General features: G+C 42.9%; 10 gene segments (V, D, J or C); all 10 read right to left on the bottom strand.

Moving 5' to 3' along the window:
• Positions 1 to 5,167: 5,167 nt before the first annotated feature.
• Positions 5,168 to 5,814, bottom strand: LOC130123694 (T cell receptor alpha variable 18-like; the record flags this gene model as incomplete). The annotated part of the segment is given in 2 exon segments: positions 5,168 to 5,701; positions 5,796 to 5,814. Coding segments are annotated over 2 exon segments (423 nt in total), but the record flags the coding sequence as incomplete, so codon positions are not given.
• A 3,852-nt stretch (positions 5,815 to 9,666) lies between these two features.
• On the bottom strand, positions 9,667 to 12,534 carry LOC130124535 (T cell receptor alpha variable 14/delta variable 4-like; the record flags this gene model as incomplete). The annotated part of the segment is given in 3 exon segments: positions 9,667 to 9,720; positions 12,102 to 12,421; positions 12,516 to 12,534. Coding segments are annotated over 3 exon segments (393 nt in total), but the record flags the coding sequence as incomplete, so codon positions are not given.
• Positions 12,535 to 14,695: 2,161 nt separating this feature from the next.
• LOC130124533 (T cell receptor alpha variable 18-like) lies at positions 14,696 to 17,557 on the bottom strand (the record flags this gene model as incomplete). The annotated part of the segment is given in 3 exon segments: positions 14,696 to 14,749; positions 17,125 to 17,444; positions 17,539 to 17,557. Coding segments are annotated over 3 exon segments (393 nt in total), but the record flags the coding sequence as incomplete, so codon positions are not given.
• Positions 17,558 to 20,725: 3,168 nt separating this feature from the next.
• Positions 20,726 to 28,095, bottom strand: LOC130124532 (T cell receptor alpha variable 19-like; the record flags this gene model as incomplete). The annotated part of the segment is given in 3 exon segments: positions 20,726 to 20,779; positions 27,627 to 27,982; positions 28,077 to 28,095. Coding segments are annotated over 3 exon segments (429 nt in total), but the record flags the coding sequence as incomplete, so codon positions are not given.
• A 14,578-nt stretch (positions 28,096 to 42,673) lies between these two features.
• LOC130123642 (T cell receptor alpha variable 38-2/delta variable 8-like) lies at positions 42,674 to 43,106 on the bottom strand (the record flags this gene model as incomplete). The annotated part of the segment is given in 2 exon segments: positions 42,674 to 42,993; positions 43,088 to 43,106. Coding segments are annotated over 2 exon segments (339 nt in total), but the record flags the coding sequence as incomplete, so codon positions are not given.
• Positions 43,107 to 45,364: 2,258 nt separating this feature from the next.
• On the bottom strand, positions 45,365 to 45,908 carry LOC130124531 (T cell receptor alpha variable 14/delta variable 4-like). The segment is given in 2 exon segments: positions 45,365 to 45,768; positions 45,863 to 45,908. Coding segments are annotated over 2 exon segments (450 nt in total).
• Positions 45,909 to 51,032: 5,124 nt separating this feature from the next.
• On the bottom strand, positions 51,033 to 51,450 carry LOC130123643 (T cell receptor alpha variable 14/delta variable 4-like; the record flags this gene model as incomplete). The annotated part of the segment is given in 2 exon segments: positions 51,033 to 51,337; positions 51,432 to 51,450. Coding segments are annotated over 2 exon segments (324 nt in total), but the record flags the coding sequence as incomplete, so codon positions are not given.
• Positions 51,451 to 51,841: 391 nt separating this feature from the next.
• Positions 51,842 to 55,778, bottom strand: LOC130124529 (T cell receptor alpha variable 14/delta variable 4-like; the record flags this gene model as incomplete). The annotated part of the segment is given in 4 exon segments: positions 51,842 to 51,854; positions 52,887 to 53,007; positions 55,258 to 55,665; positions 55,760 to 55,778. Coding segments are annotated over 4 exon segments (561 nt in total), but the record flags the coding sequence as incomplete, so codon positions are not given.
• A 3,535-nt stretch (positions 55,779 to 59,313) lies between these two features.
• On the bottom strand, positions 59,314 to 62,150 carry LOC130124528 (T cell receptor alpha variable 38-1-like; the record flags this gene model as incomplete). The annotated part of the segment is given in 3 exon segments: positions 59,314 to 59,367; positions 61,739 to 62,037; positions 62,132 to 62,150. Coding segments are annotated over 3 exon segments (372 nt in total), but the record flags the coding sequence as incomplete, so codon positions are not given.
• A 3,337-nt stretch (positions 62,151 to 65,487) lies between these two features.
• Positions 65,488 to 65,920, bottom strand: LOC130124206 (T cell receptor alpha variable 18-like; the record flags this gene model as incomplete). The annotated part of the segment is given in 2 exon segments: positions 65,488 to 65,807; positions 65,902 to 65,920. Coding segments are annotated over 2 exon segments (339 nt in total), but the record flags the coding sequence as incomplete, so codon positions are not given.
• Positions 65,921 to 71,642: the final 5,722 nt, after the last annotated feature.

Raw genomic sequence — 71,642 nt, 5'->3', positions numbered from 1 at the left:
GATTGGAGTAATAAGTGACAGTGATGAGACGGCCTATGGGAGGGAAGTGGAAGATTTAACCATATGGTGCCATGATAACGACCTCTCTCTAAATGTCAGTAAGACAAAATAAATAATGACGTCGCCTTGTGGTGCAGTACACCACAAGGCGACGTCACTAACCGCTCGGCTAAAGGGTCCAACCCGTTAGCTAGGGGGTAACGTGTCTTATTAGTAGTTTACAATAATAAATAATCGTAATTATTCATTTTGCAAATAAATAGTGAACAGTAGATCAGTAATTCGTGGTACCGATAAATTCATATTGATATTGTTGGTTCAGATTGCTATTTCTTGAACGCAGCGCGTGCAGTGCCGATTAGCCAATCAGCTGCCTTGCTCGAGAGGGAGGACGTCCCAGAAGCAGCCCGGTTTCAGAACGCCAGGCAGACGCTTGAGAGAAGCCGCTGGAACGAGAGATAGAAGATTCTGCTTTGAAATGGCAGCGAGCTACAGTTGGTTCTTTCTTTATCCAAGCTGAGTGTTTTGTTGGTCTGGTCCTCCTCCGAGCCCTGGGTTTTGTGTTGTGTCCGAGTGTCGTCCAGGACTTGGTGAGTCAACTGCTAACTAGCCGATGCTAACTAGCCGAACTTTTCCGTTTACAATGTCTGTGTGCATAGGCTAGTTAAATCTATAAGTAGCTCGGTTGTGTTGTGGATCATAGTTTGTGTAAAGATTGTTGAGGAGCCACGTTTTTCTTTCGTGAACCGAATTCAGAATGTGTTTTTCTTTTGTGAACCGAACTCAGAATGTGTTTTTCTTTTGTGCAAACCGAGTTGCTAAGCTAGCTCCTTCCAGCTAAGCCGCAGCAGCAGCAGCATGGCGTATTAGCACAGAAATTAAACTGCGTCACGTTTTAGCGGTGGGTAGATTGACCATGTCAGTCGCTACTTGTGTTGTTTTCTTTTGATTCTTTTATTGAGAGATATGTAAACTAATGTCTTTGCGTGTGTGATGCGCCTGTTATAATGCAGGCCAGGTTTTTCTTGGATTTGGAAGATCGCGCTTGGTGTTTCTTACCCCAAGCTGGAAACAAGATGGCGAGCCACCTATAGGAGCCCTGCTGGATCCACGTGGTCTGTCTGCGGCTTCACACAGCTCATTCTCAGGACAGCAGCCTACAGATTCGAGGACCTGGATTGTGGTAGGACAGAAACTTCCAGTTTGTTACTGCAAAACGTAGTTGGGCTCATTGGAGCAACAACGGACTTTCCAAAAAGGACCGATTATAGCCTACATTGATTATTGATTTGGATTTTTGATCTGATATTGTATTGTTAATCGCAGTATCGGCTGAGTTTATTACTCATTCATACTGTTCATGAGGTAATGCAGTTGTGTGTTACTTTTGGCATTCTGATTTACTGGTTAAGTAACTTAGGTTAATGGAAATTAGATCTGAAACTTAAAGGCCCAATGGAACAAAATAGAACATAAAACAAATTAACATAATTTGTCAACTCAAACAAGCGATAACTTCAAATTAGAATTAAAGGATCCTTAATTAGAACTAAAATATCTATCTAAAATATCTGAAACTCAAAATAGTGGTTTAATAAGGGTTAAATCATAAAACAAGAGGTTTCAAGGAATTTATCCATTCTCACTGTGTTATTGTGTAATTGTGTATGTTTCTCTGTTTTTTTTTACAATTCTTTATATAAAAACAAGCCGGTAGTTCAAACTTTATTCCCTGGTCTGTGGTCTGCAGTCATTTGATGCTAGTTATAAACTGCTCCTACGTACCTAGAACTGGTCCTAGTCAACTGTCAACATCTACAGTGCTACACTGCTGTTAAGGTGGTGGCTGAAAGATATAAGTTTAGACAACGGAGTCAGCATCACGGAGAATCAGTGGCACAGTACGTGTCCGCGCTGAGAGAACTTGTTGCTACGTGCAACTCTAAAACATTTGAGGATCACGTGCTACGGGACCAGTTGGTGGAAAAGACTAACTCCAATCAGATAAGAGAGCGTTTGCTGCTGGAGGTGCCCCTAACTCTGGAAAAGGCTGTGACTATTGCTGGACTAATTGAATCCGTCACATCGAACGCTAAAATCATGGACCGGGGAACTGCGGCTGCAGCGCCGCCCGCGACAGCTGTGGGTGTGCAGCTGGTGGACACAACCAGGGGACCGCCAGTGTCCACGAGAGACAACGCCACGAGACAAGGGCTACCATGCTTCAGATGTGGAGCACGCCACCATAAAGCTTCCTACCCATCTTGCCCCGCCAGGACGGCCCGCTGTAATAACTGCAGGAAACAGGGGCATTTTGCAAAGGTGTGTAGGGGGGCAAAGAGAGTAAGTGGAATTACAGATGATGTGGAACAAGTAGAGAGCACTGTGTCTGAAGTGACTATATTAAATGTAGACACTGTAGCTCACACTGGGAATAAGATAATGTGCACAGTACATATGGCTGTTGAGAGGCAGACAACACAAAATGTGGAACTTTTGCTGGACACGGGCTCTGCCGTTTCAATCCTTCCAAGTACAATGTTAATGCAACTTTTCCCAAACGCCCCACTGAGTACACCCGACACTGAAACTTGTGAGTTACGGAGGCAATCCTATTCCCCTGAGTGGAACTCTACATGCCACTGTGTCATACGCCATTAATCCAGTGATCCACTTCCTGTCTACAGTGTTCAGCAGGGTAGGAAACCCAAAAGAGTTCATCTCAGACAATGGCAGTCAACTGATTTCACAGGAATTTGAATCCTTTCACAAGGACAGGGGAATTGCACACAAACACTCCTCACTCTACTACCCCCAGGCCAATGGGGAAATTGAGAGATTTAATCGATGTCTGAAGTATAGTCTGCTGACTGCGAAAATAGAAGGAAAGGAGTGGACAGCATCAACCAGAGACTTTTTGCAGGGTAACCAGGCATGCCACCACTCAATGCTCCCCTGCAGAGCTGTTGCACGGACTTCAGACACACACCAAACTCCATGTGACAGGCCTCCACAAACCACAGCCTGTCACATCCCTACAAGCACAAAACACAGCACAAACATGAAAGAGAAGCAGAGGAAGATGAAGGAGTATGCAGACATGAAGAGAGGAGCAAAAGCGGTGCACTTTCCTCCTGGGTCTTGGGTCAGAGTTAGGAGACCAGGTAAACTACGCAAGAGACAGTCAAAGTACTCTTCCCCTCTTCAGATGCATGACCAAAGAGGCCAGTACACTTACAGGCTGTCTTATGGGCGCACCTGGAATGCATCCTATCTCGTGTCTGCCCTACCCCTTCAGGGTCAGGGGCCTGACATAGACTGTAGCTGAGTCCAGCCTGACCCACTACATGCTCAGCCCCCTCTGCGAGAGGTCAGGGTCAGGAGGCCGCCTGCTTGGGCACAGGGCTATGCTATGTGGGGACGGTAAACTAAAACAAGAATAGCCTATTGTTGGTATGAAACTGTTATTTTGAGACTGTTATTTCTTATAGACTTAGTACTGTCTGTGTGAAACTATTATTTCAAATCTGTTATTTTTTAATGACCTAGTATTGCCTGCATGAGACTGTTATTTCGAAACTGTTATTTGTTTTATGGTCAAGGTGGTATTCTGTTGTTATTGTAAGAGTGTTTATAGCTAATGCAGTTCAGCGTAAGCACCGCAGTGATGTATAGTTGGTGATGATATAAATGTTATCTTTTGCAAAGGGGATATGTAACGTCTTAAGTTGATGCAGTTGGAGGACAGTAGGGGGAGCTAGAGGACAAGATAGGATGTAAGTGACTGTAAGAGGGGAGGAGGAGTGTGACGTGGGTTGTTCAAGTAAAGAAGTGTATGCTAACAGACGTGTGTCTTCGAGTGGTCCCTTAGCATCACCACGCAGTGTTATCAAAATGAACATTTATAAACCCTCCATTAGGATTAAATAGGGAGACATTGTACTAAGGGTGGTTAAAACTGTTGAGTGTTTAGTGATAAAAATATTCCAGCCTTAGGTGGTCTGTACAGAGCAGCAACAATGGTGGGTGAAGGTCCATAGAGCTTAACAGCCAGCAGTTCAAAGGAAGAGTGATCAAGTAGAGAGAGTGGTGTTGGTTTTATACTATCACAATAAATCTGCACAAGGCCGCCTCCTCTGCCTGAAGACCGAGGTTTGCATATGTAAACAAAGTTGCTGAATTTAGCTCTAGAAAGTCATTCTGTGACTGGCAGGTTTCCGTCAGACATACATAGTCCAGTTTGTGCTCTGTGATGGCGTTATTGACCTGAGGGGCTTTGTTGGGAATAGATGGGATATTGTAGAGGGCAAACTTCTGACAGGTTGTGCACGTATAAACAGCTGATTTAACTAGTGGAGTTAGCACACTGTGGTCCACATCCAGGTCAAGTCGTAATATGTCATGTGGATAAGAGGCCCAGTGCCTAATAGTAGTCTGTATGGGGAAAACTCCTGGTAAGAGGGTTAATGACTGATGAGGCCAGTGGGGGGAGCTATCGGACAAAACAGTCCTGTGGGGTGAAACCATCGGTGGAAACAGAGGCTATGGGAGGGAAATGAGGGATTTAAACAGTCAGTCACATAGAGAACTGTGTAGGGCGTGCTGCAGAAATTAGGTGATAAATCTCACAGCCGCAAATTCAAGCACTGTCAACAACAATCTTAATCAACTCTATAGATAATTATTAGAGTAGGACTCACCAGTCACTCGAAAACAAAACCCATCCTTCGTTCGGTAAAGTATCTCGTGAAGGCCTTGCCTTCCTGTGTGAGGCCTTCGAGTTTAGGTCCTGATCTCTCCCTTTGATCGCTCATTACAATTCACTGGCCAGATCGGTTTAGCAAGAATATACAAATAAAACAATCAAAATATCCTGGTTTAAGGTTAATCTAATCTTTAATGAATTGAATAGCATTAATATTATAATTTCATATTTTATATTACCTTTAAATGAGCCGTTTTGTCTTTACGTCATTTAGTTTTTTGGTTTATTCTTTTATTTTATTTGTATTTTATTTCTTTTGGTTTATATGTGAGACAGTATGGGATTTACAGTTATTTTTCTCCTAACACTAGAATCAATACAGGACTGTACCATTTGTTAAATAAAACTACATAAGACATTAATAATTTTCTTCATTAAGACAGTTTAATGTTTCAACGCAGATTAAAATGTTTTTGAATGTTGGATTGACACATTGGACGAATCAGCAGTTGTAGGAAGGTGACCTGTCAAACTGTCCAATGTGTTTTTCTTCAAGAAGTAGCCGATGAGATTAAAATATGAATACTGCCCTCTAGTGGATGTGGTTTAACATTGTTTTGTCTCTGGATTCTTGATATACACTCCAAAGGTTTTTGTAGTACGTCTTGCAGTTTCCTGTCACTGTGGGCCTCAGAGCACAGTAGTACACAGCAGAGTCAGACAGCTGCAGACTCTGGATCTTCAGAGGAACTGATCTTGAGCTGGAATCCAGGCTGGAATCAAATCTCTCCTTGAACCCGTCCGCTGTGTTCCCTGATCCAACAGAAAAGCGGCTCAGAATGAATGTGGGCTTGTCGTCTGCAGCCTGTCTGTACCAGTAAAGATTTGTATTTGAGCCACTGGTGTTATAGTGACAGTCCAGTGTTACTGTCTCTCCCTCACTAACAGTCACATCTCCTTTGGGTTGGAGCACGTTGTCTTTTTGAGCTCTGCATTCTGTGGGACAACAACAGACGGTGTCAGTGTGAGGAAAAGAATCAACAAGACAAAGTTCAGATTAATAACAAGCAAGCCAAGAGTTGTGTCCTACCAAAGCACATAGCAGCCAACAGCAGTGAGATGAGCAGGAAGCTCATAGCTCTTCTGTTCAGTAACTATGAGCTCCAGTGACCAGAGAGGACTTCCTGTGTCTCACTGTGGAACCTTGTTTTAGCTCCAACACTAAGTGGTAGATTTGAAGGCGGGGCTTGTTCAGAGTGACAGGGCTGATGACCAATCGCCTGTTATTACTGCTGCTGACAGGTTCAGACAGTAAAACACGTTTTACATTCAATTCAATTCAATTCAATTTTATTGTCATTAAAAACAATGTGCAGGCACATGTTAAAAATGAAATGAGGGCTGTGGCTTCACCAAACAGTGCAAGACAGACACAGACAAACACAGCAAACACAGTATAAGATATACACACATGAAGACCCAGCTAAAAATAAGTTTAAAATAAGTTAAAATATATAAGTTGCATCATATTCCTGTTGAGGGGACTTGTCTTTAAAACAATCAATACGTATTATGTTGTTCTTATTTATGTGATTCTTATAAAGTTGAATCCATTTTGGTTCATCTTTGAAAATGAAAGACATTTAATATTCAAATATTTAAAATTTGAGCTATTTATTATTTGGATTTTGTTTTTTTTTATGTTTTGTTTTGTTTTTTGTTTTTGTTTTTTTTCTTTTGCCTTTTATGAAGAACACCTGAAGAATAATTGCGTTGTGTTATGAATAACATAGATAATAAAAATTCAGAAATCTTTGTTTTGGAAAAGTACATTCATCCTGTGTCATTAAAGAGTGTGGGGTGTGATGTGCTAATAAACTGATGGAATCACAGCAAAGCTGATGGAGTATTTGGAAAGAAATAAAGGTTTGTTTTTCCCTCATCATTTTAATTGTAGATGTCTGAAACCTAAAATCATCCTCAGACTATTGATCTGTTTTCATAATTTGAAGAAGTTTTAGCATCTCAGTGTATCTCTGAGGATTCAGCTGTGATTCCACTCAGCTCTACATGACTCTTCATCACTATGAAGAACCTGAATGGACTAAATGACAACAAGTAAACAAAGACATGAGTCCTGAAACCAGACTCCAGCCACCATGAAAACTAAAGTTAAAGGCTTGAAGTCAGTCATTCATGTGATGTAACTAATGTCATAGGAAGGTGGAGGTCCAACCGTCTCTATCAAGTTAATGAGAAACATTGATCATGAACATTGTCAAATAGTATCCTGATGGTGTCCTGAAGATGCATCAAAGCCATGACCACATCTCATCCACAGTTATAGTAACAAAATACATAGATAAGGGAAAGAAAACACTAATCCAGTTCCACTGAATGAACAACAAGTTATATTTAGTTAAACTTAAATATAAATACGGCTGTATCATAACAAAGTCCACAAGCAGTAGTCCAGTTATGAACTCTGATACATTATTTCCATTATGTGTCTATGGAAACTCTACTTGATTGATCTGCTGTTAAATGACAGAAGCAGCTGAAGTGTGTAAATGTTCTGTCAGACACTGTCAGGTTTTTGTACAGTGACTCTGGGTTTCCTTTCACTGTGGGCCTCACAGCACAGTAGTACACAGCAGAGTCTGTCACTGCAGCAGAGGACATCTCCAGATGAAACGCTTTTCTTTCTCTCTCATGCTTAAGAGTCAACCCTGGTTCTTTCTCTGAATATTCCATGATGAGAAGCTGTGGAGGTGAGCTGGAGTACTGTCGATACCAGTAGAGGTTCTCTGTAGAGACAGAGTAGTTGCAGGAGAGAGTGACCCTGTCTCCTTCCAAAGCCAGAATTCTATCATGAAATGGTGTAACTGAATCCTCAGAGAGCCCTAGATAGACACATGGATTTTTACAAACACAATAGTTGATGGAAATACCTTATGGATAATATTAAGATGTATGTTCTTCCACTTCATATTTACCAGTATGAAAGGTAGATATCATCAGCCAGATTAAATGGAGTAACATCATGACTGAAGTGTATTGAATCACCAAGTGAAAATAACTCAGCAGCTCTTCAGTTGCAACATGAAGTCTTTGACATTCAGTTCTCTAACTCCTCCCCTTGTCTTGGTCTTTGTAGTGTTGTGGTGGTGGAGGTTTAGAAATTAATGTCATGATGGACCCTTCACCTCTTTGTTCTCTTTGCTAATATATATATATATATATATATATATATATATATATATATATATATATATATATATATATAAGGGAATTCTTACATTATAAGAAATGATAAATTTGTTGATCTAAACAGGACGACATAGAATAAGATTAGTCATTATAATTATTAAATGGTTTCTGAACATGACCCAAAGTCAATAAGTCTCACCAACCATGACAGAGACAAAAACTGTGGAAAGAAAGGTCCTCCTTATCTCTATTTAAACAGACAATGGCCATCAGTAATATTTTCCTAAGATATAACAAAGGGGGACAGAATTAGCACAGTGGCGCCCCCAAGGGGTGGCCAGGGGTGGCCACGGCCCCCTGATACTATCCCTGGCCCCCCTGCTGCCCCCCCTCCCCCAGCCACGAGTCGCATATGCAGAATATGCTTCTGATTAACCTTAATATCCTTCTATCTGTTATTTTACATTAGGTGCCGTTCATTTAAATCAAGAATGTATATTTTTCATAATAATTCATGTCAAAGAAAGTAACAAATGCATAGCCAGGCAGCCAGTCGCTTCTGATCGTCCGTCACTGCATCACACATACACAATCTAACAATGAATCATCTAACACTTTACAATATATACAGATACATAACACATTAAATCAGAACTGTTGTGGAACTCAAAATGTTAACTGTACCAGTGTTAGTCTTTGCACATCAGCTATGTAGTAACATTAACTGTAAAAAAATAAGAAACCAAAGTATTTCAGTAGGCGATTCCTTAACTCTCATGTTGGCAGTTTTCAATTAGCCTATACAGTATACTACAACAGCATAATAGAATTCCTGAAATTCAGTCATGGCTTTTGGTTTTGGTGTGCCACCCCAAGATTTTCAGTGGCCCCATTTGGCCACCCCTATGAACATTCTCTGGGGGCGTGACTGAATTAGCAAGAGATAAGCCATGTCAAGTTATGCGTGAAAGTATTTTAAACTACAATACAAAATAAAGAACCACATGACACAAAGTGGAGAATGTAAAAATTCTTTATCACACAACTTCGGTTGAATTATTCTGCTTATAGAATGATCACTTGGCAAGATATTAGAAGAAAAACATTTAATTTTTTGTAACTAATGTTTTGAAGTGAGCAGTAAAATATTATGAACAAAAAGTTAGCCATTAAGCTAAAATGTTGAATGTTAATTGGACTCAATACTAATTCAACATGTTGTGCAGCAACTTCTTGTCCTGCGTGTGAATTTATAACAATATTTAACCTTGAGCTGAACTATGTGTGCATTAAAAGGTTTTGACGCAAACCTTCCATCAACCAGAAACAAGGATCCTCCATGGTAATGCTATGATTAGAGATACTAAATATCTCACCTTGTTTCTAGTGAGCTGATATTAAAACTCTACTTGATTGATCAGCTGTTAAATGACAGAAGCAGCTGAAGTGTGTAAATGTTCTGTCAGACACTGTCAGGTTTGTGTACAGTGACTCTGGGTTTCCTGTCACTGTGGGCCTCACAGCACAGTAGTACACAGCAGAGTCTGTCACTGTAGCAGAGGACATCTCCACTTCCATTTGAGTCTCATTCACTTCAACAGACAGTCTGGAGTTTGTATCTGCTCTGTTTATTGATGAACCTGATTTATAGGAGGATATTAGAAACTGTGGTGGTTCTCCTGAGTCCTGGCGATACCAAAATAAGTAGTTTGCTGAGGAGTATTTACAGGAGAGAGTAACTTTGGCACCTTCTAGACCATGTACTCTGTCTTGGAGGGACTGGATGGTTTGCTGATAACTGGAACCTGCAGATGGGAAGAAATGATTAAAAAGTCAATAATCATGTCATATATTGAATCTATCTCATTATTATTTCTGTTAAAAAGGGATTCATAGTTTAACAAATACTGAGCTGCCAAAGTGTTTCTTACCAGTAAAGCCAGTGAATAAAACAAGTGGTAGGAGGAACTGCATGGCTGATGTCAGACGTCAAACAGAAACTGTGGCACAGCAACAATCACCTAGTTAAAGATGTGCTGGTTTCAGAGATCTGATCTGTTTCCCTGTCTGTCAAACTCCACTTCCTGCTGAAGAGGAAACAATGACTGGATCAACTGTGACAGGTTATTACAATCCACTGTCCAGATAGGTTTAGCAAGAATATTCAAATAAAACAATCAATTAATCATGTCTTAAGGATAATCTCACCTTAAAGGAATGTTGATAGAATAGAGTTATTATTATTAAATATTTTATATTACCTTCAGGTTGGCTTTCTTCTCCTGTCATCATGTAGTTTATCTTTTGTGGTTGGGTTTATATTTGAGACAGTATGGGATTTATTGTTGTGTTTCTTCTAAAACTAGAATACTACACATGAATATGTTGATGCCTGCTCAATCATCCAGGTGTAGAATCCCAGAAAAGTTGAATCAGTTCATCTGGACACAAGGTTCATGGGAGAAACGTGTCATCATTCATCTAGGAGACTGTCAGTCTCTTTGTCTCAGAGGCTGACGAAGTCACTTTGATGACGTCATGACTGAAGAAACCAAGCGGCTGATGTCCAAAGTGGATGCAGTTGCATATCTACACTGAATCACACGTTTTTTCACTATCAGATGAAACAGCAGATCTGCTGACTTACTCTCCACCCTCTCCTCCCCCAACATCTCCCCCATCATGCTGAAAATGTTCACCCTCCAGTGTTATCAGCCACTCTTCTTTTCCTTTTTTCTTTTGTTTTGGGGGTGGGGGGGTACATTATGAATGGGGGCATTTGCTGGGCCAAGTGTAAAATCAACCTGTTGAACATGTGCTGACCCAATGTGTACTTAAAATACCTGATGCTCACTCTCAGCAGAGCCATAAGGTTTGTCTGCACTGTGTACTTCAGATTCACATTCAGACAACTTTATTTCCCCCAGAAGGACAATTCAGTTCCACAATCTACCCAGACCATACACAAGCTCACACACAAGCAGCAAGCAGCAGTATGTCAGAGACAAGAGACAGAACAGTACATGGGCAAGAGATGCACACTGGCGCCATCGTGTGGCCATCCAAGCAGACTCACACGAGGACCAGGCGAAAGATAAAACTGCACAGTCAAGTCAAGTCAATTTGGTTTGTATAGCCCAATATCACAAATTACAAATTAAAAGAAGAAATAAATGAAGAAACAAACAAACAAATAAACAAATAAATAAAGCATCCTAAGATACATTGCACGTTACATTCCAGCACAACATTCAGTGAACGTACAGGCCCACAAGCCATGTGAAGAACAGACAAGGTAGAAACCAACTATTGTGGTTTAAAACCAAATAAAGCCTTCATTTAAAATGACTACTCTCAGGGCGTCCGGGTAGCGTAGCGGACTATTCCGTTGCTTAGCAACACGGGGATCGCCGGATCGAGTCCCCGTGTTACCTCCGGCTTGCTCCCTACAGACACAATTGGCCGTATCTGCGAGTGGGAAGCCGGATGTGGGAATGTGTCCTGGTCGCTGCACTAGCGCCTCCTCTGGTCGATCGGGGCGCCTGGTCGGGGGGGGGGGGATTAGCGTGATCCTCCCACGCACTAACTCCCCCTGGTGGAACTCCTCACTGTCAAGTGAACAGAAGTGATGACTCTCATCACAGTGGTGAACGATTTATAGTGACGACCAGGGAACACCATGTTTTGTATGCGTGTTCAAAAGTAAGACAGGGAGCTAAAATAATGAGTCTTGAAAGAATAGCTGTTAAATAAGCAGGACTAAACACCACCACTCACCTGTCACCATACACACTGCTACTTGTCCCATGGATTAGTCAAGCAGTCTCGCTTCCATCAAGGAACCACCAAGCTCTGACTTCCATCAAGTTATTTTTCTTCTAAGACTAGAATACAATGCAGAATTTGTTAAACGAATCTACAGAAGACATTCATACTTTTCTTTATCAAGACAGTTTAACGTTTCAATGCAGAATCAAATGTTTTTGAATGTTGGATTGACACATTGGACAAATCAGCAGTTGTAGGAAGCTGGCTTGTCAAACTGTCCAATGTGTTTTTCTTCAGCAAGGAACCAAAGTCTTTAAAATGTGAATACTGCCCTCTAGTGGATCTGGATTATCATTGCGCTGTCTCTGGATTCTTGATAGACACTCTAAAGGTTTTTGTAGTACGTCTTGCAGTTTCCTGTCACTGTGGGCCTCAGAGCACAGTAGTACACAGCAGAGTCAGACAGCTGCAGACTCTGGATCTTCAGAGGAACTGATCTTGAGCTGGAATCCAGGCTCGAATCAAATCTCTCCTTGAACCCGTCCGCTGTGTTCCCTGATCCAAACCTAGAGCGGCTCAGAATGAATTTGGGCTTGTCGTCTGCAGCCTGTCTGTACCAGAAAAGAGATGGACCTGGGTCACTGGTGTTATAGTGACAGTCCAGTGTTACTGTCTCTCCCTCACCAACAGTCACATCTCCTTTGGGTTGGAGCACGTTGTCTTTCTGAGCTCTGCATTCTGTGGGACAACAACAGACGGTGTCAGTTTGAGGAAAAGAATCAATAAGACAAAGTTCAGATTAATAACAAGCAAACAAAGAGTTGTGTCCTACCAAAGCACATAGCAGCCAACAGCAGTGAGATGAGCAGGAAGCTCATAGCTCTTCTGTTCAGTAACTATGAGCTCCAGGGACCAGAGAGGACTTCCTGTGTCTCACTGTGGAACCTTGTTTTAGCTCCAACACTAAGTGGTAGATTCGAAGGATGGGCTTGTTCAGAGTGACAGGGCTGATGACCAATCCCCTGTTATTACTGCTGCTGACAGGTTCAGACAGTACAACACATTTTACACCATATTCCTGTTGAGGGGAATTGTCTTGAAACAATGAACAAGTGTTATGTTATTATTGTTTGTGTGATTCATGTAAAGTTGAATGCATGTTGTTGAATCCTTGCAAATGAATCACAAATTTAATATTGTAGATATTAAAGTATTTAGATTTTTTTTTGTCTTTTATGGAGGAAACCTGAAGAAGATTTGCATTGTGTTATGAAAAACATTGACAACAAACACTTCACCTCTTTGTTCTCTTTACTAAAATATATATAAGGGAATTCTTACATTATAAGAAATGATAAATGTGTTGTTCTAAACAGGACGGCATAGAATAACATTAGTCATTATAATTATTAAATGGTTTCTGAACATGACCCAAAGTCAATAAGTCTCACCAACCATGACAGAGACAAAAACTGTGGAAAGAAAGGTCCTCCTTATAGAGTGCCTCTATTTAAACAGACAATGGCCATCAGTAATATTTTCCTAAGATATAACAAAGGGGGGACAGAATTAGCACAGTGGCGCCCCCAAGGTGTGGCCAGGGGTGGCCACGGCCACCCTGATACTATCCCTGGCCCCCCTGCTGCCCCCCTCCCCCCCAGCCACAAGTCGCATTTGCAGAATATGCTTCTGATTAACCATAATATCCTTCTATCTGATATTTTACATTAGGTGCCGTTCATTTAAATCAATAATGTATATTTTTCATAATAATTCATGTCAAAGAAAGTAACAAATGCATAGCCAGGCAGCCAGTCGCTTCTGATCGTCCGTCACTGCGTCACACATACACAATCTAACAATGAATCATCTAACACTTTACAATATATACAGATACATAACACATTAAAACAGAACTGTTGTGGAACTCAAAATGTTAACTGTACCAGTATTAGTCTATGCACATCAGATATGTAGTAACATTAACTGTAAAAAACAAGAAACCAAAGTATTTCAGTAGGCGATTCCTTAACTCTCATGTTGGCAGTTTTCGATTAGCCTATACAGTATACTACAACAGCATAATAGAATTCCTGAAATTCAGTCATGGCTTTTGGTTTTGGTGTGCCACCCCAAGATTTTCAGTGGCCCCATTTGGCCACCCCTATGAACATTCTCTGGGGGCGTGACTGAATTAGCAAGAGATAATCCATGTCAAGTTATGCGTGAAAGTATCTTAAACTACAATACAAAATAAAGAACCACATGACACAAAGTGCAGAATGTAAAAATTCTTTATCACATAACTTCGGTTGAATTATTCTGCTTATAGAATGATCACTTGGCAAGATATTAGAAGAAAAACATTTAATTTTTTGTAACTAATGTTTTGAAGTGAGCAGTAAAATATTATGAACAAAAAGTTAGCCATTAAGCTAAAATGTTGAATGTTAATTGGACTCAATACTAATTCAACATGTTGTGCAGCAACTTCTTGTCCTGCGTGTGAATTTATAACAATATTTAACCTTGAGCTGAACTATGTGTGCATTAAAAGGTTTTGACGCAAACCTTCCATCAACCAGAAACAAGGATCCTCCATGGCCATGCTATGATTAGAGATACTAAATATCTCACCTTGTTTCTAGTGAGCTGATATTAAAACTCTACTTGATTGATCAGCTGTTAAAGGACAGAAGCAGCTGAAGTGTGTAAATGTTCTGTCAGACACTGTCAGGTTTGTGTACAGTGACTCTGGGTTTCCTGTCACTGTGGGCCTCACAGCACAGTAGTACACAGCAGAGTCTGTCACTGCAGCAGAGGACATCTCCACATCCATTTGAGTCTCATTCACTTCAACAGACAGTCTGGAGTTTGTATCTGCTCTGTTTATTGATGAACCTGATTTATAGGAGGATATTAGAAACTGTGGTGGTTCTCCTGCGTCCTGGCGATACCAAAATAAGTAGTCTGCTGAGGAGTATTTACAGGAGAGAGTAACTTTGGCACCTTCTAGACCATGTACTCTGTCTTGGAGGGACTGGATGGTTTGCTGATAACTGGAACCTGCAGATGGGAAGAAATGATTAAAAAGTCAATAATCATGTCATATTGAATCTACATCATTATTTTTTCTGTTAAAAAGGGATTCATAGTTTAACAAATACTGAGCTGCCAAAGTGTTTCTTACCAGTAAAGCCAGTGAATAAAACAAGTGGTAGGAGGAACTGCATGGCTGATGTCAGACGTCAAACAGAAACTGTGGCACAGCAACAATCACCTAGTTAAAGATGTGCTGGTTTCAGAGATCTGATCTGTTTCCCTGTCTGTCAAACTCCACTTCCTGCTGAAGAGGAAACAATGACTGGATCAACTCTGACAGCTTATTACAATCCACTCTCCAGATAGGTTTAGCAAGGATATTCAAATAAAACAATCAAGATATCCTGGTTTAAGGATAATCTAATCTTTAAGGTATTTTGATAGAATAGAGTTATTATTAAATATTTTATATTACCTTCAGGTTGTCTTTCTTTTCCTGTCATCATGTAGTTTATCTTTTGTGGTTGGGTTTATATGTGAGACAGTATGGGATTTATTGTTGTGTTTCTTCTAAAACTAGAATACTACACATGAATATGTTGGTGCCTGCTCAATCATCCAGGTGTAGAATCCCAGAAAAGTTGAATCAGTTCATCTGGACACAAGGTTTCATGGGAGAAACGTGTCATCATTCATCTAGGAGACTGTCAGTCTCTTTGTCTCAGAGGCTGACGAAGTCACTTTGATGACGTCATGACTGAAGAAACCAACCGGCTGATGTCCAAAGTGGATGCAGTTGCATATCCACACTGAATCACACGTTTTTTCACTATCAGATGAAACAGCAGATCTGCTGACTTACTCTCCACCCTCTCCTCCCCCAACATCTCCCCCATCATGCTGAAAATGTTCACCCTCCAGTGTTATCAGCCACTCTTCTTTTTCTTTTTTCTTTTGTTTTGGGGGTGGGGGGTACATTATGAATGGGGGCATTGGTTGGGCCAAGTGTAAAATCAACCTGTTGAACATGTGCTGACCCAATGTGTACTTAAAATACCTGATGCTCACTCTCAGCAGAGCCATAAGGTTTGTCTGCACTGTGTACTTCAGATTCACATTCAGACAACTTTATTTCTCCCAGAAGGACAATTCAGTTCCACAATCTACCCAGACCATACACAAGCTCACACACAAGCAGCAAGCAGCAGTATGTCAGAGACAAGAGACAGAACAGTACATGGGCAAGAGATGCACACTGGCGCCATCGTGTGGCCATCCAATAAGACTCACACGAGGACCAGGCGAAAGATAAAAATGCACAGTCAAGTCAAGTCAATTTGGTTTGTATAGCCCAATATCACAAATTACAAATTAAAAGAATAAATAAATTAAGAAATAAACAAACAAACAAACAAACAAATAAAGCATCCTAAGATACATTGCACGTTACATTCCAGCACAACATTCAGTGAACGTACAGGCCCACAAGCCATGTGAAGAACAGACAAGGTAGAAACCAACTGTTGTGGTTTAAAACCAAATAAAGCCTTCATTTAAAATGACTACTCTCAGGGCGTCCGGGTAGCGTAGCGGACTATTCCGTTGCTTAGCAACACGGGGATCGCTGGATCGAGTCCCCGTGTTACCTCCGGCTTGCTCCCTACAGACACAATTGGCCGTGTCTGCGAGTGGGAAGCCGGATGTGGGAATGTGTCCTGGTCGCTGCACTAGCGCCTCCTCTGGTCGATCGGGGCGCCTGGTCGGGGGGGGGGGATTAGCGTGATCCTCCCACGCACTAACTCCCCCTGGTGGAACTCCTCACTGTCAAGTGAACAGAAGTGATGACTCTCATCACAGTGGTGAACGGTTTATAGTGACGACCAGGGAACACCATGTTTTGTATGCGGGTTCAAAAGTAAGACAGGGAGCTAAAATAATGAGTCTTGAAAGAATAGCTGTTAAATAAGCAGGACTAAACACCACCACTCACCTGTCACCATACACACTGCTACTTGTCCCATGGATTAGTCAAGCAGTCTCGCTTCCATCAAGGAACCACCAAGCTCTGACTTCCATCAAGTTATTTTTCTTCTAAGACTAGAATACAATGCAGAATTTGTTAAACGAATCTACAGAAGACATTAATACTTTTCTTTATCAAGACAGTTTAACGTTTCAATGCAGAATCAAATGTTTTTGAATGTTGTATTGACACATTGGTTAAATCAGCAGTTGTAGGAAGCTCGCTTGTCAAACTGTCCAAGGTGTTTTCCTTCAGCAAGGAACCAAAGACTTTAAAATGTGAATACTGCCCTCTAGTGGATCTGGTTTATCATTGCGTTGTCTCTGGATTCTTGATATACACTCTAAAGGTTTTTGTAGTACGTCTTGCAGTTTCCTGTCACTGTGGGCCTCAGAGCACAGTAGTACACAGCAGAGTCAGACAGCTGCAGACTCTGGATCTTCAGAGGAACTGATCTTGAGCTGGAATCCAGTCTGGAATCAAATCTCTCCTTGAACCCGTCCGCTGTGGTCCCTGATTCAGCAGTAATGCGGCTCAGAATGAATGTGGGCTTGTCGTTTGCAGCCTGTCTGTACCAGAAAAGATATGTACTTGCGCCACTGGTGTTATAGTGACAGTCCAGTGTTACTGTCTCTCCCTCACTAACAGTCACATCTCCTTTGGGTTGGAGCACGTTGTCTTTTTGAGCTCTGCATTCTGTGGGACAACAACAGACGGTGTCAGTGTGAGGAAAAGAATCAACAAGACAAAGTTCAGATTAATAACAAGCAAACCAAGAGTTGTGTCCTACCAAAGCACATAGCAGCCAACAGCAGTGAGATGAGCAGGAAGCTCATAGCTCTTCTGTTCAGTAACTATGAGCTCCAGTGACCAGAGAGGACTTGCTGTGTCTCACTGTGGAACCTGGTTTTAGCTCCAACACTAAGTGGTAGATTTGAAGGAGGGGCTTGTTCAGAGTGACAGGGCTGATGACCAATCCCCTGTTATTACTGCTGCTGACAGGTTCAGACAGTAAAACACGTTTTACATTCAATTCAATTTTATATTCATTAAAAACAATGTGCAGGCACATGTTAAAAATGAAATGAGGGCTGTGGCTTCACCAAACAGTGCAAGACAGACACAGACAAACACAGCAAACACAGTATAAGATATACACACATGAAGACCCAGCTAAAAATAAGTTTAAAATAAGTTAAAAGTTATAAGATACATCATATTCCTGTTGAGGGGACTTGTCTTTAAAACATTCAATACGTATTATGTTGTTCTTATTTATGTGATTCTTATAAAGTTGAATCCATTTTGGTTCATCTTTGAAAATGAAAGACATTTAATATTCAAATGTTTAAAATTTGAGCTATTTGTTATTTGGATTTTGTTTTTGTTTGTGTTTTGTTTTTGTTTTTTTTTCTTTTGCCTTTTATGAAGAACACCTGAAGAATAATTGCGTTGTGTTATGAATAACATAGATAATAAAAATTCAGAAATCTTTGTTTTGGAAAAGTACATTCATCCTGTGTCATTAAAGAGTGTGGGGTGTGATGTGCTAATAAACTGATGGAATCACAGCAAAGTTGATGGAGTATTTGGAAAGAAATAAAGGTTTGTTTTTCCTCATCATTTTAATTGTAGATGTCTGAAACCTAAAATCATCTTCAGACTGTTGATCTGTTTTCATAATTTGAAGAACTTTTAGCATCTCAGTGTATCTCTGAGGATTCAGCTGTGATTCCACTCAGCTCTACATGACTCTTCATCACTATGAAGAACCTGAATGGACTAAATGACAACAAGTAAACAAAGATATGAGTCCTGAAACCAGACTCCAGCCAACATGAAAACTAAAGTTAAAGGCTTGAAGTCAGTCATTCATGTGATGTAACTAATGTCATAGGAAGGTGGAGGTCCAACCGTCTCTATCAAGTTAATGAGAAACATTGATCATGAACATTGTCAAATAGTATCCTGATGGTGTCCTGAAGATGCACCAAAGCCATGACCACATCTCATCCACAGTTATAGTAACAAAATACATAGAGGGAAAGAAAACACTAATTCAGTTCCACTGAATGAACAAGAAGTTATATTTAGCTAAACTTAAAAATAAATATGGCTATATTTTAACAAAGGGCAAAAACATTAGTCCAATTATGAACTCTGATACATTATTTTCATTATGTGAGTATGAAAACTCTACTTGATTGTTCTGCTGTTAAATGACAGAAGCAGCTGAAGTGTGTAAATGTTCTGTCAGACACTGTCAGGTTTGTGTACAGTGACTCTGGGTTTCCTGTCACTGTGGGCCTCACAGCACAGTAGTACACAGCAGAGTCTGTCACTGCAGCAGAGGACATCTCCAGATGAAACGCTTTTCTTTCTCTCTCATGCTTAAAAGTCAACCCTGGTACTTTCTCTGAATAGTCCGTGATGAGAAGCTGTGGAGGTGAGCTGGAGTACTGTCGATACCAGTAGAGGTTCTGTGTAGAGACAGAGTAGTTGCAGGAGAGAGTGACCCTGTCTCCTTCCAAAGCCAGAATTCTGTCATGAAATGGTGTAACTGAATCCTCAGAGAACCCTAGATAGACACATGGATTTTACAAACACAATAGTTCATGGAAATACCTTATGGATAATATTATGATATATTTTGTTCCATTTCATATTTACCAGTATGAAAGGTAGATATCATCAGCCAGATTAAATGGAGTAACATCATGACTGAAGTGTATTGAATCACCAAGTGAAAATAACTCAGCACCTCTTCAGTTCCATAATGAAGTCTTTGACATTCAGTTCTCTAACTCCTCCCCTTGTCTTGGTCTGTGTAGTGTTATAGTGGTGGAGGTTTAGAAATTAATGTCATGATGGACCCTTCACCTCTTTGTTCTCTTTGCTAAAAAATAAATAAATAAGGGGATTCTTACATTTTAAGAAATGATAAATATGTTGCTCTAAAAAGGACGACATAGAATAAGATTAGTCATTATAATTATTAATTGGTTTTTGAACATGATTCAAAGTCAATAAGTCTCACCAACCATGACAGAGACAAAAACTGTGGAAAGAAAGGTCCTCCTTGTCAAGTGCCTCTATTTAAACAGACAATGACCATCAGTAATATTTTCCTAAGAAATAACAGAGGGGGGACAGAATTAGCAAGAAATAATCCATGTCAAGTTATCCGTGAAAGTATTTTAAACTACAATACAAAATAAAGAACCACATGACACAAAGTGGAGAATGTAAAATGTCTTTATCACACAACTTGGATTGAAATATTCTGCTTATACAATGATCACTTGGCAAGATATTAGAAGAACATTTAATTTTTTGTAATGATTGTTTTAAACTCAGTGGTAAAATATTTTGAACAAAAAGTTAGCCGTTAAGCTAAAATGTTGAATGTTAATTGGAGTCAATACTAATTCAACATGTTTAACACTAACTTTTTGCCCTGCGTGTGAATTTGTAACAATATTTAACCTTGAGCTGAACTATGTGTGCATTAAAAGGTTTTGACGCAAACCTTCCATCAACCAGAAACAAGGATCCTCCATGGCCATGCTATGGTTAGAGATACTAACTACTAGATACGATACTAAACGCTGTTTTTAATTACCTTGATTGATCTGCTGATTGATCTGCTGTTAAATGACAGAAGCAGCTGAAGTGTGTAAATGTTCTGTCAGACACTGTCAGGTTTGTGTACAGTGACTCTGGGTTTCCTGTCACTGTGGGCCTCACAGCACAGTAGTACACAGCAGAGTCTGTCACTGCAGCAGAGGACATCTCCACATCCATTTGAGTCTCATTCACTTTAACAGACAGTCTGGAGTTTGTATCTGCTCTGTTCATTATTGAACCTGATTTATAGGAGGATATTAGAAACTGTGGTGGTTCTCCTGCATCCTGGCGATACCAAAATAAGTAGTTTGCTGAGGAGTATTTACAGGAGAGAGTAACTTTGGCACCTTCTAGACCATGTACTCTGTCTTGGAGGGACTGGATGGTTTGCTGATAACTGGAACCTGCAGATGGGAAGAAATGATTAAAAAGTCAATAATCATGTCATATATGGAATCTATCTCATTGTTTTTTCTGTTAAAAAGGGATTCATAGGTTAACAAATACTGAGCTGCCAAAGTGTTTCTTACCAGTAAAGCCAGTGAATAAAACAAGTGGTAGGAGGAACTGCATGGCTGATGTCAGACGTCAAACAGAAACTGTGGCACAGCAACAATCACCTAGTTAAAGATGTGCTGGTTTCAGAGATCTGATCTGTTTCCCTGTCTGTCAAACTGCACTTCCTGCTGAAGAGGAAACAATGACTGGATCAACTCTGACAGGTCATTACAAGTCACTGTCCAGATAGGTTTAGCAAGAATATTCAAATAAAACAATCAATTAATCATGGTTTAAGAATAATCTCATCTTTAAGGAATGTTGATAGAATAGAGTTATTATTATTAAATATTTTATATTACCTTCAGGTTGTCTTTCTTCTCCTGTCATCATGTAGTTTATCTTTTGTGGTTGGGTTTATATGTGAGACAGTATGGGATTTATTGTTGTGTTTCTTCTAAAACTAGAATACTACACATGAATATGGTGACGCCTGCTCAATCATCCAGGTGTAGAATCCCAGAAAAGTTGAATCAGTTCATCTGGACACAAGGTTTCATGGGAGAAACGTGTCATCATTCATCTAGGAGACTGTCAGTGTCTTTGTCTCAGAGGCTGACGAAGTCACTTTGATGACGTCATGACTGAAGAACCCAACCGGCTGATGTCCAAAGTGGATGCAGTTGCATATCTACACTGAATCACACGTTTTTTCACTATCAGATGAAACAGAAGACCTGCTGACTTACTCTCCTCCCTCTCCTCCCCCATCACCCCCATCCAACACTTCTCTGACTGTTTCTGATGAACGTGATGTCCCCAAAGCTCCCGGCAGTTTTATTTTACTTGAAACTCTGACATCTGATTTTATTGCTGATGAATGAGGTCTTCACTTAGTTGTCATTAAAGAGATTGTTTGGGTTTCAGACACGTCACCCCAGTCAGCGGCAGCACTCTTGTCTATGTGCCCTTGAAGGTGATGACATGCTGAAACATGTCATCACCAACAGTTTGATGAACTCATCAAGGATGTGTGGACACACAGGTCCATTCCTGCTCTGCAGTGTATTGAGGCAAAGGACGGCCTGACTGCTTCCCCTGCAAGAATCCACGGAGCAGCAGAAGCCTTTCTTACTGACCTGAGAAGCTTTCCTCTATTGGAGGCTGAGGAGGGGCCGAAGAGTGAGATGACTGAAGCTGACAACAGTTGGAGAGAGTTGTTCTCCTTTTGGAATGGTTCACAGGAGGAGTAAATAAATAAAACACATGGGGAACTGTCTTTGTAACGTTTTCCAGAGTAACATTGGTGATTATATTACTGAAAAGACCAAACACTTTTAAGATAGACCGAACCTGAAAAAGTGAATGATGTGGACATTGTTCACCCCCCAGCCACTCTTTTATGTCGGTGGACATTACCAATGGGGGCATTTACTCGGTCAAGTGTAAAATCTACCTGCTGAACATGTGCTGACCCAATGTGTATTTAATATACCTGATGCTCACTATCAACAGAACCACATGTTTTGTCTGTACTGTGTACTTCAGATTCAGACAACTTTATTTATCCCAGAAGGACAATTCAGTTCCACAATCTACCCAGACAATACACAAGCTCACACACAAGCAGCAAGCAGCCGTATGTCAGAGACAACAGACAGATCAGTACATGGGCAAGAGATGCACACTGGCGCCATCGTTTGGCCATGCATGCAGACTCACTCACAGACCAGGCGAAGGATCAACATTCACACAAGTTAAAAGAAGAGAATAAATAAATAAATGCATAAATAAAGCATCTTGCTTTGCACGTTACATTCCAGCACAACATTCAGTGAACGTACAGGCCCACAAGCCATGTGAAGAACAGACAAGGTAGAAACCAACTATTGTGGTTTAAAACCAAATAATCCCTTCATTTAAAATGACTACTCTCAGGGCGTCCGGGTAGCGTAGGGGACTATTCCGTTGGTTAGCAACACGGGGATCGCCGGTTCGAGTCCCCGTGTTACCTCCGGCTTGCTCCCTACAGACACAATTGGCCGTGTCTGCGAGTGGGAAGCCGGATGTGGGAATGTGTCCTGGTCGCTGCACTAGCGCCTCCTCTGGTCGATCGGGGTGCCTGGTCGGGGGGGGGGAGGGGGGGGATTAGCGTGATCCTCCCACGCACTAACTCCCCCTGGTGGAACTCCTCACTGTCAAGTGAACAGAAGTGATGACTCTCATCACAGTGGTGAACGGTTTATAGTGACGACCAGGGAACACCATGTTTTGTATGCGTGTTCAAAAGTAAGACAGGGAGCTAAAATAATGAGTCTTGAAAGAATAGCTGTTAAATAAGCAGGACTAAACACCACCACTCACCTGTCACCATACACACTGCTACTTGTCCCATGGATTAGTCAAGCAGTCTCGCTTCCATCAAGGAACCACCAAGCTCTGACTTCCATCAAGTTATTTTTCTTCTAAGACTAGAATACAATGCAGAATTTGTTAAACGAATCTACAGAAGACATTCATACTTTTCTTTATCAAGACAGTTTAACGTTTCAATGCAGAATCAAATGTTTTTGAATGTTGGATTGACACATTGGACAAATCAGCAGTTGTAGGAAGCTGGCTTGTCAAACTGTCCAAGGTGTTTTTCTTCAACAAGAACCAATGACTTTAAAATGTGAATACTGCCCTCTAGTGGATCTGGTTTATCGTTGCGCTGTCTCTGGATTCTTGATAGACACTCTAAAGGTTTGTGTAGTACGTCTTGCAGTTTCCTGTCACTGTGGGCCTCAGAGCACAGTAGTACACAGCAGAGTCAGACAGCTGCAGACTCTGGATCTTCAGAGGAACTGATCTTGAGCTGGAATCCAGGCTGGAATCAAATCTCTCCTTGAACCCGTCCGCTGTGGTCCCTGATCCAAACCTAGAGCGGCTCAGAATGAATGTGGGCTTGTCGTCTGCAGCCTGTCTGTACCAGTAAAGATTTGTATTTGAGCCACTGGTGTTATAGTGACAGTCCAGTGTTACTGTCTCTCCCTCACTAACAGTCACACCTCCTTTGGTTTGGAGCACGTTGTCTTTTTGAGCTCTGCATTCTGTGGGACAACAACAGACGGTGTCAGTGTGAGGAAAAGAATCAACAAGACAAAGTTCAGATTAATAACAAGCAAACCAAGAGTTGTGTCCTACCAAAGCACATAGCAGCCAACAGCAGTGAGATGAGCAGGAAGCTCATAGCTCTTCTGTTCAGTAACTATGAGCTCCAGTGACCAGAGAGGACTTCCTGTGTCTCACTGTGGAACCTGGTTTTAGCTCCAACACCAAGTGGTAGATTTGAAGGCGGGGCTTGTTCAGAGTGACAGGGCTGATGACCAATCCCCTGTTATTACTGCTGCTGACAGGTTCAGACAGTAAAACACGTTTTACTTTCAATTCAATTCAATTCAATTTTATTGTCATTAAAAACAATGTGCAGGCACATGTTAAAAAGGAAATGAGGGCTGTGGCTTCACCAAACAGTGCAAGACAGACACAGACAAACACAGCAAACACAGTATAAGATATACACACATGAAGACCCAGCTAAAAATAAGTTTAAAATAAGTTAAAATTTATAAGTTACATCATATTCCTGTTGAGGGGAATTGTCTTTAAAACAATCAACACGTATTATGTTGTTCTTATTTATGTGATTCGTATAAAGTTGAATCCATTTTGGTTCATCTTTGGAAATGAAGGACATTTAATATTCAAATATTTAAAATTTGAGCTATTTATTATTTGGATTTTGTTTTTGTTTTTGATTTGTTTTGTTTTTTGTTTTTGTTTTTTTCTTTTGCATTTTATGGAGAAAACCAGAAGAATAATTGCATTGTGTTGTGAATAACATAGATAATAAAAATGCAGAAATCTTTGTATTGGAAAAGCACATTCATCCTGTGTCATTAAAGAGTGTGGGTGTGATGTGCTAATAAACTGATGGAATCACAGCAAAGTTGATGGAGTGTTTGGAAAGAAATAAAGGTTTGTTTTTCCCTCATCATTTTAATTGTAGATGTCTGAAACCTAAAATCATCCTCAGACTGTTGATCTGTTTTCATAATTTGAAGAACTTTTAGCATCTCAGTGTATCTCTGAGGATTCAGCTGTGATTCCACTCAGCTCTACATGACTCTTCATCACTATGAAGAACCTGAATGGACTAAATGACAACAAGTAAACAAAGATATGAGTCATGAAACCAGACTCCAGCCACCATGAAAACTAAAGTTAAAGGCTTGAAGTCAGTCATTCATGTGATGTAACTAATGTCATAGGAAGGTGGAGGTCCAACCGTCTCTATCAAGTTAATGAGAAACATTGATCATGAACATTGTCAAATGGTATCCTGATGGTGTCCTGAAGATGCATCAAAGCCATGACCACATCTCATCCACAGTTATAGTAACAAAATACATGGAGGAGGGAAAGAAAACACTAATCCAGTTCCAACCGAATGAACAAGAAATTATATTTTGTTAAACTTAAAAATAAAGACGGTTGTATCATAACAAAGGGCAAAAACATTAGTCCAGTTATGAACTTGTTTCCATTATTTTCATTATGTGGGTATGAAAACTCTACTTGATTGTTCTGCTGTTAAATGACAGAAGCAGCTGAAGTGTGTAAATGTTCTGTCAGACACTGTCAGGTTTTTGTACAGTGACTCTGGGTTTCCTGTCACTGTGGGCCTCACAGCACAGTAGTACACAGCAGAGTCTGTCACTGCAGCAGAGGACATCTCCAGATGAAACGCTTTTCTTTCTCTCTCATGCTTAAGAGTCAACCCTGGTACTTTCTCTGAATAGTCCGTGATGAGAAGCTGTGGAGGTGAGCTGGAGTACTGTCGATACCAGAAAAGGTTCGGTGAAGAGACGGAGTAGTTGCAGGAGAGAGTGACCCTGTCTCCTTCCAAAGCCAGAATTCTATCATGAAATGGTGTAACTGAATCCTCAGAGAACCCTAGATAGACACATGGATTTTTACAAACACAATAGTTCATGGAAATACCTTATGGATAATAATAGGATGTATGTTCTTCCATCTCATATTTACCAGAATGAAAGGTAGATATCATCAGCCAGATTAAATGGAGTAACATTGTGACTGAAGTGTATTGAATCACCAAGTGAAAAGAACTCAGCTGCTCTTCAGTTCCAACAGGAAGTCTTTAACATTCAGTTCTCTAACTCCTCCCCTTGTCTTGGTCTGTGTAGTGTTGTGGTGGTGGAGATTTAAAAATTAATGTCATGATGGACCCTTCACCTCTTTGTTCTCTTTACTAAAATATTATATATATATAAGGGGATTCTTACATTATAAGAAATGATAAATGTGTTGGATCTAAACAGGACGACATAGAATAAGATTAGTCATTATAATTATTAAATGGTTTCTGAACATGACCCAAAGTCAATAAGTCTCACCAACCATGACAGAGACAAAAACTGTGGAAAGAAAGGTCCTCCTTATCAAGTGCCTCTATTTAAACAGACAACGGCCATCAGTAATATTGTCCGAAGAAATAACAACGGGGGGACAGAATTAGCACAATGGCGCCCCCAAGGGGTGGCCAGGGGTGGCCACGGCCACCCCAATACTATTCCTGGGCCCCCTGCTGCCCCCCCCCAAGCCACGAGTCGCATATGCAGAATATGCTTCTGATTAAGCATAATATGCGTCTATCTGATATTTTACATTAGGTGCCGTTCATTTAAATCAATAATGTATATTTTTCATAATACAGTCATACAGTTGCAGAATCAACCTTCTATTGATATGCATCATATATTACCTGTTTTGTGTGCTAATGTCATTGATAAAGTCATGTTTTTGCTGGATGTTATCGATATGCTATAAACTCTGTGTACCCAATCCACAGATGAAGAAGCGGAGAGAGAGAGGGAGAGTGAGGGGAGGGAGAGGGAAATGTCTATTAGTTTTGGGAGAAATGTCATTTGTCTTGACTCCACAGCTCCTTCCATTGCAGCCAGGCCTCTGTGCTTTCACAGCAGGAGCACGCTTGTTCTTCTCCTACTTGCTGTCATCGCTTCGTCTTTCAAGCAACCTGACAGCTCGACAGAAGAGTGTGTTCCCCGCCTCTCCCTTCCTTCTCGACACGACTCCTCCAGGGCAGCCAAATGAATCAGGAACAAAACATTTGCCTTGCAGAAAATGCACCAGTCCAGCTCAGTCATGACTCTCATCACAGTGGTAAACGATTTATAGTGACGACCAGGGAACACGATGTTTTGTATGCGTGTTCGAAAGTAAGACAGGGTGCTAAAATAATGAGTCTTGAAAGAATACCTGTTAAATAAGCATGACTAAACACCACCACTCACCTGTCACCATACACACTGCTACTTGTCCCATGGATTAGTCAAGCAGTCTCACTTCCATCAAGTAACCACCAAGCTCTGACTTCCATCAAGTTTTTTTTCTTCTAAGACTAGAATACAATGCAGAATTTGTTAAATGAATCTAGAGAAGACGTTAATACTTTTCTTTATCAAGACAGTTTAACGTTTCAATGCAGAATAAAATGTTTTTGAATGTTGTATTGACACATTGGACAGATCAGCAGGTGTAGGAAGCTGGCTTGTCAAACTGTCCAATGAGTTTTTCTTCAGCAAGGAACCAAAGACTTTAAAATGTGAATACTGCCCTCTAGTGGATCTGGTTTATCGTTGCGTTGTCTCTGGATTCTTGATAGACCCTCCAAAGGTTTGTGTAGTAGGTTCTGCAGTTTCCTGTCACTGTGGGCCTCAGAGCACAGTAGTACACAGCAGAGTCAGACAGCTGCAGACTCTGGATCTTCAGAGGAACTGATCTTGAGCTGGAATCCAGGTTGGAATCAAATCTCTCCTTGAACCCGTCCACTGTGGTCCCTGATCCAACAGTAAAGCGGCTTAGAATGAATGTGGGCTTGTCGTCTGCAGCCTGTCTGTACCAGTAAAGATATGGACTTGAGTCACTGGTGTTATAGTGACAGTCCAGTGTTACTGTCTCTCCCTCACTTGCAGTCACATCTCCTTTGGGTTGGAGCACGTTGTCTTTTTGAGCTCTGCATTCTGTGGGACAACAACAGACGGTGTCAGTGAGAGGAAAAGAATCAACAAGACAAAGTTCAGATTAATAACAAGCAAACAAAGAGTTGTGTCCTACCAAAGCACATAGCAGCCAACAGCAGTGAGATGAGCAGGAAGCTCATAGCTCTTCTGTTCAGTAACTATGAGCTCCAGTGACCAGAGAGGACTTCCTGTGTCTCACTGTGGAACCTGGTTTTAGCTCCAACGCTAAGTGGTAGATTTGAAGGCGGGGCTTGCTGACAGGTTCAGACATTACAACACATTTTAGATCATATTCCTGTTGAGGGGAATTGCCCTTTAAAACAATGAACACGTCTTAATATTCAACTTCTACAGTTGCATCAAACATTTGTCTACCTATCTTTTGAAGTCATGAATTGGGTTGTTTGGTTGTCTGTTTTTACTTGAGTGGATGTGAACTAAGTGCAATATTTTGTAAATAACATGGACATTTAAAAAAATGTACAGTCAACACTGTGTATAAAGTTGTTGTGAAATTTTTATAAGAAAAATGCTGCCTTTTGCAAATGTCTGGATTATCTGGACAGAAACAAACTAAGACATGAGTTATCAAACCAAACTCCAACCAACTTCAGAACTAATCTTAAAGATTTGTAGTCAACCAGTCAAATGTTCATGTAATGTAACAATTGTTACATGAAGGGTTTATGTGAAACCATCTCCATAAGTTGTAGACAAAGTTATTGATTACAGCTCTGCTTTCAATATCATTGTACCATCCAAACTGGTGTTGAAACTCGGAGGTCTTGGTCTGGGCAACTCTATCTCTAATTGCTCATTTGATTTCCTGAGAGGCCCGTCCAAGACTGTGAGAATAGGTAAAACATAATCATCCACATTAGTTCTTCAGACTGGCACGCCTCAGGGCTGATGTCTAGGCCCCCTAATGTACGGTCTGTTTACACATGACTGTGTAGCCAAATATGACAACAACAGCATCATTGAATTCACAGATGACACCACAGTGATTGGAGTAATAAGTGACAGTGATGAGACGGCCTATAGGAGGGAGGTGGAAGATTTAACCATATGGTGCCATGATAACAACCTCTCTCTAAATGTCAGTAAGACAAAAGAAATCATTGTTGCCTTTAGAAAGAATGAAGGAAATCACATTCCTATTTCCATCACTGGATAATCTGTTGAAATTGTGGACAGTTTTAGAGTTCTCAGTTTACACATCACTGACACCAGTACATGGTCTGTCAACACCAATTGCACCCTCAAGAAGGCACAGCAGAGACCATCTTTTTGGAAGCGTCACATTGGCACACATTTGGTATGAATATATAAACTCTTATTAACTTTTATCTCAATACCATGGAGTGCGTATTCACAGGCTGTACCACAGTGTGGTTTGGTAACCTGACTGCTCAGGACTGCAGGCTGCTGCAAAGGACTGAAACAACAGCAGCAAATATCATTGGCATGGAACTACCACAACTTCATAATATTCACACCACTCGCTGCAAAACGAAAACCCAAAAATCATTAAGGACACCAACCACACCGCTCATGTTCTGTTCTCACTCCTTCCACCTAAAAACGTTACTGGAGCATCAAATCACACACCACCAACCTCGGTAATAATTTCTTTCCACAGGCAGTGAAGTTGCCGAACAGTTGATGCATCCATATGCACCTTACATAGTTTTGTTATTGTGTACTGTATATTGTGTATATAATGTTTGAATTCTGTGTACATAGTCTATGTTGGTCTGTTTTTTGGGGGGGGTGTCCTTGTGTCCTTTGTGTTAAGACAGAGAGAGCACAAAGCACAAGAATTTCATTGTATTTAAACACACATGACAACAATGTTGAACTTCAACTTGAACTTGAGCTGAAGTGTGTAAATGTTCTGTCAGACACTGTCAGGTTTGTGTACAGTGACTCTGGGTTTCCTGTCACTGTGGGCCTCACAGCACAGTAGTAGACTGTGTAGCCAAACATGACAACAACAGCATCATTGTATTCACAGATGACACCACAGTGATTGGAGTAATAAGTGACAGTGATGAGACGGCCTATAGGAGGGAAGTGGAAGATTTAACCATATGGTGCCATGATAACGACCTCTCTCTCAATGTCAGTAAGACAAAATAAATAATGACGTCGCCTTGTGGTGTAATGCACCACAAGACGACGTCACTAACCGCTCGGCTAAAGGGTCAGACCCGTTAGCTAGGGGGCTAATGTGTCTTATTAGTAGTTTACAATAATAAATAATCATAATTATTCATTTTGCAAATAAATAGTGAACAGTAGATAAGTAATTCGTGGTACCGATAAATTCATATTCATATTGTTGGTTCAGATTGCTATTTCTTTGAACGCAGCGCGTGCAGTGCCGATTAGCCAATCAGCTGCCTTGCTCGAGAGGGAGGACGTCCCAGAAGCAGCCCGGTTTCAGAACGCCAGGCAGACGCTTGAGAGAAGCCGCTGGAACGAGAGATAGAAGATTCTGCTTTGAAATGGCAGCGAGCTACAGTTGGTTCTTTCTTTATCCAAGCTGAGTGTTTTGTTGGTCTGGTCCTCCTCCGAGCCCTGGGTTTTGTGTTGTGTCCGAGTGTCGTCCAGGACTTGGTGAGTCAACTGCTAACTAGCCGATGCTAACTAGCCGATGCTAACTAGCCGAACCTGTCCGTTTACAATGTCTGTGTGCATAGGCTAGTTAAAGCTATAAGTAGCTCCGTTATGTTGTGGATCATAACTTGTGTAAAGATTGTTGAGGAGCCACGTTTTTCTTTCGTGAACCGAATTCAGAATGTGTTTTTCTTTTGTGAACCGAACTCAGAATGTGTTTTTCTTTTGTGAACCGAACTCAGAATGTGTTTTTCTTTTGTGCAAACCGAGTTGCTAAGCTAGCTCCTTCCAGCTAGGCCGCAGCAGCATGGCGTATTAGCACAGAAATTAAACTGCGTCACGTTTTAGCGGTGGGTAGATTGACCATGTCAGTCGGTACTTCTGTTGTTTTCTTTTGATTATTTTATTGAGAGATATGTAAACTAACGCCTTTGCGTGTGTGATGCGCCTGTTATAATGCAGGCCAGGTTTTTCTTGGATTGGGAAGATCGCGCTTGGTGTTTCTTACCCCAAGCTGGAAACAAGATGGCGAGCCACCTATAGGAGCCCTGCTGGATCCACGTGGTCTGTCTGCGGCTGCAGACAGCTCATTCTCAGGACAGCAGCCTACAGATTCGAGCACCTGGATTGTGGTAGGACTGAAACTTCCAGTTTGTTACTGCAAAACGTAGTTGGGCTCATTGGAGCAACAACGGACTTTCCAAAAAGGACCGATTATAGCCTACATTGATTATTGACTTTGATTTTTGATCTGATATTGTATTGTTAATCGCAGTATCGGCTGAGTTTATTACTCATTCATACTGTTCATGGGGTAATGCAGTTGTGTGTTACTTTTGGCATTCTGATTTACTGGTTAAGTAACTTAGGTTAATGGAAATTAGAACTGAAACTTAAAGGCCCAATGGAACAAAATAGAACATAAAACAAATTAACATAATTTGTCAACTCAAACAAGCGACAACTTCAAATTAGAATTAAAGGATCCTAAATTAGAACTAAAATATCTATCTAAAATATCTGAAACTCAAAATAGTGGTTTAATAAGGGTTAAATCATAAAACAAGAGGTTTCAAGGAATTTATCCATTCTCACTGTGTTATTGTGTAATTGTGTATGTTTCTCTGTCTATGTTTACAATTCTTTATATAAAAACAAGCCGGCAGTTCAAACTTTATTCCCTGGTCTGTGGTCTGCAATCATTTGATGCTAGTTATAAACTGCTCCTACGTACCTAGAACTGGTCCTAGTCAACTGTCAACATCTACAGTGCTACACTGCTGTTAAGGTGGTGGCTGAAAGATATAAGTTTAGACAACGGAGTCAGCATCACGGAGAATCAGTGGCACGGTACGTGTCCGCGCTGAGAGAACTTGCTGCTGCGTGCGACTCTAAAACGTTTGAGGATGACGTGCTACGGGACCAGTTGGTGGAAAAGACTAACTCCAATCAGATAAGAGAGCGTTTGATGCTGGAGGTGCCCCTAACTCTGGAAAAGGCTGTGACTATTGCTGGACTAATTGAATCCGTCACATCGAACGCTAAAATCATGGACCGGGGAACTGCGGCTGCAGCGCCGCCCGCAGGAGCTGTGGGTGTGCAGCCGGTGGACACAACCACGGGACCGCCAGTGTCCACGAGAGACAATGCCACGAGACAAGGGCTAACATGCTTCAGATGTGGAGCACGCCACCATAAAGCTTCCTACCCATCTTGCCCTGCCAGGACGGCCCGCTGTAATAACTGCAGGAAACAGGGGCATTTTGCAAAGGTGTGTAGGGGGGCAAAGAGAGTAAGTGGAATTACAGATGATGTGGAACAAGTAGAGAGCACTGTGTCTGAAGTGACTATATTAAATGTAGACACTGTAGCTCGCACTGGGAATAAAATAATGTGCACAGTACAGATGGCTGTTGAGGGGCAGACAACACAAAATGTGGAACTTTTGCTGGACACGGGCTCTGCCGTTTCAATCCTTCCAAGTGCAATGTTAATGCAACTTTTCCCAAACACCCCACTGAGTACACCCGACACTGAAACTTGTGAGTTACGGAGGCAATCCTATTCCTCTGAGTGGAACTCTACATGCCACTGTGTCATACGCCATTAATCCAGTGATCCACTTCCTGTCTACAGTGTTCAGCAGGGTAGGAAACCCAAAAGAGTTCATCTCATACAATGGGAGTCAACTGATTTCACAGGAATTGGAATCCTTTCACAAGGACAGGGGAATTGCACGCAAACACTCCTCACTCTACTACCCCCAGGCCAATGGGGAAATTGAGAGATTTAATCGATGTCTGAAGTATAGTCTGCTGACTGCGAAAATAGAAGGAAAGGAGTGGACAGCATCAACCAGAGACTTTCTGCAGAGCAACCAGGCATGCCACCACTCAATGCTCCCCTGCAGAGCTGTTGCACGGACTTCAGACACACACCAAAGTCCATGTGACAGGCCTCCACAAACCACAGCCTGTCACATCCCTACAAGCACAAAACACAGCACAAACAGTGAAAGAGAAGCAGAGGAAGATGAAGGAGTATGCAGACATGAAGAGAGGAGCAAAAGCGGTGCACTTTCCTCCTGGGTCTTGGGTCAGAGTTAGGAGACCAGGTAAACTACGCAAGAGACAGTCAAAGTACTCTTCCCCTCTTCAGGTGCATGAGCAAAGAGGCCAGTACACTTACAGGCTGTCTCATGGGCGCACATGGAATGCATCCTATCTCGTGTCTGCCCTACCCCTTCAGGGTCAGGGGCCTGACATAGACTGTAGCTGAGTCCAGCCTGACCCACTACATGCTCAGCCCCCTCTGCGAGAGGTCAGGGTCAGGAGGCCACCTGCTTGGGCACAGGGCTGTGCTATGTGGGGACGGTAAACTAAAACAAGAATAGCCTATTGTTGGTATGAAACTGTTATTTTGATACTGTTATTTCTTATAGACCTAGTACTGTCTGTGTGAAACTGTTATTTCAAATCCGTTATTTTTAATGACCTAGTATTGCCTGCATGAGACTGTTATTTCGAAACTGTTATTTGTTTTATGGTCAAGGTGGTATTCTGTTGTTATTGTAAGACTGCTTATAGCTAATGCAGTTCAGCATAAGCATCGGAATGATGTATAGTTGGTGATGATATAAATGTTATCTTTTGCAAAGGGGATATGTGATGTCTTAAGTTGATGCAGTTGGAGGACAGTAGGGGGAGCTAGAGGACAAGATAGGATGTAAGTGACTGTAAGAGGGGAGGAGGAGTGTGACGTGGGTTGTTCAAGTAAAGAAGTGTATGCTAACAGACGTGTGTCTTCGAGTGGTCCCTTAGCATCACCACGCAGTGTTATCAAAATGAACATTTATAAACCCTCCATTAGGATTAAATAGGGAGACGTTGTACTAAGGGTGGTTAAAACTGTTGAGTGTTTAGTGATAAAAATATTCCAGCCTTAGGTGGTCTGTACAGAGCAGCAACAATGGTGGGTGAAGGTCCATAGAGCTTAACAGCCAGCGGTTCAAAGGAAGAGTGATCAAGTAGAGAGAGTGGTGTTGGTTTTATACTATCACAATGAATCTGCACAAGGCCGCCTCCTCTGCCTGAAGACCGAGGTTTGCATGTGTAAACAAAGTTGCGGAATTTAGCTCTAGAAAGTCATTCTGTGACTGGCAGGTTTCCGTCAGACATACATAGTCCAGTTTGTGCTCTGTGATGGCGTTATTGACCTGAGGGGCTTTGTTGGGAATAGATCGGATATTGTAAAGGGCAAACTTCTGACAGGTTGTGCACGTATAAACACCTGTTTTAACTAGTGGAGTTAGCACACTGTGGTCCACATCCAGGTCAAGTCGTAATATGTCATGTGGATAAGAGGCCCGGTGCCTAATAGTAGTCTGTATGGGGAAAACTCCTGGTAAGAGGGTTAATGACTGATGAGGCCAGTGGGGGGAGCTATCGGAGAAAACAGTCCTGTGGGGTGAAACCATCGGTGGAAACAGAGGCTATGGGAGGGAAATGAGGGATTTAAACAGTCAGTCACATAGAGAAGTGTGTAGGGCGTGCTGCAAAAATTAGGTGATAAATCTCTGAGCCGCAAATTCAAGCACTGTCAACAACAATCTTAATCAACTCTATAGATAATTAATAGGGTAGGACTCACCAGTCACTTGAAAACAAAACCCATCCTTCGTTCGGTAAAGTATCTCGTGAAGGCCTTGCCTTCCTGTGTGAGGCCTTCGAGTTTAGGTCCTGATCTCTCCCTTTGATCGCTCATTACAATTCACTGGCCAGATCGGTTTAGCAAGAATATACAAATAAAACAATCAAAATATGCTGGTTTAAGGTTAATCTAATCTTTAATGAATTGAATAGCATTAATATTATAATTTCATATTTTATATTACCTTTAAATGAGCCGTTTTGTCTTTACGTCATTTAGTTTTTTGGTTTATTCTTTTATTTTATTTGTATTTTATTTCTTTTGGTTTATATGTGAGACAGTATGGGATTTACAGTTATTTTTCTCCTAACACTAGAATCAATACAGGACTGTACCATTTGTTAAATAAAACTACATAAGACATTAGTAATTTTCTTCATCAAGACAGTTTAATGTTTCAACGCAGATTAAAATGTTTTTGAATGTTGGATTGACACATTGGACGAATCAGCAGTTGTAGGAAGGTGACCTGTCAAACTGTCCAATGTGTTTTTCTTCAAGAAGTAGCCGATGAGATTAAAATATGAATACTGCCCTCTAGTGGATGTGGTTTAACATTGTTTTGTCTCTGGATTCTTGATATACACTCCAAAGGTTTTTGTAGTACGTCTTGCAGTTTCCTGTCACTGTGGGCCTCAGAGCACAGTAGTACACAGCAGAGTCAGACAGCTGCAGACTCTGGATCTTCAGAGGAACTGATCTTGAGCTGGAATCCAGGCTGGAATCAAATCTCTCCTTGAACCCGTCCGCTGTGTTCCCTGATCCAACAGAAAAGCGGCTCAGAATGAATGTGGGCTTGTCGTCTGCAGCCTGTGTGTACCAGTAAAGATATGTATTTGAGCCACTGGTGTTATAGTGACAGTCCAGTGTTACTGTCTCTCCCTCACTAACAGTCACACCTCCTTTGGGTTGGAGCACGTTGTCTTTTTGAGCTCTGCATTCTGTGGGACAACAACAGACGGTGTCAGTGTGAGGAAAAGAATCAACAAGACAAAGTTCAGATTAATAACAAGCAAACAAAGAGTTGTGTCCTACCAAAGCACATAGCAGCCAACAGCAGTGAGATGAGCAGGAAGCTCATAGCTCTTCTGTTCTGTAACTATGAGCTCCAGTGACCAGAGAGGACTTCCTGTGTCTCACTGTGGAACCTTGTTTTAGCTCCAACACTAAGTGGTAGATTTGAAGGCGGGGCTTGTTCAGAGTGACAGGGCTGATGACCAATCCCCTGTTATTACTGCTGCTGACAGGTTCAGACAGTAAAACACGTTTTACATTCAATTCAATTCAATTCAATTTTATTGTCATTAAAAACAATGTGCAGGCACATGTTAAAAATGAAATGAGGGCTGTGGCTTCACCAAACAGTGCAAGACAGACACAGACAAACACAGCAAACACAGTATAAGATATACACACATGAAGACCCAGCTAAAAATAAGTTTAAAATAAGTTAAAATGTATAAGTTACATCATATTCCTGTTGAGGGGACTTGTCTTTAAAACAATCAATACGTATTATGTTGTTCTTATTTATGTGATTCTTATAAAGTTGAATCCATTTTGGTTCATCTTTGAAAATGAAAGACATTTAATATTCAAATATTTAAAATTTGAGCTATTTATTATTTGGATTTTGTTTTTGTTTGTGTTTTGTTTTGTTTTTTGTTTTTGTTTTTTTTCTTTTGCCTTTTATGAAGAACACCTGAAGAATAATTGCGTTGTGTTATGAATAACATAGATAATAAAAATTCAGAAATCTTTGTTTTGGAAAAGTACATTCATCCTGTGTCATTAAAGAGTGTGGGGTGTGATGTGCTAATAAACTGATGGAATCACAGCAAAGCTGATGGAGTATTTGGAAAGAAATAAAGGTTTGTTTTTCCCTCATCATTTTAATTGTAGATGTCTGAAACCTAAAATCATCCTCAGACTGTTGATCTGTTTTCATAATTTGAAGAAGTTTTAGCATCTCAGTGTATCTCTGAGGATTCAGCTGTGATTCCACTCAGCTCTACATGACTCTTCATCACTATGAAGAACCTGAATGGACTAAATGACAACAAGTAAGCAAAGACATGAGTCCTGAAACCAGACTCCAGCCACCATGAAAACTAAAGTTAAAGGCTTGAAGTCAGTCATTCATGTGATGTAACTAATGTCATAGGAAGGTGGAGGTCCAACCGTCTCTATCAAGTTAATGAGAAACATTGATCATGAACATTGTCAAATAGTATGCTGATGGTGTCCTGAAGATGCACCAAAGCCATGACCAATCATTTGATGCTAGTTATAAACTGCTCCTACGTACCTAGAACTGGTCCTAGTCAACTGTCAACATCTACAGTGCTACACTGCTGTTAAGGTGGTGGCTGAAAGATATAAGTTTAGACAACGGAGTCAGCATCACGGAGAATCAGTGGCACGGTACGTGTCCGCGCTGAGAGAACTTGCTGCTGCGTGCGACTCTAAAACGTTTAAGGATGACGTGCTACGGGACCAGTTGGTGGAAAAGACTAACTCCAATCAGATAAGAGAGCGTTTGATGCTGGAGGTGCCCCTAACTCTGGAAAAGGCTGTGACTATTGCTGGACTAATTGAATCCGTCACATCGAACGCTAAAATCATGGACCGGGGAACTGCGGCTGCAGCGCCGCCCGCAGGAGCTGTGGGTGTGCAGCCGGTGGACACAACCACGGGACCGCCAGTGTCCACGAGAGACAATGCCACGAGACAAGGGCTAACATGCTTCAGATGTGGAGCACGCCACCATAAAGCTTGACACGGGCGCACAGAGAAGCGTGCTCCTTGCTACTGACGTCGACATCATGGGCGGGGAGCGGGGCCCCCAGTTGGCGACGGCTGACGGCAGCCCTATCCACACCTACGGCGTGCGGTCTGTAGAAGTGTGTTTTGGTGGACAACGTTTCACATGGGAGTTCGTCATGGCCAATGTAACGCTTCCCCTCCTCGGAGCTGATTTTTTGTGCGCTTACGGTTTGCTGGTGGACATTCAGAACAGCCGTCTGGTCGACGCCTTAACCTTCTCCTCCTTCGCATGTACGCGGGTGGAAGCGGCCTATGCAGGGCTTGCCAACTCTCTCTCAGAGGCAGACAAATTCAACCACCTCCTCGCTGAGTTCCCTGACCTCACCCAGCCTACCTTCTCTGCACCCACCGTTAAGCATGGGGTGGATCATCACATTGCTACGAAGGGGCCCCCGGTCTACGCCAGAGCCAGGCGTCTCGACCCCGCCAAATGCGCCATTGCCAAGTCTGAGTTCGAGCACCTGGAACGCATGGGGATCATCCGCCGCTCTGACAGCCCGTGGGCGTCCCCACTCCACATCGTCGCTAAGCCTGATGGAGGTTGGCGCCCATGCGAGGACTACCGCCGACTAAATGACGCCACCACGCCCGACCGCTATCCTGTCCCGCATATCCAGGACTTTTCTGCAAACCTGTCTGGCAAACGCGTCTTCTCAAAAGTCGACCTGGTCCGTGGTTATCATCAAGTTCCCGTGCACCCCTCGGACATCCCCAAGACAGCGGTGACTACCCCATTCGGCCTATTTGAATTCCTACGAATGCCATTTGGACTCAAAAACGCGGCCCAGTCCTTTCAGCGGCTGATGGATTCAGTGCTCCGTGGCCTTCCTTTCATCTTCGTCTATTTGGACGACATACTCATCGCCAGCGCCTCCGAGGAAGAACACCTGTCCCATCTTCACACCCTCTTCACACGCCTCAGCCAGCATGGGCTGATCGTCAACCCGGCGAAGTGCTGGTTCGGGCTGACGGCCATTGATTTCCTCGGGCACCGCATCACTGGGGACAGGGCGGTCCCCCTGCCCTCAAAGGTGGAAGCGGTGGCGGCCTTTCCGCGCCCCCAAACAGCTCGTGCGCTCAGGGAGTTCATCGGGATGGTGACATTCTACCACCGCTTCATTCCCCGAGCCGCCTTTATCATCCGGCCACTGTACGAGGCACTGAAAGGCATGTCCCCCAACCAGGCGGTCGACTGGACAGCAGAGCGGGACCGTGCGTTCACCGAGACTAAAGCTGCGCTCTCCCAGGCTACCCTGCTAGCGCATCCTTCACCTACAGTGCCTATTTCCATAACCACGGATGCATCGGACTATGCTGTTGGTGCGGTTCACGAGCAGTGGGTGGGGGGGACTTGGCAGCCTTTGGCCTTTTTCAGTCGCCAGCTTACACCCCGAGAGCGCAAGTATAGTACTTTTGACAGGGAACTCCTCGGTCTCTGGCTCGCCGTCCGGCATTTCCGTTTCCTGCTAGAGGGCCGCGAGTTTACTGCGTACGTGGACCACAAGCCCCTCACGTTTGCCATGTCCAAGACGGCCGAGCCATGGTCCGCTCGCCAGCAGCGACAACTCTCCTACATTTCGGAATTCACTACTGACATCCAGCACATCGCTGGTAAGTCTAACCAGGTAGCTGACTACCTCTCTAGGGCAGTGATTGGAGCGGTCCACCTACGCCTGGACTATGCACAGATGGCCGCTGACCAGGCCACGGACCCGAGCATCCTCCGTCTCCAGACCTCCGACACGGGGCTCCGCCTGCAGGACGTTCCTTTCAGCGACACAGGTGTCACCCTCCTGTGTGACATCTCCACAGGACAGCCCAGGCCCATCGTCCCGGACAGCTGGAGACACCCCGTATTTGAAGCTGTGCACGGCCTCTCTCATCCAGGCGGTAAGCCATCCGTGCGCCTGACCTCTGCTAAGTTTGTGTGGGAGGGACTTAAGAGAGACGTGAAAGCGTGGGCCGACTCGTGTGTTGCCTGTCAGCGGGCTAAGATACACCGCCACATTAAGGCGCCCCTGGAATGCTTCGCAGTGCCGGAGAGACGATTTGACCATGTCCACGTCAACCTGGTTGGTCCCCTACCCCCCTCCCATGGGTTCACCTACCTCTTCACTGTGGTGGACAGGACTACGCGCTGGCCTGAAGCTGTTCCCCTGGCATCCACGACGTCTGCTGATGTGGCCCGGGCTTTTATTGGGTCGTGGGTCTCACGTTTCGGTACGCCTTCCGACCTTTCATCTGACCGCGGGCCACAGTTTACCTCGGAGCTATGGAGTGCTGTGGGTGAGGCTCTGGGCGTCAAGCTTCACCGCACTACCGCCTACCACCCTCAGGCGAACGGCCTATGTGAGCGCTTCCACCGGTCCATGAAGGCTGCGCTTCGGGCTACTCTCAAGGACTGCAACTGGGTCGACAAGCTCCCATGGGTCATGCTGGGCCTGCGGACCGCCCCGAAGGAAGACCTACAAGCCTCCTCTGCGGAGCTGGTGTACGGCACGCCACTGCGAGTCCCAAGCGATTTCATGCCCAACGCAACGCGTCCCTGGTCAGCTGTGGACCAACGAGCCTCCTTGCTGGACGGGGTCAGAGCTTTCACACCCGTCCCTACCGCCCAACACGGCGCTCCGGTGTCCCAGGTGCCCCCAGGTCTGCAGTCAGCGGAGTACGTGTTCATCCGTCACGACGCACACCGCCCCCTTATGACGGCCCCTTCCACGTCCTGGAATGGGGAACTAAGCACCTGGTGGTGGATTTTGGGGGCACGGCCAAGCATGTTTCAGTAGACCGAGTTAAACCTGCACACCTGGACTTGACGCAGCCGTTGGAGTTAGCCCAACCTCCTCGTCGCGGTCGTCCCCCGGCTCCGCCTCCTCCCCCCGTGGAGGCCCGCGCTGCCTCTTCTGCTCCTCAGGCCGACCTCCGCAGGCCCACGTCAGTGCCTCCCAGAGACACTCCGGCCCCGGTTACCCGGAGCCGCCGCGGACGGCCTGTCGGCCCCCTCGCCTGCCTGACTTCGATTACTAGGGCGAATTCTGGGGGGGCTCATGTGGTGGACACGTATTGGGGACAGAATTCACCCCGGGAACTAAGGGTTAAGTCAGGGTTGCCCTGGCAGGTTACCGCAGGGTTAAGTTATGGTTGTCCAGCCAGTTTTCTGAGGATTCTTGCCGCCTCCGCTCAGTCGAGCTGTGGTTTTGTTGTCTCTGATTTACCGTGGATGAAAGAAAGTTGCCTACACGGCTAAAGTGTGAACCTACGGTCTTCTCCGTTCCTTCGGCTCTACACTAGTTTTAAACTATCACAATAAATCTGCTCAAGGCCGCCTCCTCTGCAAGGAGACCAAGGTTTGCATAAACAAACATGGTGGATTTGTTTAATTTAGCTGTAGAAATCAATTTGTGACTGTCAGGTTTCTGTCAGACATAAATAGTCCAGTTTGTGCTCTGTGATGAAGTCGTTGACCAGAGGGGCTTTGTTGGGAATAGATCGGATATTGTAGAGGGCAAACTTATGACATGCCTTCTGCATATATACAGCTGATTTAACTAGAGGAGTTAGCACACTGTGGTCCACATGCCAGTCCAGCCGTAATATGTTGTGTGGATAAGAGACCCAGTGCCTAATAGTAGTCTATATGGGGAAAACCCCCAGTAAGAGGGTTAATGACAGATGAGGCCAGTGGGGGGAGCTATCGGAGAAAACTACTGTGGGGTGCAACCGTCGATGGAATCGGAGGCTCTGGGAGGGAATTATCGGATGTAAAGAGTCAGTCAAGCAGAGAAGTCTGTACTGCATGCTGCAAAAATTAGGGGACAAATCTCACAACTGCAAATTTGAGCATTGTCAACAACAATGTTAATCAACTCTATAGATAATTAATAGAGTAGGACTCACCAGTCCCTTGAAAACAAAACCCATCCTTCGTTCAGTAAAGTGTCTCATGAACTTCCCTGCATGAGGCCTTCGAGCTTAGGTCTTGGTCTCTCCCTTTGATCGCTCATTACAATTCACTGACCAGACCGGTTTAGCAAGAATATATGAATAAAACACTCAGAATATCCTGGTTTAAGGTTGATCTAATCTTTAATGGATTGAATAGCCTATTACAATTTCATATTATATTACCTTTAAATTGGCCTTTTTCTCTTTACATCAAGTCAAGTCAACTCAAGTTTATTTATATAGCACATTCAAAACAACCACAGTTGAAGCAAAGTGTTGTACAAGCTTAAAATACAATATAAAACAAGTGACACATATAAGAATAAAATTATGTAACGACAACATAATAAAATAAAGAATATAGAATGTAAATAATGAAACATAAGAGTAAAATGATATTTGCACAGTAAAATCACGGTGTCCAGCTCAACTTGGATTGAATGCCAGCGAGAAGGGGTAGGTCTTTACCACAGATTTAAAAGTCTGGGGTCTGAGCAGATCTGATGTGTCCTGGTAGATTGTTCCAGAGATCAAGGGCAGCAGCCACTGCAAAGGCTCTGTCGCCCCTATTCTCCAGCCTGGATCTCGGGACATGTAAGAGCATCTGGTGTGTTGACCTGAGTGCTCTGACTGGTGTATGATGATGTGTTAGCTCAGATAAATAAAGTGGTGCCAGCCCATTTAAAGACTTAAAAACAAGTCACAATATCTTAACCTTATGTCACTTAGTTGTTCTGCTTGGTGAGACAGTATGAGATTTACAGTTATGTTTTCTTCTAACACTAGAATACGATACAGGACTATCTTCTGTTAAATGAAATTACATATGACATTAATAATTTTCTTTATCAAGAGAATTTAACATTTCAATGCAGAATAAAATGTTTTTGAATGTTGTATTGACACATTGGACAAATCAGCAGTTGTAGGAAGCTGGCTTGTCAAACTGTCCAATTTGTTTTTCTTCAACAAGGAGTGATGAGATTAAAATGTGAATACTGCCCTCTAGTGGATGTGGTTTAAAATTGCGTTGTCTCTGGATTCTTGATAGACACTCCAAAGGTTTTTGTAGTACGTCTTGCAGTTTCCTGTCACTGTGGGCCTCAGAGCACAGTAGTACACAGCAGAGTCAGACAGCTGCAGACTCTGGATCTTCAGAGGAACTGATCTTGAGCTGGAATCCAGGCTGGAATCAAATCTCTCCTTGAACCCGTCCGCTGTGTTCCCTGATCCAACAGAAAAGCGGCTCAGAATGAATGTGGGCTTGTCATCTGCAGCCTGTCTGTACCAGTAAAGATATGCACTTGATCCACTGGTGTTATAGTGACAGTCCAGTGTTACTGTCTCTCCCTCACTAACAGTCACATCTCCTTTGGGTTGGAGCACGTTGTCTTTTTGAGCTCTGCATTCTGTGGGACAACAACAGACGGTGTCAGTGTGAGGAAAAGAATCAATAAGACAAAGTTCAGATTAATAACAAGCAAACATAGAGTTGTGTCCTACCAAAGCACATAGCAGCCAACAGCAGTGAGATGAGCAGGAAGCTCATAGCTCTTCTGTTCAGTAACTATGAGCTCCAGTGACCAGAGAGGACTTCCTGTGTCTCACTGTGGAACCTTGTTTAATCTCCAACACTAAGTGGTAGATTTGAAGGAGGGGCTTGTTGAATGGTTCAGACAGTACAACACATTTTAGATCATATTCCTGTTGAGGGGAATTGCCTTTAAAACAATGAGCAAGTGTTATGTTATTATTTGTGTGATTGATGTAAAGTTGAATGCATGTTGGTTAAACTTTGCAAATGAATCACACATTTAATATTGTACATAACTAGTATTTAGATTTTTTTTTCTTAGTTTGTCTTTTATGGAGAAAACCTGAAGAAGAATTGCATTGTCTTATGAATAACATTGACAACAAACAAAAATGTGGAAATCATTGTTTTTGGAAAAGTACATTCATCCTGTTACATTAAAGAGGGTGGTTGTGATGTGCTAATCAGCTGATGGAATCATAGCAAAGTTGATGGAGTATTTGGAAAAATATTCGATGCCTTAGGTGGTCTGCACAGAGCAGAAACTATGGTGGGTGTAAGTTCATAGAGCTCAACAGCCAGCAGTTCAAAGCAAGATTGATCAAGTAGAGAGAGTGGTGCTAGTTTTACACTATCACAATAAATCTGCTCAAGGCCGCCTCCTCTGCAAGAACACCAAGGTTTGCATAAACAAACATGGTGGATTTGTTTAATTTAGCTGCAGAAATCAATTTGTGACTGTCAGGTTTCTGTCAGACATAAACAGTCCAGTTTGTGCTCTGTGATGAAGTCGTTGACCAGAGGGGCTTTGTTGGGAATAGATCGGATATTGTAGAGGGCAAACTTATGACATGCCTTCTGCATATATACAGCTGATTTAACTAGCGGAGTTAGCACACTGTGGTCCACATGCCAGTCCAGCCGTAACATGTTGTGTGGATAAGAGGCCCCGTGCCTAATAGTAGTCTATATGGGGAAAACTTCCAGTGTGAGGGTTAATGACACATGAGGCCAGTGGGGGGAGCTATCGGAGAAAACAGTACTGTGGGGTGCAACCGTCGATGGAATTGGAGGCTCTGGGAGGGAATTATGGGATGTAAAGAGTCAGTCAAGAAGAGAAGTCTGTACTGCATGCTGCAAAAATTAGGTGACAAATCTCACAACTGCAAATTTGAGCATTGTCAACAACAATGTTAATCAACTCTATAGATAATTAATAGAGTAGGACTCACCAGTCACTTGAAAACAAAACCCATCCTTCGTTCGGTAAAGTGTCTCATGAACTTCCTTGCATGAGGCCTTCGAGCTTAGGTCTTGGTCTCTCCCTTTGATCGCTCATTACAATTCACTGACCAGACCGGTTTAGCAGGAATATACGAATAAAACACTCAGAATATCCTGGTTTAAGGTTGATCTAATCTTTAATGGATTGAATAGCCTATTACAATTTCATATTATATTACCTTTAAATTGGCCTTTTTCTCTTTACATCAAGTCAACTCAAGTTTATTTATATAGCACATTCAAAACAGCCACAGTTGATCAAAGTGTTGTACAAGCTTAAAACACAATATAAAACAAGTGACACATATAATAAAATTATGTAACGAAAACACAATAAAATAAAGAACATAGAATGTAAATAATTAAACATAAGAGTAAAATGATATTTGCACAGTAAAATCACGGTGTCCAGCTCAACTTGGATTGAATGCCAGCGAGAAGGGGTAGGTCTTTACCACAGATTTAAAAGTCTCTGGGGTCTGAGCAGATCTGATGTGTCCTGGTAGATTGTTCCAGAGATCAAGGGCAGCAGCCACTGCAAAGGCTCTGTCGCCCATATTCTCCAGCCTGGATCTCGGGACATGTAAGAGCATCTGGTGTGTTGACCTGAGTGCTCTGACTGGTGTATGATGATGTGTTAGCTCAGATAAATAAAGTGGTGCCAGCCCATTTAAAGACTTAAAAACAAGTCACAATATCTTAAACTTATGTCACTTAGTTGTTCTGCTTGGTGAGACAGTATGAGATTTAGAGTTATGTTTTCTTCTAACACTAGAATACGACATGACATTAATAATTTTCTTTATCAAGAGAATTTAACGTTTCAATGCAGAATAAAATGTTTTTGAATGTTGTATTGACACATTGGACAAATCCGCAGTTATAGGAAGCTGGCTTGTCAAACTGTCCAATGTGTTTTTCTTCAACAAGGAGCGATGAGATTAATATGTGAATACTGCCCTCTAGTGGATGTGGGTTAACATTGCGCTGTCTCTGGATTCTTGATAGACACTCCAAAGGTTTGTGTAGTACGTCTTGCAGTTTCCTGTCACTGTGGGCCTCAGAGCACAGTAGTACACAGCAGAGTCAGACAGCTGCAGACTCTGGATCTTCAGAGGAACTGATCTTGAGCTGGAATCCAGGCTGGAATCAAATCTGTCCTTGAACCCGTCCGCTGTGTTCCCTGATCCAACAGTAAAGCGGCTCAGAATGAATGTGGGCTTGTCGTCTGCAGCCTGTCTGTACCAGTAAAGAGATGGACTTGATCCACTGGTGTTATAGTGACAGTCCAGTGTTACTGTCTCTCCCTCACTAACAGTCACATCTCCTTTGGGTTGGAGCACGTTGTCTTTTTGAGCTCTGCATTCTGTGGGACAACAAAAGACGGTGTCAGTGTGAGGAAAAGAATCAACAAGACAAAGTTCAGATTAATAACAAGCAAACCAAGAGTTGTGTCCTACCAAAGCACATAGTAGCCAACAGGAGTGAGATGAGCAGGAAGCTCATAGCTCTTCTGTTCAGTAACTATGAGCTCCAGTGACCAGAGAGGACTTCCTGTGTCTCACTGTGGAACCTTGTTTTAGCTCCAACACTAAGTGGTAGATTTGAAGGGGGGGCTTGTTTAGAGTGACAGGGCTAATGACCAATCCCCTGTTATTACTGCTGCTGACAGTACAACCCATTTTACATTCAATTCAATTCAATTTTATTGTCATTAAAAACAATGTGCAGGCACATGTTAAAAATGAAATGAGGGCTGTGGCTTCACCAAACAGTGCAAGACAAACACAGTATAACATATACACACATGAAGGCCCAGCTAAAAATAATTCTAAAATAAGTTAAAATTTATAAGTTACATCATATTCCTGTTGAGGGGAATTGTCTTTAAAACAATCAACACGTATTATGTTGTTCTTATTTGTGATTCTTATAAAGTTGAATCCATTTTGGTTCATCTTTGAAAATGAAGGACACTTAATATTCAAATATTTAAAATTTGAGCTATTTATTATTTGGATTTTGTTTTTGCTTAGTTTTGTTTTTTGTTTGTTTTTTTCTTTTGCCTTTTATGGAGAAAACCTGAAGAATAATTGCATTGTGTTATGAATAAAATTAACAATAACAATGCAGAAATCTTTGTTTTGGTAAAGTAAATAAATAAGGGGATTCTTACATTATAAGAAATTATAAATGTGTTGATCTAAACAGGACGACATAGAATAAGATTAGTCATTATAATTATTAAATGGTTTCTGAACATGACCCAAAGTCAGTAAGTCTCACCAACCATGAGTGGCAGGCAAGATGGCTGGAGTGGCCCCACTCCAGCACCTGGGGCCGGACAGAGGGAGGCACAAATAGCCGGTTCCGGGGTCCATTGCCTGGGTCGGGAAGGGCGCGCTGGGCCCTTCTCACCACTGATTCGATGGCCCAGGTGACGGCGCCCACCACCCGGGTCGGGGGAAGGATGGTGTCTGGGGCGTCAGGGGACCCCTCGGGAAACAGACGGGAGAGGGCGTCTGCCCTGACGTTCTTGGTGCCCGGGCGGTAGGTGAGGGTGAAGTCGAACCGGCTGAAGAAGAGAGCCCAGCGCGCCTGCCTGGGGTTTAGCCTCTTAGCCGTCCGTACGTAGGTCAGGTTTTTGTGATCGGACCATACGATGAACGGCTGCCCTGCTCCCTCCAGCCAGTGTCTCCACTCCTCTAGGGCGGCGTGGACGGCCAGCAACTCCCTGTTGCCGATGTCATAATTCTTCTCCGCAGGACTGAAACGCCGGGAGAAGAAGGCGCACGGGTGGATCTTCTGGTCCTCCTCCGACCGCTGGGAGAGGACGGCTCCGATGCCCGTGTCCGATGCGTCCACCTCCACGATGAACTGTCTGCACGGGTCCGGGTGGGCGAGCACCGGAGCCGTTGTGAACAGCCTCTTCAGGGCCAAGAAGGCGGCTTCCGCCTCCGAGTTCCAGGAGAAGGGGCGGAGGTTGGAGGTGAGTGCAGTGAGGGGGGCGGCCACACGGCTGAACCCCCTGATGAAGCGCCGGTAGAAGTTTGCAAACCCCAGGAAGCGCTGGAGTTGCGTCCTATTGGTGGGCCGTGCCCACTCCTCCACCGCTCGGGTCTTCCTGGGGTCAGTGCGGACGAGCCCCTTCTCCACGATGTGGCCAAGGAACTCCACGGAGGCGGAGTGGAACACGCACTTCTCGGCTTTCACGAAGAGCCTGTTCTCCAGCAGCCGTTGGAGGACCAGGCGGACATGCTGGTGGTGTTCCTCCTCAGTCCTGGAGAACACGAGTATGTCATCCTGGTACACCACCGCGAACGTGTTCAGCATGTCCCGGAGCACGTCGTTGACCAATGCCTGGAAGACGGCCGGGGCGTTGGTGAGGCCGAAGGGCATAACGAGGTACTCGAAATGCCCTAGGTGGGTGTTGAAGGCCGTCTTCCATTCATCCCCTTCCCGGATGCGCACCAGGTGGTACGCGCTGCGCAGGTCCAGCTTCGTGAACACCGTGGCGTGAGTGAGTGGCTCGAACGTGGAACTCATAAGGGGGAGTGGGTATTTATTTTTCACCGTGATATTATTTAACATTCGATAATCTATGCAAGGCCTCAGGCTGCCCTCCTTCTTTGCCACAAAAAAGAAGCCCGCCGCCACCGGGGAAGACGAGGGCCTTATGATTCCTGAGGCCAGGGACTCTGATATAATTGCGCATAGCCTCCTTCTCTGGGACGGAGAGGTTATACAACCGACCGGTGGGAAGGGCGGCCCCGGGAAAGAGATCTATGGCACAATCATAGGGACGGTGAGGGGGGAGGGAAAGTGCACTTTCTTTACTAAATACAGGGGCTAAATCGTGATAAATGGAAGGAACACCAGTGAGATCCGTGGGAGGAGGCACGGGTCTGAGGCCGCTGGACGGGGAGTGGGCGGAGCGAAGGCAGTTGGCATGACACGCAACGCTCCAACCCAAAATCCGCCCAGTAGACCAAGAGATGTAGGGATCGTGCCGTTCCAACCACGGTCTTCCTAACACCAGGGGCGCGCAAAACCAAGAAACGGATAGCTTCCACGTGATTACCCGAAAGAGTGAGGGAAGCAGTGCTGTGTGTGATTTTACCTAGTGAACGTCCATCTAGGGCTTGGGCTGTGAGGGGTGTGTCTAGGGGGACGAGTGGAATGCCGGCCTGCCGGGCCAGCGAGGTGTCCATCAAACACTCGTCCGCCCCCGAATCCAGGAGTGCACCAACAGACAGTGAGTGGTTACCCCAGGTGAGAGTGACCGGAAAGAGGTGGTTGTGCTCCTTCTTGGGCTGGGGCTGAGGAAGGGTCGTCAGACTCACTAGGACACCCCTCACTAGTGAGCCGGGTCTTTTTGGGCGAGTCGGGCAGGCCTTGATATAGTGGCCCGACCTCCCGGAGTAGAGGCAGAGGTGGCCACGCATCCTCTGCTCCCTAACCTCCAGCGGGAGCCGTGACCGACCCAACTGCATGGGCTCCTCCTCCGGCCTGGATCCAGAAGCCACCCAGGGTTGCGAGGTGGAGTGTGAGGGTGGAGAGAGCCCACGGGACGCTGACCCAGGGAAGGCACCGGTAGGACGGACGGGGGTTGGTCTATGGGAGGGGCCAGCGCGCGGGGCGCGTTCCTGGCGCCGCTCCCGCAGCCGTTCGTCCATCTGGAGGGCGAGGGTGACGAGCTCGTTGAAGGAGGCAGGGCGGTCCCGAACGATAAGATCTTTGATGGGCTCGCTCAGCCCCCTTCTGTACGCGCTCTTGAGCGCAGTGTCATCCCACCCACTGTCTGCCGCGAGTATCCTTACCTCCAGGGAATACTCTGCCACCGACCTGGCTCCCTGTTGGATGGAATGGAGGCGGCCGGCAGCGTCCTGCCCGTCAGCTGGGTGGTCGAACACCAGATTGAACTCGCGGCGGAAGGCACCATAGTCCGAGGCGAGCTGCTCGGTATGGCCTACCGCCGCTATGGCCCAGCTGAGGAGGGACATGACAAGGGCTACCTTGGTCTCTCCTGTCCTATACCTAGTTGGCTGGTGTTTGAACAGGAGCTCACACTGACCAAGGAAACCCCTGCACAGCTAGAACTCCCCACCGAAGGCCTTGGGGCAGGGGAGGTTAGGCTCGCACCGGGGGTCCAGTGGGGGTTGACTCGGAGGGGGAACGTCGGGACCAGGAACGGGGAAACCGGAGGCCGAGCTGGGGGCAGAGACCGAGGCCAGGGCAGGGTGGTCGCTCATCCTGGAGACCGCTGTGGAGAGTGCAGCGATCTGCGCGGTGAGGGCATCTAACGTGCTCGTCGCGGCCTGGGAGCCGGACTGAAGATCGCTGATCTCTCCGGTGACACGGGTGAAGGCAGTAGTAAGCTCTGAGCAGAGAGAGGCAAGTTGGCAACTGTGACTTACTACTGCCTCTAGGGGGACGGGGCTCAGGGGCGTCACAGGGACCGTCCGCTCCTTGGGTTTGCCTGGGTCCATAATGGCTTCGACGTTCTGTTATGCTCGCGCACCAGAACCTGACCCGTGTGGCGAAACCCAAGACAGACAGATATGAGATGACTTCTAAGTCTACAAAGGGGGGTTTTATTGTGGGAGGGAAATGTATGGTGAAAAAAGGCGTTCTGTTAGTGGGATGTGTGAATAAACTATGTGTGGTGTCCCGTGGTTTGCGTGTATAACTATGTGTGAGTGTTTTTAGCCAATGTGTGGTGCGGTATGTAAATGACCAGGAGGTGTTGAAGAAATGTGCGTGCACCTGGCGAGAAAGTCCAGTCCGTGATCCAAGAGGGGTTGTCCGAGAAAGTCCAGGTCCGAGATCCGGGAAGTCGAGTCCGAAAGGAGGGGTCCAGGTAGAGGGACAAGGGGAGAGATCGCAGGAGAGGTCCGGGGAGAAACGTGAAGGTCGCTGGGGACGAGGGAGACGCGGGGAGCCGTGGAAATCGCGGAGGGAGAGTCTTGGGAGGAAACAGAGACACGAAGATAAGACACTGGGGAATAAACAGAATGCAAGGAACGCTGGAGGGCTTGTCAGAACTTCACCGCAGGGTTCAGTACGTCGAAGCACTGAGAGACGTTCTGGGAGGCTTTTTGTAGAAGGCTGCCTGATTGCCACAGGTGTGCCTGATGAATGATGGCAAACACCTGGTGCAGTGCAGCGCTCGTCTCAGAGCGCGAGCCGAGCGCTCGGATGTTTCCGGCACGTCCGAGCTGGGGGAGTGGGTTGAACGTGCCGGGGAGGCAGCTCGGGGCGGTGTAACCACAACACAAGCTCTGACTTCCATCAAGTTATTTTTCTTCTGAGACTAGAATACAATGCAGAATTTGTTAAACGAATCTACAGAAGACATTCATACTTTTCTTTATCAAGACAGTTTAACGTTTCAATGCAGAATAAAATGTTTTTGAATGTTGTATTGACACATTGGACAAATCAGCAGTTGTAGGAAGCTGGCGTGTCAAACGGTCCAATGTGTTTTTCTTCAGCAAGGAACCAAAGACTTTAAAATGTGAATACTGCCCTCTAGTGGATATGGTTTATCGTTGCGTTGTGTCTGGATTCTTGATAGACGCTCTAAAGGTTTTTGTAGTAGGTTTTGCAGTTTCCTGTCACTGTGGGCCTCAGAGCACAGTAGTACACAGCAGAGTCAGACAGCTGCAGACTCTGGATCTTCAGAGGAACTGATCTTGAGCTGGAATCCAGGCTGGAATCAAATCTCTCCTTGAACCCGTCCACTGTGTCTCCTGATCCAACAGTAAAGCGGCTCAGAATGAATGTGGGCTTGTCGTCTGCAGCCTGTCTGTACCAGAAAAGAGATGGACCTGGGTCACTGGTGTTATAGTGACAGTCCAGTGTTACTGTCTCTCCCTCACTAACAGTCACACCTCCTTTGGGTTGGAGCACGTTGTCTTTTTGAGCTCTGCATTCTGTGGGACAACAACAGACGGTGTCAGTGTGAGGAAAAGAATCAACAAGACAAAGTTCAGATTAATAACAAGCAAACAAAGAGTTGTGTCCTACCAAAGCACATAGCAGCCAACAGCAGTGAGATGAGCAGGAAGCTCATAGCTCTTCTGTTCAGTAACTATGAGCTCCAGTGACCAGAGAGGACTTCCTGTGTCTCACTGTGGAACCTGGTTTTAGCTCCAACACTAAGTGGTAGATTTGAAGGAGGGGCTTGTTCAGAGTGACAGGGCTGATGACAAATCCCCTGTTCTTACTGCTGCTGACAGGTTCAGACAGTACAACACATTTTACATCATATTCCTGTTGAGGGGAATTGTCTTTAAAACAATGAACACGTATTATGTTATTATTATTTGTGTGATTCATGTACAGTTGAATGCATGTTGGTGAATCCTTGCAAATGAATCACACATTTAATATTGGAGATATTTATTATTTAGATTTTTTTATTATTAATTTGTCTTTTATGGAGAAAACCTGAAGAAGAATTGCATTGTGTTATGAAAAACACTGACAATAAAGAAGAATGTGGAAATCTTTGTTTTGGAAAAGCACATTCATCCTGCTTCATTAAAGAGTGTGGGTGTGATGTGCTAATAAACTGATGGAATCACAGCAAAGCTGATGGAGTATTTGGAAAGAAATAAAGGTTTTTTTTTCCCTCATCATTTTAATTGTAGATGTCTGAAACCTAAAATCATCCTCAGACTGTTGATCTGTTTTCATAATTTGAAGAACTTTTAGCATCTCAGTGTATCTCAGAGGATTCAGCTGTGATTCCACTCAGCTCTACATGACTCTTCATCACTATGAAGAACCTGAATGGACTAAATGACAACAAGTAAACAAAGATATGAGTCCTGAAACCAGACTCCAGCCAACATGAAAACTAAAGTTAAAGGCTTGAAGTCAGTCATTCATGTGATGTAACTAATGTCATAGGAAGGTGGAGGTCCAACCGTCTCTATCAAGTTAATGAGAAACATTGATCATGAACATTGTCAAATAGTATCCTGATGGTGTCCTGAAGATGCATCAAAGCCATGACCACATCTCATCCACAGTTATAGTAACAAAATACATGGAGGAGGTATAGAAAACACTAATCCAGTTCCAACGGAATGAACAAGAAGTTATATTTAGTTAAACTTAAATATAAAGATGGTTGTATTTGCACAAAGTGCAAAAACATTAGTCCAGTTATGAACTCTGATACATTATTTCCATTATGTGGGTATGAAAACTCTACTTGATTGTTCTGCTGTTAAATGACAGAAGCAGCTGAAGTGTGTAAATGTTCTGTCAGACACTGTCAGGTTTTTGTACAGTGACTCTGGGTTTCCTGTCACTGTGGGCCTCACAGCACAGTAGTACACAGCAGAGTCTGTCACTGCAGCAGAGGACATCTCCAGATGAAACGCTTTTCTTTCTTTCTCATGCTTAAGAGTCAACCCTGGTACTTTCTCTGAATAGTCCGTGATGAGAAGCTGTGGAGGTGAGCTGGAGTACTGTCGATACCAGTAGAAGTTGTTCGGTGAAGAGATGGAGTAGTTGCAGGAGAGAGTGACCCTGTCTCCTTCCAAAGCCACAATTCTATCATGAAATGGTGTAACTGAATCCTCAGAGAACCCTAGATAGACACATGGGTTTTTACAAACACAATATTTCATTGAAATACCTTATGGATAATAATAGGATATGTGTTCTTCCATTTCATATTTACCAGTATGAAAGGTAGATATCATCAGCCAGATTAAATGGAGTAACATCATGACTGAAGTGTATTGAATCACCAACTGAAAATAACTCAGCAGCTCTTCAGTTCCAACATGAAGTCTTTGACATTCAGTTCTCTAACTCCTCCCCTTTTCTTGGTCTGTCTACTGTTATGGAGATGGAGGTTTATATATGAATGTCATGAGGAACCCTTCATCCCTGTGTTCTCTTTACTCAGAAACAAATAGAATCAATGATATTCTTACATATTAAGAAATGATAAATACGTTGATCTAAACAGCATGACTATGAATAAGAATAATCATTATAATTATTAAATTGTTTCTGAACATGACCCAAAGTGAGTAAGTCTCACCAACCCTGACAGAGACAGCAAAAACAGTGGAGAGAAAGGATCGCCTTATCAGTTGCCTCTACTGATCAGCTTGAGGTGGAGAGGGAGGAATCATTGAGCCAATTACATAGGGGCATCATTCGGTGGCCAGATAGAGAGCCAGGTTGGGAATTTTGCCAGGACACCAGGGAACCCCCTACTCTTTGCCATAAGTGCCCTGGGATCTTTAATGACAACAGTGAGTCAGGACCTCAGTTTAACATCTCACCCGAAGGACAGGAGATGGGTAGTTCAGCAGAAGTGATGTTATATGGCGCGATGCCGGAACAGCAAACCAAGTCAAAGATATAACCCTTGGTGTGGGTTGTAAAGTTGCCATATTTCATTAGATCAGAGCAATCTAACATCACATTAAAATGTGTGGTGAATATCTTGTCAGTGTTGTGAAAATGAATATTTAAATCCCCCATTAGGATTATATAGGGAGACATTGTATTAAGGGTGGTTAAAACTGTTGAGCGTTCAGTGATAAAAATATTCGATGCCTTCGGTGGTCTGTAGAGAGCAGCAACAATGGTGGGTGAAGGTCCATAGAGCTTAACAGCCAGCAGTTCAAAGGAAGAGTGATCAAGTAGAGAGAGTGGTGTTAGCTTTATACTATCACAATAAATCTGCACAAGGCCGCCTCCTCTGCCCGAACACCAAGGTTTGGATATGTAAACCAGTTTGTTTAATTTAGCTGTAGAAAGTCATTCTGTGACTGGCAGGTTTCCGTCAGACATAAATAGTCCAGTTTGTGCTCTGTGATGGCGTTATTGACCTGAGGGGCTTTGTTGGTAATAGATCAGATATTGTAGAGGGCAAACTTCTGACAGGTTGTGCACGTATAAACACCTGATTTAACTAGTGGAGTTAGCACACTGTGGTCCACATCCAGGTCAAGTTGTAATATGTCATGTGGATAAGAGGCCCGGTGCCTAATAGTAGTCTGTATGGGCAAAACTCCTGGTAAGAGGTTTAATGACAGAAGAGGCCAGTGGGGGAGCTATCGGACAAAACAGTCCTGTGGGGTGCCACTGTAGGTGGAAACGAAGGCTCTGGGAGGGAATTATAGGACGTAAAGAGTCAGTCAAGCAGAGAAGTATGTACTGCATGCTGCAAAAATTAGGTGATAAATCTCACAGCTACAAATTTGAGCATTGTCAAGAATAATCTTAATTAACTCTATAGATAATTAATAGAGTAGGACTCACCAGTCACTTGAAATCAAAACCCATCCTTCATTCAGTACAGTATCTCGTGAAGGCCTTGCCTCCCTGTGTGAGGCCTTCAAGTTTAGGTCTTGGTCTCTCCCTTTGATTGCTCATTACAGTTTACTGGCCAGATCGGTTTAGCAAGAATATACAAATAAATCAATCAAAATATCCTGGTTTAAGGTTAATCTAATATTTAATGAATTGAATAGCAAATTATAAGTTAATATTTTGTATTACCATTAAATGGGCCTTTTTCTCCTTTAGTCACTTAGTTTTTTGGGGGGTATTTTTCTATGTGAGACCGTATGGGATTTACAGTTATTTTTCTTCTAACACTAGAATACGATACAGGAATGTACCATTTGTTAAACAAAACTACATATGACATTAATAATTTTCTTTATCAAGAGAGTTTAACGTTTCAATGTAGATTAAAATGTTTTTGAATGTTGGATTGACACATTGGACAAATCAGCAGCTGTAGGAAGCTGGCTTGTCAAACTGTCCAGTGTGTTTTTCTTCAACAAGGAGCATGAGATTAAAATGTGAATACTGCCCTCTAGTGGATGTGGGTTAACAATGTGTTGTGTGGATTCTTGATAAACACTCCAAAGGTTTGTGTAGAAGGTTCTGCAGTTTCCTGTCACTGTGGGCCTCAGAGCACAGTAGTACACAGCAGAGTCAGACAGCTGCAGACTCTGGATCTTCAGAGGAACTGATCTTGAGCTGGAATCCAGTCTGGAATCAAATCTCTCCTTGAACCCGTCCGCTGTGTTCCCTGATTCAGCAGTAATGCGGCTCAGAATGAATGTGGGCTTGTCGTCTGCAGCCTGTCTGTACCAGTAAAGATATGGATTTGTGTCACTGGTGTTATAGTGACAGTCCAGTGTTACTGTCTCTCCCTCACTAACAGTCACACCTCCTTTGGGTTGGAGCACGTTGTCTTTTTGAGCTCTGCATTCTGTGGGACAACAACAGACGGTGTCAGTGTGAGGAAAAGAATCAACAAGACAAAGTTCAGATTAATAACAAGCAAACAAAGAGTTGTGTCCTACCAAAGCACATAGCAGCCAACAGCAGTGAGATGAGCAGGAAGCTCATAGCTCTTCTGTTCAGTAACTATGAGCTCCAGTGACCAGAGAGGACTTCCTGTGTCTCACTGTGGAACCTTGTTTTAGCTCCAACACTAAGTGGTAGATTTGAAGGAGGGGCTTGTTCAGAGTGACAGGGCTGATGACCAATCCCCTGTTATTACTGCTGCTGACAGGTTCAGACAGTACAACACATTTTACATCATATTCCTGTTGAGAGGAATTGTCTTTAAAACAATGAACAAGTGTTATGTTATTATTATTTGTGTGATTCTATTTTGGTGAATCTGTAAATAATTCACACATTTAATGTTGGAGATTTTTATTATTTGGACTTTTTTTGTTGTTGTTAGTTTGTCTGTTATGGAGAAAACCTAAAGAATAATTGCATTGTGTTATGAATAACATTGACAATAAAAATGCAGAAATCGTTATTTTGGAAAAGTGCATTCATCCTGTTTCATTAAACAGTAATGCTGTGATGTGCTAATAAACTGATTGAATCATAGCAAAGCTGATGGAGTATTTGGAAAGAAATAAATATTTGTTTTACTCTCATCATTTCAATGGTAGACGTCTGAAACTTCATAATTTGAAGAACTTTTAGCATCTCAGTGTATCTCTGAGGATTCAGCTGTGATTCCACTCAGCTCTACATGACTCTTCATCACTATGAAGAACCTGAATGGACTAAATGACAACAAGTAAACAAAGATATGAGTCCTGAAACCAGACTCCAGCCAACATGAAAACTAAAGTTAAAGGGTTGAAGTCAGTCATTCATGTGATGTAACTAATGTCATAGGAAGGTGGAGGTCCAACCGTCTCTATCAAGTTAATGAGAAACATTGATCATGAACATTGTCAAATGGTATCCTGATGGTGTCCTGAAGATGCATCAAAGCCATGACCACATCTCATCCACAGTTATAGTAACAAAATACATAGCGGAGGGAAAGAAAACACTAATCCAGTTCCATAACATTAAATTATATTTAATTAAACTTAAAAATCAAGACGGCTACATTTTAACAAAGTGCAAAACATTAGTCCAGTTATGAACTCTGATACATTATTTTCATTATGTGGGTAGGAAAACTCTACTTGATTGTTCTGCTGTTAAATGACAGAAGCAGCTGAAGTGTGTAAATGTTCTGTCAGACACTGTCAGGTTTGTGTACAGTGACTCTGGGTTTCCTGTCACTGTGGGCCTCACAGCACAGTAGTACACAGCAGAGTCTGTCACTGCAGCAGAGGACATCTCCAGATGAAACGCTTTTCTTCCTTTCTCATGCTTAAGAGTCAACCCTGGTACTTTCTCTGAATATTCCATGATGAGAAGCTGTGGAGGTGAGCTGGAGTACTGTCGATACCAGTAGAGGTTCTCTGTAGAGACAGAGTAGTTGCAGGAGAGAGTGACCCTGTCTCCTTCCAAAGCCAGAATTCTATCATGAAATGGTGTAACTGAATCCTCAGAGAGCCCTAGATAGACACATGGATTTTTACAAACACAATAGTTGATGGAAATACCTTATGGATAATATTAAGATGTATGTTCTTCCACTTCATATTTACCAGTATGAAAGGTAGATATCATCAGCCAGATTAAATGGAGTAACATCATGACTGAAGTGTATTGAATCACCAAGTGAAAATAACTCAGCAGCTCTTCAGTTGCAACATGAAGTCTTTGACATTCAGTTCTCTAACTCCTCCCCTTGTCTTGGTCTTTGTAGTGTTATAGTGGTGGAGGTTTAGACATTAATGTCATGATGGACCCTTCACCTCTTTGTTCTCTTTGCTAATATATATATATATATATATATATATATATATATATATATGGGAATTCTTACATTATAAGAAATGATAAATTTGTTGATCTAAACAGGACGACATAGAATAAGATTAGTCATTATAATTATTAAATGGTTTCTGAACATGACCCAAAGTCAATAAGTCTCACCAACCATGACAGAGACAAAAACTGTGGAAAGAAAGGTCCTCCTTATCTCTATTTAAACAGACAATGGCCATCAGTAATATTTTCCTAAGATATAACAAAGGGGGACAGAATTAGCACAGTGGCGCCCCCAAGGGGTGGCCAGGGGTGGCCACGGCCCCCTGATACTATCCCTGGCCCCCCTGCTGCCCCCCCTCCCCCAGCCACGAGTCGCATATGCAGAATATGCTTCTGATTAACCATAATATCCTTCTATCTGATATTTTACATTAGGTGCCGTTCATTTAAATCAATAATGTATATTTTTCATAATAATTCATGTCAAAGAAAGTAACAAATGCATAGCCAGGCAGCCAGTCGCTTCTGATCGTCCGTCACTGCATCACACATACACAATCTAACAATGAATCATCTAACACGTTACAATATATACAGATACATAACACATTAAATCAGAACTGTTGTGGAACTCAAAATGTTAACTGTACCAGTGTTAGTCTTTGCACATCAGCTATGTAGTAACATTAACTGTAAAAAAATAAGAAACCAAAGTATTTCAGTAGGCGATTCCTTAACTCTCATGTTGGCAGTTTTCAATTAGCCTATACAGTATACTACAACAGCATAATAGAATTCCTGAAATTCAGTCATGGCTTTTGGTTTTGGTGTGCCACCCCAAGATTTTCAGTGGCCCCATTTGGCCACCCCTGTGAACATTCTCTGGGGGCGTGACTGAATTAGCAAGAGATAATCCATGTCAAGTTATGCGTGAAAGTATTTTAAACTACAATACAAAATAAAGAACCACATGACACAAAGTGGAGAATGTAAAAATTCTTTATCACACAACTTCGGTTGAATTATTCTGCTTATAGAATGATCACTTGGCAAGATATTAGAAGAAAAACATTTAATTTTTTGTAACTAATGTTTTGAAGTGAGCAGTAAAATATTATGAACAAAAAGTTAGCCATTAAGCTAAAATGTTGAATGTTAATTGGACTCAATACTAATTCAACATGTTGTGCAGCAACTTCTTGTCCTGCGTGTGAATTTATAACAATATTTAACCTTGAGCTGAACTATGTGTGCGTTAAAAGGTTTTGACGCAAACCTTCCATCAACCAGAAACAAGGATCCTCCATGGTCATGCTATGATTAGAGATACTAAATATCTCACCTTGTTTCTAATGAGCTGATATTAAAACTCTACTTGATTGATCAGCTGTTAAATGACAGAAGCAGCTGAAGTGTGTAAATGTTCTGTCAGACACTGTCAGGTTTGTGTACAGTGACTCTGGGTTTCCTGTCACTGTGGGCCTCACAGCACAGTAGTACACAGCAGAGTCTGTCACTGCAGCAGAGGACATCTCCACTTCCATTTGAGTCTCATTCACTTTAACAGACAGTCTGGAGTTTGAAGCTGCTCTTTTTATTGCTGAACCTGATTTATAGGAGGATATTAGAAACTGTGGTGGTTCTCCTGAGTCCTGGCGATACCAATATAAGTATTCTGCTGAGGAGTATTTACAGGAGAGAGTAACTTTGGAACCTTCTAGACCATGTACTCTGTCTTGGAGGGACTGGATGGTTTGCTGATAACTGGAACCTGCAGATGGGAAGAAATGATTAAAAAGTCAATAATCATGTCATATATTGAATCTATCTCATTATTATTTCTGTTAAAAAGGGATTCATAGTTTAACAAATACTGAGCTGCCAAAGTGTTTCTTACCAGTAAAGCCAGTGAATAAAACAAGTGGTAGGAGGAACTGCATGGCTGATGTCAGACGTCAAACAGAAACTGTGGCACAGCAACAATCACCTAGTTAAAGATGTGCTGGTCTCAGAGATCTGATCTGTTTCCCTGTCTGTCAAACTCCACTTCCTGCTGAAGAGGAAACAATGACTGGATCAACTGTGACAGCTTATTACAAGTCACTCTCCAGATAGGTTTAGCAAGAATATTCAAATAAAACTATCAATTAATCATGGTTTAAGGATAATCTAATCTTTAAGGAATGTTGATAGAATAGAGTTATTATTATTAAATATTTTATATTACCTTCAGGTTGGCTTCCTTCTCCTGTCATCATGTAGTTTATCTTTTGTGGTTGGGTTTATATGTGAGACAGTATGGGATTTATTGTTGTGTTTCTTCCAAAACTAGAATACTACACATGAATATGTTGATGCCTGCTCAATCATCCAGGTGTAGAATCCCAGAAAAGTTGAATCAGTTCATCTGGACACAAGGTTTCATGGGAGAAACGTGTCATCATTCATCTAGGAGACTGTCAGTCTCTTTGTCTCAGAGGCTGACGAAGTCACTTTGATGACGTCATGACTGAAGAAACCAACCGGCTGATGTCCAAAGTGGATGCAGTTGCATATCTACACTAAATCACACGTTTTTTCACTATCAGATGAAACAGCAGATCTGCTGACTTACTCTCCTCCCTCTCCTCCCCCAACATCTCCCCCATCATGCTAAAAATGTTCACCTTCCAGTGTTATCAGCCACTCTTCTTTTTCTTTTTTCATTTGTTTTGGGGGTGGGGGGGTACATTATGAATGGGGGCATTTGCTGGGCCAAGTGTAAAATCAACCTGTTGAACATGTGCTGACCCAATGTGTACTTAAAATACCTGATGCTCACTCTCAGCAAAGCCATAAGGTTTGTCTGCACTGTGTACTTCAGATTCACATTCAGACAACTTTATTTCTCCCAGAAGGACAATTCAGTTCCACAATCTACCCAGACCATACACAAGCTCACACACAAGCAGCAAGCAGCAGTATGTCAGAGACAAGAGACAGAACAGTACATGGGCAAGAGATGCACACTGGCGCCATCATGTGGCCATCCAAGCAGACACACGAGGACCAGGCGAAAGATAAAAATGCACAGTCAAGTCAAGTCAATTTGGGTTGTATAGCCCAATATCACAAATTACAAATTAAAAGAAGAAATAAATGAAGAAACAAACAAACAAACAAACAAATAAATAAAGCATTCTAAGATACATTGCACGTTACATTCCAGCACAACATTCAGTGAACGTACAGGCCCACAAGCCATGTGAAGAACAGACAAGGTAGAAACCAACTATTGTGGTTTAAAACCAAATAAAGCCTTCATTTAAAATGACTACTCTCAGGGCGTCCGGGTAGCGTAGCGGACTATTCCGTTGCTTAGCAACACGGGGATCGCCGGATCGAGTCCCCGTGTTACCTCCGGCTTGCTCCCTACAGACACAATTGGCCGTGTCTGCGAGTGGGAAGCCGGATGTGGGTATGTGTCCTGGTCGCTGCACTAGCGCCTCCTCTGGTCGATCGGGGCGCCTGGTCGGGGGGGGGGGGATTAGCGTGATCCTCCCACGCACTAACTCCCCCTGGTGGAACTCCTCACTGTCAAGAGAACAGAAGTGATGACTCTCATCACAGTGGTGAACGATTTATAGTGACGACCAGGGAACACCATGTTTTGTATGCGGGTTCAAAAGTAAGACAGGGAGCTAAAATAATGAGTCTTGAAAGAATAGCTGTTAAATAAGCAGGACTAAACACCACCACTCACCTGTCACCATACACACTGCTACTTGTCCCATGGATTAGTCAAGCAGTCTCGCTTCCATCAAGTTATTTTTCTTCTAAGACTAGAATACAATGCAGCATTTGTTAAACGAATCTACAGAAGACATTCATACTTTTCTTTATCAAGACAGTTTAACGTTTCAATGCAGAATCAAATGTTTTTGAATGTTGGATTGACACATTGGACAAATCAGCAGTTGTATGAAGCTGGCTTGTCAAACTGTCCAAGGTGTTTTTCTTCAACAAGAACCAATGACTTTAAAATGTGAATACTGCCCTCTAGTGGATCTGATTATCGTTGCGCTGTCTCTGGATTCTTGATATACACTCTAAAGGTTTGTGTAGTACGTCTTGCAGTTTCCTGTCACTGTGGGCCTCAGAGCACAGTAGTACACAGCAGAGTCAGACAGCTGCAGACTCTGGATCTTCAGAGGAACTGATCTTGAGCTGGAATCCAGGCTGGAATCAAATCTCTCCTTGAACCCATCCGCTGCGTTCCCTGATCCAAAACTAGAGCGGCTCAGAATGAATGTGGGCTTGTCGTCTGCAGCCTGTCTGTACCAGTAAAGATTTGTATTTGAGCCACTGGTGTTATAGTGACAGTCCAGTGTTACTGTCTCTCCCTCACTAACAGTCACATCTCCTTTGGGTTGGAGCACGTTGTCTTTTTGAGCTCTGCATTCTGTGGGACAACAACAGACGGTGTCAGTGTGAGGAAAAGAATCAACAAGACAAAGTTCAGATTAATAACAAGCAAACCAAGAGTTGTGTCCTACCAAAGCACATAGCAGCCAACAGCAGTGAGATGAGCAGGAAGCTCATAGCTCTTCTGTTCAGTAACTATGAGCTCCAGTGACCAGAGAGGACTTCCTGTGTCTCACTGTAGAACCTGGTTTTAGCTCCAACACTAAGTGGTAGATTTGAAGGCGGGGCTTCTTCAGAGTGACAGGGCTGATGACCAATCCCCTGTTATTACTGCTGCTGACAGGTTCAGACAGTACAACACATTTTACATCATATTCCTGTTGAGGGGAATTATCTTGAAACAATGACCAAGTGTTTGTGTGATTCATGTACAGTTGAATGCATGTTGGTGAATCCTTGCAAAATAATCACACATTAAATATTGGAGATATTTAGCATTTTGTTTTTGCTCATGTTTTTTTTTTTTGTCTGTTATGGAGAAAACCAGAAGAAGAATTGCATTGTGTTGTGAATAACACTGACAATAAAGAAGAATGTGGAAATCATTGTTTTGGAAAAGCACATTCATCCTGTTTCATTAATGAGTGTGGGTGTGATGTGCTATTAAACTGATGGAATCACAGCAAAGTTGATGGAGTATTTGGAAAGAAATAAAGGTTTGTTTTTCGCTCATCATTTTAATTGTAGATGTCTGAAACCTAAAATCCTCCTCAGACTGTTGATCTGTTTTCATAATTTGAAGAACTTTTAGCATCTCAGTGTATCTCTGAGGATTCAGCTGTGATTCCACTCAGCTCTACATGACTCTTCATCACTATGAAGAACCTGAATGGACTAAATGACAACAAGTAAACAAAGACATGAGTCCTGAAACCAGACTCCAGCCACCATGAAAACTAAAGTTAAAGACTTGAAGTCAGTCATTCATGTGATGTAACTAATGTCATAGGAAGGTGGAGGTCCAACCGTCTCTATCAAGTTAATGAGAAACATTGATCATGAACATTGTCAAATAGTATGCTGATGGTGTCCTGAAGATGCACCAAAGCCATGACCACATCTCATCCACAGTTATAGTAAAAAAATACAAAGAGGAGGGAAAGACAACACTAATCCAGTTCCACTGAATGAACAAGAAGTTATATTTAATTAAACTTAAATATAAAGATAACTATATTTGCACAAAGTGCAAAAACATTAGTCCAGTTATGAACTCTGATACATTATTTCCATTATGTGGGTATGAAAACTCTACTTGATTGTTCTGCTGTTAAAGGACAGAAGCAGCTGAAGTGTGTAAATGTTCTGTCAGACACTGTCAGGTTTGTGTACAGTGACTCTGGGGTTTCCTGTCACTGTGGGCCTCACAGCACAGTAGTACACAGCAGAGTCTGTCACTGCAGCAGAGGACATCTCCAGATGAAACGCTTTTCTTCCTTTCTCATGCTTAAGAGTCAACCCTGGTACTTTCTCTGAATATTCCATGATGAGAAGCTGTGGAGGTGAGCTGGAGTACTGTCGATACCAGTAGAGGCTCGGTGAAGAGACAGAGTAGTTGCAGTAGAGAGTGACCCTGTCTCCTTCCAAAGCCAGAATTCTATCATGAAATGGTGTAACTGAATCCTCAGAGAGCCCTAGATAGACACATGGATTTTTACAAACACAATAGTTCATGGAAATACCTTATGGATAATATTAGGATATATGTTCTTCCATTTCATATTTACCAGTATGAAAGGTAGATACCATCAGCCAGATTAAATGGAGTAACATCATGACTGAAGTGTATTGAATCACCAAGTGAAAATAACTCAGCAGCTCTTCAGTTTCAACATGAAGTCTCTGACATTCAGTTCTCTAACTCCTCCCCTTGTCTTGGTCTGTGTAGTGTTATAGTGGTGGAGGTTTAGAAATTAATGTCATGATGGACCCTTCACCTCTTTGTTCTCTTTACTAAAATATTATATATATATATAAGGGGATTCTTACATTATAAGAAATGATAAATGTGTTGATCTAAACAGGACGACATAGAATAAGATTAGTCATTATAATTATTCAATGGTTTCTGAACATGACCCAAAGTCAATAAGTCTCACCAACCATGACAGAGACAAAAACTGTGGAAAGAAAGGTCCTCCTTATCAAGTGCCTCTGTTTAAACAGACAACGGCCATCAGTAATATTTTCCGAAGAAATAACAACGGGGGGACAGAATTAGCACAGTGGCGCCCCCAAGGGGTGGCCAGGGGTGGCCACGGCCACCCCAATACTATTCCTGGGCCCCCTGGTGCCCCCCCCCCGCCACGAGTCGCCTATGCAGAATATGCTTCTGATTAAGCATAATATGCTTCTATCTCATATTTTACATGAGGTGCCGTTCATTTAAATCAATAATGTATATTTTTCATTATACAGTCATACAGTTGCAGAATCAACCTTCTATTGATATGCATCATATATTACCTGTTTTGTGTGCTAATGTCATTGATAAAGTCGTGTTTTTGCTGGATGTTATCGATATGCTATAAACTCTGTGTACCCAATCCACAGATGAAGAAGCAGAGGGAGAGAGAGGGAGAGTGAGGGGAGGGAGAGGGAAATGTCTATTAGTTTTGGGAGAAATGTCATTTGTCTTGACTCCCCAGCTCCTTCCATTGCAGCCAGGCCTCTGTGCTTTCACAGCAGGAGCACGCTTGTTCTTCTCCTACTTGCTGTCATCGCTTCGTCTTTCAAGCAACCTGACAGCTCGACAGAAGAGTGTGTTCCCCGCCTCTCCCTTCCTTCTCGACACGACTGCTCCAGGGCAGCCAAATGAATCAGGAACAAAACATTTGCCTTGCAGAAAATGCACCAGTCCAGCTCAGTCATGACTCTCATCACAGTGGTAAAGGATTTATAGTGACGACCAGGGAACATGATGTTTTGTATGCGTGTTCAAAAGTAAGACAGGGTGCTAAAATAATGAGTCTTGAAAGAATAGCTGTTAAATAAGCAGGACTAAACACCACCACTCACCTGTCACCATACACACTGCTACTTGTCCCATGGATTAGTCAAGCAGTCTCGCTTCCATCAAGGAACCACCAAGCTCTGACTTCCATCAAGTTATTTTTCTTCTAAGACTAGAATACAATGCAGAATTTGTTAAACGAATCTACAGAAGACATTAATACTTTTCTTTATCAAGACAGTTTAACGTTTCAATGCAGAATCAAATGATTTTGAATGTTGTATTGACACATTGGACAAATCAGCAGTTGTAGGAAACTGACTTGTCAAACTGTCCAATGTGTTTTTCTTCAGCAAGGAACCAAATACTATAAAATGTGAATACTGCCCTCTAGTGGATCTGGTTTATCATTGCGTTGTCTCTGGATTCTTGATAGACCCTCCAAAGGTTTTTGTAGTACGTCTTGCAGTTTCCTGTCACTGTGGGCCTCAGAGCACAGTAGTACACAGCAGAGTCAGACAGCTGCAGACTCTGGATCTTCAGAGGAACTGATCTTGAGCTGGAATCCAGGCTGGAATCAAATCTCTCCTTGAACCCGTCCGCTGTGTTCCCTGATTCAGCAGTAATGCGGCTCAGAATGAATGTGGGCTTGTCGTCTGCAGCCTGTCTGTACCAGAAAAGATATGTATTTGTGCCACTGGTGTTATAGTGACAGTCCAGTGTTACTGTCTCTCCCTCACTAACAGTCACATCTCCTTTGGGTTGGAGCACGTTGTCTTTTTGAGCTCTGCATTCTGTGGGACAACAACAGACAGTGTCCGTGTGAGGAAAGGAATCAACAAGACAAAGTTCAGATTAATAACAAGCAAACAAAGAGTTGTGTCCTACCAAAGCACAAAGCAGCCAACAGCAGTGAGATGAGCAGGAAGCTCATAGCTCTTCTGTTCAGCAACTATGAGCTCCAGTGACCAGAGAGGACTTCCTGTGTCTCACTGTGGAACCTTGTTTTAGCTCCAACACTAAGTGGTAGATTTGAAGGAGGGGCTTGCTGACAGGTTCAGACAGCAAACACATTTTAGATCATATTCCTGTTGAGGGGAATTGACTTTAAAACAATGAACACGTCTTAATATTCAACTTCTACAGTTGCATCAAACATTTGTCTACCTATCTTTTTAAGTCATGAATTGGGTTGTTTGGTTGTCTGTTTTTACTTGAGTGGATGAGAACTAAGTGCAATATGTTGTGAATAACATGGACATTTAAAAAAAAGTACAGTCAACACTGTGTATAAAGTTGTTGTGAATTTTTTATAAGAAAAATGCTGCCTTTTGCAAATGTCTGGATTATCTGGACAGAAACAAACTAAGACATGAGTTATCAAACCAAACTCCAACCAACTTCAGAACTAATCTTAAAGATTTGTAGTCAACCAGTCAAATGTTCATGTAATGTAACAATTGTTACATGAAGGGTTTATGTGAAACCATCTCCATAAAGTTGTAGACAAAGTTATTGATTACAGCTCTGCTTTCAATATCATTGTACCATCCAAACTTGTGTTGAAACTCAGAGGTCTTGGTATGGGCAACGCTATCTCTAATTGCTCATTTGATTTCCTGAGAGGCCCGTCCAAGACTGTGAGAATAGGTAAAACATAATCATCCAGATTAGTTCTTCATAGTGGCACACCTCAGGGCTGATGTCTAGGCCCCCTAATGTACAGTCTATTTACACACGACTGTGTAGCCAAATATGACAACAAAAGCATCATTGAATTCACAGATGACACCACAGTGATTGGAGTAATAAGTGACAGTGATGAGACGGCCTATAGGAGGGAAGTGGAAGATTTAACCATATGGTGCCATGATAACGACCTCTCTCTCTAAATGTCAATAAGACAAAATAAATAATGACGTCGCCTTGTGGTGTACTGCACCACAAGGCGACGTCACTAACCGCTCGGCTAAAGGGTCAGATCCGTTAGCTAGGGGGCTAACGTGTCGTATTAGTAGTTTATAATAATAAATAATCATAATTATTCATTTTGCAAATAAATAGTGAACAGTAGATAAGTAATTCGTGGTACCGATAAATTCATATTCATATTGTTGGTTCAGATTGCTATTTCTTGAACGCAGCGCGTGCAGTGCCGATTAGCCAATCAGCTGCCTTGCTCGAGAGGGAGGACGTCCCAGAAGCAGCCCGGTTTCAGAACGCCAGGCAGACGCTTGAGAGAAGCCGCTGGAACGAGAGATAGAAGATTCTGCTTTGAAATGGCAGCGAGCTACAGTTGGTTCTTTCTTTATCCAAGCTGAGTGTTTTGTTGGTCTGGTCCTCCTCCGAGCCCTGGGTTTTGTGTTGTGTCCAAGTGTCGTCCAGGACTTGGTGAGTCAACTGCTAACTAGCCGATGCTAACTAGCCGAATTTGTCCGTTTACAATGTCTGTGTGCATAGGCTAGTTAAAGCTATAAGTAGCTCGGTTGTGTTGTGGATCATAATTTGTGTAAAGATTGTTGAGGAGCCACGTTTTTCTTTTGTGAACCGAATTCAGAATGTGTTTTTCTTTTGTGAACCGAATTCAGAATGTGTTTTTCTTTTGTGAACCGAATTCAGAATGTGTTTCTCTTTTGTGAACCGAATTCAGAATGTGTTTTTCTTTTGTGAACCGAATTCAGAATGTGTTTCTCTCTTGTGCAAACCGAGTTGCTAAGCTAGCTCCTTCCAGCTAGGCCGCAGCAGCAGCAGCATGGCGTATTAGCACAGAAATTAAACTGCGTCACGTTTTAGCGGTGGGTAGATTGACCATGTCAGTCGGTACTTTTGTTGTTTTCTTTTGATTCTTTTATTGAGAGATATGTAAACTAACGTCTTTGCGTGTGTGATGCGCCTGTTATAATCCAGGCCAGGTTTTTCTTGGATTGGGAAGATCGCGCTTGGTGTTCCTTACCCCAAGCTGGAAACAAGATGGCGAGCCACCTATAGGAGCCCTGCTGGATCCACGTGGTCTGTCTGGCTTCACACAGCTCATTCTCAGGACAGCAGCCTACAGTTTCGAGCACCTGGATTGTGGTAGGACAGAAACTTCCAGTTTGTTACAGCAAAACGTAGTTGGGCTCATTGGAGCAACAACGGACTTTCCAAAAAGGACCGATTATAGCCTACATTGATTATTGATTTTGATTTTTGATCTGATATTGTATTGTTAATCGCAGTATCGGCTGAGTTTATTACTCATTCATACTGTTCATGGGGTAATGCAGTTGTGTGTTACTTTTGGCATTCTGATTTACTGGTTAAGTAACTTAGGTTAATGGAAATTAGATCTGAAACTTAAAGGCCCAATGGAGAAAAATAGAACATAAAACAAATTAACATAATTTGTCAACTCAAACAAGCGATAACTTCAAATTAGAATTAAGGATCCTAAATTAGAACTAAAATATCTATCTAAAATATCTGAAACTCAAAATAGTGGTTTAATAAGGGTTAAATCATAAAACAAGAGGTTTCAAGGAATTTATCCATTCTTACTGTGTTATTGTGTAATTGTGTATGTTTCTCTGTCTATGTTTACAATTCTTTATATAAAAACAAGCCGGCAGTTCAAACTTTATTCCCTGGTCTGTGGTCTGCAATCATTTGATGCTAGTTATAAACTGCTCCTACGTACCTAGAACTGGTCCTAGTCAACTGTCAACATCTACAGTGCTACACTGCTGTTAAGGTGGTGGCTGAAAGATATAAGTTTAGACAACGGAGTCAGCATCACGGAGAATCATTGGCACAGTACGTGTCCGCGCTGAGAGAACTTGCTGCTACGTGCGACTCTAAAACGTTTGAGGATGACGTGCTACGGGACCAGTTGGTGGAAAAGACTAACTCCAATCAGATAAGAGAGCGTTTGCTGCTGGAGGTGCCCCTAACTCTGGAAAAGGTTGTGACTATTGCTGGACTAATTGAATCCGTCACATCGAACGCTAAAATCATGGACCGGGGAACTGCGGCTGCAGCGCCGCCCGCGGCAGCTGTGGGTGTGCAGCCGGTGGACACAACCAGGGGACCGCCAGTGTCCACGAGAGACAATGCCACGAGACAAGGGCTAACATGCTTCAGATGTGGAGCACGCCACCATAAAGCTTCCTACCCATCTTGCCCCACCAGGTTGGCCCGCTGTAATAACTGCGGGAAACAGGGGCATTTTGCAAAGATGTGTAGGGGGCAAAGAGAGTAAGTGGAATTACAGATGATGTGGAACAAGTAGAGAGCACTGTGTCTGAGTGGAACTCTACATGCCACTGTGTCATACGCCATTAATCCAGTGATCCACTTCCTGTCTACAGTGTTCAGCAGGGTAGGAAACCCAAAAGAGTTCATCTCATACAATGGTAGTCAACTGATTTCACAGGAATTTGAATCTTTTCACAAGGACAGGGGAATTGCACACAAACACTCCTCACTCTACTACCCCCAGGCCAATGGGGAAATTGAGAGATTTAATCGATGTCTGAAGTATAGTCTACTGACTGCGAAAATAGATGGAAAGGAGTGGACAGCATCAACCAGAGACTTTCTCCAGGTCTGCAGGGCAACCAGGCATGCCACCACTCAATGCTCCCCTGCAGAGCTGTTGCACGGTCTTCAGACGCACACCAAACTCCATGTGACAGGCCTCCACAAACCACAGCCTGTCACATCCCTACAAGCACAAAACACAGCACAAACAGTGAAAGAGAAGCAGAGGAAGATGAAGGAGTATGCAGACATGAAGAGAGGAGCAAAAGCAGTGCACTTTCCTCCTGGGTCTTGGGTCAGAGTTAGGAGACCAGGTAAACTACGCAAGAGACAGTCAAAGTACTCTTCCCCTCTTCAGGTGCATGAGCAAAGAGGCCAGTACACTTACAGGCTGTCTCATGGGCGCACATGGAATGCATCCTATCTCGTGTCTGCCCTACCCCTTCAGGGTCAGGGGCCTGACATAGACTGTAGCTGAGTCCAGCCTGACCCACTACATGCTCAGCCCCCTCTGCGAGAGTTCAGGGTCAGGAGGCCGCCTGCTTGGGCACAGGGCTATGCTATGTGGGGACGGTAAACTAAAACAAGAATAGCCTATTGTTGGTATGAAACTGTTATTTTGAGACTGTTATTTCTTATAGACCTAGTACTGTCTGTGTGAAACTGTTATTTCAAATCTGTTATTTTTTAATGACCTAGTATTGCCTGCATGAGACTGTTATTTCAAAACTGTTATTGGTTTTATGGTCAAGGTGGTATTCTGTTGTTATTGTAAGAGTGTTTATAGCTAATGCAGTTCAGCGTAGCACCACAGTGATTGTATAGTTGGTGATGATATAAATGTTATCTTTTGCAAAGGGGATATGTGACGTCTTAAGTTGATGCAGTTGGAGGACAGTAGGGGGAGCTAGAGGACAAGATAGGATGTAAGTGACTGTAAGAGGGGAGGAGGAGTGTGACGTGGGTTGTTCCAGTAAAGAAGTGTATGCTAACAGACGTGTGTCTTCGAGTGGTCCCTTAGCATCACCACGCAGTGTTATCAAAATGAACATTTATAAACCCTCCATTAGGATTAAATAGGGAGACGTTGTACTAAGGTGGTTAAAACTGTTGAGTGTTTAGTGATAAAAACATTCCAGCCTTAGGTGGTCTGTACAGAGCAGCAACAATGGTGGGTGAAGGTCCATAGAGCTTAACAGCCAGCAGTTCAAAGGAAGAGTGATCAAGTAGAGAGAGTGGTGTTGGTTTTATACTATCACAATAAATCTGCACAAGGCCGCCTCCTCTGCCTGAAGACCGAGGTTTGCATATGTAAACAAAGTTGCTGAATTTAGTTCTAGAAAGTCATTCTGTGACTGGCAGGTTTCCGTCAGACATACATAGTCCAGTTTGTGCTCTGTGATGGCGTTATTGACCTGAGGGGCTTTGTTGGGAATAGATGGGATATTGTAAAGGGCAAACTTCTGACAGGTTGTGCACGTATAAACACCTGATTTAACTAGTGGAGTTAGCACACTGTGGTCCACATCCAGGTCAAGTCGTAATATGTCATGTGGATAAGAGGCCCGGTGCCTAATAGTAGTCTGTATGGGGAAAACTCCTGGTAAGAGGGTTAATGACTGATGAGGCCAGTGGGGGGAGCTATCGGAGAAAACAGTACTGTGGGGTGCAACCACCGGTGGAAACAGAGGCTATGGGATTGAAATGAGGGATTTAAACAGTCAGTCACATAGAGAAGTGTGTAGGGCGTGCTGCAAAAATTAGGTGATAAATCTCACAGCTGCAAATTCAAGCACTGTCAACAACAATCTTAATCAACTCTATAGATAATTAATAGAGTAGGACTCACCAGTCACTTGAAAACAAAACCCATCCTTCGTTCAGTAAAGTATCTCGTGAAGGCCTTGCCTTCCTGTGTGAGGCCTTCGAGTTTAGGTCCTGATCTCTCACTTTGATCGCTCATTACAATTCACTGGCCAGATCGGTTTAGCAAGAATATACAAATAAAACAATCAAAATATCCTGGTTTAAGGTTAATCTAATCTTTAATGAATTGAATAGCATTAATATCATAATTTCATATTTTATATTACCTTTAAATGGGCCGTTTT

The sequence above is a fragment of the Lampris incognitus genome, chromosome 14 (genome assembly GCF_029633865.1).
Source record: "Lampris incognitus isolate fLamInc1 chromosome 14, fLamInc1.hap2, whole genome shotgun sequence".
Taxonomy (NCBI): domain Eukaryota; kingdom Metazoa; phylum Chordata; class Actinopteri; order Lampriformes; family Lampridae; genus Lampris; species Lampris incognitus.
Note: the sequence above shows the minus strand (reverse complement) of the source record. Positions and strands in the feature narration are given on the sequence as shown.